Source organism: Neovison vison, chromosome 10 (assembly GCF_020171115.1).
Source record: "Neovison vison isolate M4711 chromosome 10, ASM_NN_V1, whole genome shotgun sequence".
Classification (NCBI taxonomy): Eukaryota; Metazoa; Chordata; class Mammalia; order Carnivora; family Mustelidae; genus Neogale; species Neogale vison.
Window position 1 is genome coordinate 15,743,519 of NC_058100.1, and position 72,089 is coordinate 15,815,607.

Here is a 72,089-nt window from a genome sequence, read left to right on the forward strand (position 1 = left end):
CCCTACACAAATCCAGGAATTTTGAAACATAACACAACGGTGCTCACTTGGCAACGTTTTAATTTTTTAATATTTTTTTAATTTTTTTTTATAAACATATGATGCATTTTTAGCCCCAGGGGTACAGGAGAGACCATTATTAACATTGCTCTGGGAAAGCATTGATCTCAAGACACAGGCCCTGTGGGGACACATCTCATGAAGGGATGACTTTGTACACCCCGCCTCTATATCCTGCACCCACCGCTTTGCAAAGCAGAAGCTCTTACCTACAGGGAACAACAGCCAGAACACTAGGGCATGAGCTCTCCAGGTGCTAAGAACACTGGGTGTCTAACATGACTATTACTTCATCATCTCACCCTTCCCAAGAAACCAGGGGCCACAGTGTTGCAGATAAGCTAAGTCCTGCAGTGGGATACGGTGTGTTCCTTCACTGACAATGTGTGACACACAATTTTCTGTCGTATTTCAAGCCCATTTTCTTGAGACTCTAATTACCAACAGCGACTTTCTTTTCAGGGGTTAGCTAACACCAGAATCCCCCGGTCTGGGACACCCATCAGCATTAGGAGCAACCGGAGCATATCCGTCCTCCGGATCCCAAGTCAGAGCCGAGGCAGCCGCACCTATTCCCAAGGCTCCCTCCACCGCAGCGCCAGCCAGGTCACGGACATTCAAGACAAGAAGGTCTTGATTGATGACTCGCTGTGGGAGACCATCATGGGCCACGACAGTGGACTGGTGAGTTGATTTCCTTATCCAGAGCCTTTTTTTAAAAAAAGATTTTATTTATTTGTCAGAGAGAGCAAGTGAGCACACAAGCAGGGGGAGCAGCAGGCAGAGCAGACAGAGGGAGAAGCAGGCTCCCCGCTGAGCAGGGAGCTTGATGTGGGGCTGGATCCCACGACCCTGGGATCATGACCTGAGCGGAAGGCAGATGCCCAAGTGACCGACCTATCCAGGCATCCCAAGAGCCTTTTTTTTTTTTTAAAGACTTATTTATTTATTTGAGAGGGGGCAGAGGAGAGAGACTATCCAGCAGACGTCCTGCTGAGCACAGAACCCAATGTGAGCTTAGTCTCATCACACTGAGGCCAGGACCTGAGCCGAAAACAAGAGTCTGAGCCTCAGCGGCTGAGCCACCCGGGACCCTCCTTATCCGGAGCCTTTGATCCGCTGCCCAAAAGGTATCGGTAAAGAGATGGCCTGGAGCTTTCTGTCCCTCACGGACTGTAGCCTCCCAGCGCTCTGCAAGGGAAGAGACAGGCGGACGGTGACTGGGAACACTGGAATTGGTCTAAAAGGAAAAAAAAAAGCAAAAAAAGCGAAAGAAGTGCATCACCTTCTTCCTTCTGGTGTGCGGTTAGAAGAGAAAGAGCAGTTCTGGGGCGCCTGGGAGGCTCAGTGGGTTAAGCCTCTGCCTTCGGCTCAGATCATGATCTCAGGGTCCTGGGATGGAGCCCCGCATTGGGCTCTCTGCTCAGCAGGGAGCCTGCTCCCCACCCTCTCTCTGCCTGCCTCTCTGCCTGCTTGTGATCTCTGTCAAATAAATAAATAAAATCTTTAAAAAAAAAAAAAGGAAAGAAAGAAAGAGCAGTTCTTTTGATAGGCTCAATGGCTCTTTTCCAAGAAACTCAGAAAGTCATGATAAATAAGACATTGCTGTGTATGAACTTCATTGCTGTGTATGAACTTCAGCCTTCATGATTTCAGTCCAGTGGATACAAATAATTGACCCTTTGAAAGTTAACCCCATTATTCTCTAATATTTGTTTAAGTCCCTAGTGGCTGAAATAGATAAAATCCTAGAGTTTTTACCAACCATCAAACTTCTGCCTGGTGTCAAGAACCCGGACTTCTTCTTTTTTTTTTTTTTTAAGATTTTATTTATTTATTTGACAGAGATTACAAGCAGGCAGAGATGCAGGCAGAGAGAGAGGAGAAAGCAGGCTCCCCCGCGGAGCAGAGAGCCCGATGCGGGGCTCGATTCCAGGAGACTGGGATCATGACCTGAGGCAAAGGCAGAGGCTTTAACCCACTGAGCCACCCAGGCGCCCCAGTACCTGGAGCACCCGTCCCTTTGGGGGCGGTGAGCCGGTAGAGCAGCCCACTAAGACCGCAGCTCCTCCGCGTGCTTCTCGGAGGCAGAACCCGTCACCTCCGTGTCTTTCAAGCATCTGCTTCTGCTTCCGGACCCTTGCACTCCTCTCGGTTCTCATTTTTCCTCACTGAAAGGTCGAGGACTTCCACGAAGACTTTCTTAACTAACTGCAAGGAATACAGCAGATTTCCTGGCTCCGGGTTCCGGTCACAGGGAAAAATAGAATAAAATGCGCTGTCCTTCTTGGCTGGTGCAGGACGATGTTTTACGATACGCATTTTGAAGTTATGGGTCTGCTTGACGTTGTGATGCCTCTCGAATTCCGGGATTCCGTTCCAGATCTGAAGTTCCTAAATGGAGGAATAATTACATTAGGTTGAAACATAAGGGACTGTTAATTGATCGCACTTGATGTGGCAAAAAGGCGAGTTTATGGGAGACAACATGACGACATAATTGAGGGCTTAGACGCCTGTGTCCCCACCCAAGGATACACAGTAATTTGTCAGTGGAATCGGTGTCTTGAAACCATCCTTTGGTTACGGAGTCCTCAGTCCTCACTGTGACACTTTAGTGCCGGTTTTGCTTGCTTTTGGCTGTAGCAGCAATAGGCGATGTGCAAGGCAACTTGGCGAAAGCTTTGGAAGTTGCTGATACTTGAAAAATCATCTGTTCATTATAACGTTATAAACACTCTTACTAGTCCGCTTCGATAAATACAAAATACAGTAAGAGAGTGGGAAGCAATGGAGCAAAATAGCATACATTCTGTCTCTTCTGCTTGCATTTTGAACTAAATCTTAGGTTTATATTGCATATATATATGTATATATATATAATATATATGTCTACAAAAAACACACAAATAAAAATATAAAATAAACATGAAAAATATAATCTCCCCACTTTACAGATGAGGAAACTGAGGTTTAGAAAGGTTGAAGTATGACGCACCATAACACTCAAATGACATTTTGGATTAGTCCACAGTTCACATGTACATGTGATGTGATCCTTTCTTTAAGGTAAATTTAAGAGAAGGGCAGTCTGAAACTATGCCTTCGAGTTTTGAGCGTAGGATGTTAGCCTTTAACAGAATACTTACAGAGTACTTTCTATATTAAATTGATAGAACTATCAACCGATGGCCAATACTATTAACAGTGACTGTCCTAATCAATGGCTATTGGCTTATTTTCCAGTATGTGGATGAAGAGGACCTGATGAATGCCATCAAAGGCTTCAGCTCTGTGACTAAGGAGCACACCACGTTCACCGACACCCACCTGTGAAGGATGGAAACTTGCATCACAGGAACCTGAAATGCCTGCCTCACGCCCCATCCCCATGGGGTGTCACGGACTAACACACCATATATGCTAAATATATTTATATATATAAATATATATATTCTGTAATCCTTTTAAAAAAAAAAAAACAAGAATTGTTTTTGAAATCGTTCCTCCTTAACAGAGGTCTGTTTTTCTGGTGGTCTGAAATAAGGGGTACTGTCAGTATGAAAATACTTATTTTGCTCTTACTTTGCGGAAGCATAAATTAGCAAGTAATTTTCACTTGGCTCCAACAGTGGCTCCATTGGTTAAATGAATAATTAGTGACAATTTCAAACTGGCCCACAGTTGTAACAAGTAAGTGGAGTTACTACTTGAAAAACAAAGCAGGTTTTCTGAGAGGACGGCACTACTGCCCCTTTCAGTCCCCTCTCCCCATTCAATCCTGTAAGAACACGATCCTGGAAGAATAATCCCAACGATCATAGCTACAAAATAAAATGCAAGTTTCAGGCCAAGCTGAATCAGTTACAGAATGGCACTGAGGGATACACAGTGGACTGACAGTCCAATTTAGTGACAATGTTTAGGGATAAGTATTTACCAAACTTAATGGAAAAAAAAGTTTTCACCAACCTTTTGAAAGAGCACCACGTAACTGGTAAACCTCCGTCCTTGTATTTATGAATCTTCCGAAAAGGACTGAAGAGCTATTTCCCAAATAGTTTACATGGCTTTGAAACTACAAAACTTTCCATAAAACTGTCAATTCACTGATTATCCAGGAATACTGACATCTTTAACTTAGCACTGTTCACCTGGTTAAATGTTTGCATTATTTAATTAGCCTACGAGGAATTTTAAAAGGCACATTTTATGCTCCTTCCAGCTTTGAAATTGTTTAACACTTATACATAAACACAAGATGATACATAAGCATATAAATCCTGCGTATAGCTACGTGTGTATTCCTCTGTACTATATCCCTTCATTTCAGGGATCTCACTGTTTTAGCCCTAGAGTCACTAAGAGCGGGTGATTTTCCATGGTTCCAATTTCATGGGTCAAAATTTCTGTCATCTGCTCTATTTGGATTAGTCATTGGTGAAAGTCCTACAGTACGACATTTTTTTCCCCAAGTTACCAGCATAAAGTTAAAGGTATTCAAGTTTGTTCTTCATGGAAAACAATGTTTAAAAAAAAAAAAAAAAGTCTTCCTTATTCTTAAAAGGTCTACTTTAAGGATCCCAGGAAACTATTTTGAATCTCTAGGTCTCATACACAATTGTCTAACAGCATTTTATGAGTTAATTGAGGGGTAAGTGGATTTTCCTTACCAAAGCTGAACTGGCAAAAATCTGTAAAATAAGGGATAACCTTATTCTGACCCAAAACAAGCCAGACTCTGGATTCTGGGGTACTGAGGCTCTCGCCACATCTGTGGAGGAACAGCTCGTCAGACTGACCAACTCCCAACAAACCTTGCCAACTCTTAAGTGTCAAAAGCACAGACCAGTATTAAACACAAGTTCTGCCCCCTCATCAGAACTACATTAAGAAAACAAATCTGAAATGATTGTGCGCCCTTGGCAATGGATGTACAAATTATAAGATTCTTTTTTTCTTGCCAAGTTTTATACTTCCTAAAGTAACACAGGATTGGCTAATTTAGTTTACTGGTTTTAATACCATTTGTTGATTCTGGGTCAAGTAGTTTAAAGCTCACTCCACAAATGAGTCTTAACCAAGGCTGAGTTTCTGAATCACACGAGCTACTTAAGGCATATAGGGGAAAAGTGCTTTTTTTCCAGTCGTAAGCTTGCATCTTTATCTTTGGTCTACTCTTCTGTAAATATGATTTGCTGGTTACAAGTGGATTTAGGAGATTGAGGTCTTCCTCATTTTTGAAAAATTAACTAAATACCTTTATCACAATTTAAAACATTTTAAAAATGTTTTCCTCACATTGCTACTTCTTTTTTTTTTAAACTCATGAGAAACAGAAAGAGGCAGAGAGAGAAGCAGGCTCCCCACAGAGCAGGGAACCGGATGTAGGTCTCGATCCCAGGACCCTGAAATCGTGATCTGAGCTGAAGGCAGATGCTTGACCAACTGAGCCACCCGGACACCACCATCACAGCATAGAACCTAAAGAACACAGAACTGCAGGGGATTTTATATTAAATCAGTCATTCTCCATTTAACCTAAATAGACATTTAGTTATTACATGAATAAGTTTCACTGCATCGTTTACATTTTGATCCCATAGCTGGACAAAAGCCTGTAGGCTCCCACCAAGAACACTGGCCCCTGCAACACTCTGAACCTGACTTTTACCTTTCCGAGAAGCCCAAGATTTTGTTCTTTGCGCTGGTATTGTGTCCCCAGCCTCACTAACGTGTAGACTCATCCCTAGGGACTGATTCAGTTGTCTGCCATGGGGCTGAGGCATCAGAGCTTTTCTTGGTTTTTATTTATTTATTTGATGGACAGAGATCACAAGTAGGCAGAGAGGCAGGCAGAGCGAGAGAGGAAGGGAAGCAGGCTCCCCGCTGAGCAGAGAGCCCGATGCGGGGCTCGATCCCAGGACCCTGAGATCATGACCTGAGAGAAGGCAGAGGCTTAACCCACTGAGCCACGCAGGCGCCCCCTGAGCTTTTCAAAGCCTACAGGAGATCCGGGGGTTCTGGTGTCGAGAGCCAGTAGCGAAAGGCAGAAAGCAACCCAGAGGCGCTCAGGGGCTAAGCTGCTAGCTGTGCTCAGGGACTGTGCCCCTGGGATACACCGCAAGGGAGGACGAGCAGGTCTCTACGAATCCCTTTAAACTGGTTCTAAATCTCCCGACACAGGTCTGACCACTCCCAGAAACCACCTTCCCGGCTTCAGAACTACTGTTACTCCTAATATTAGCAGTTTGATAAGAGTGTGTAGCCATGTTTTTATAATCTCTATTGGAAATTTTATTTATAGGGAGGCCTGGGTGGCTCAGTTGGTTAAGCGGCTGCCTTCGGCTCAGGTCATGATCCCAGCGTCCTGGGATCGAGTCCCGCATCGGGCTCCTTGCTCGGCGGGGAGCCTGCTTCTCCCTCTCCCTCTAGTCTGCCACTCTGTCTGCCTGTGCTCGCGCTCTGTATCTCTCTCTAACAAATAAATAATAAAATCTTTTAAAAAAAATTATTTATAGATGAGATGTTGTTTCCACTAAATGGAAAACCTTAAATACTAATCTGTCCGTGTACCTGATGCTGATCTTAAAGTCATGGCTGTCGTCAATAGAATCCAGCTCGAACCACCTGTAAATAAAACAGGCCGGATGCAGTGATTCAGGGACAAGGAACTTGATGTCACATCTGAGTAGTTTATTTCCAACACACAAGTATCATGTAAATTCATCTCAAGATGGTTTGCTTCATTTTTCAATGTAAACACGGTTTATGAAAACACACTAACAGCTCTGAGTTAGAATTTACACATAAATGATGACGGTAAGGTTAAGCCCACGTAATAGAATGTTTTTTTTTTTTTCTTCCAATTTATTTTCAGAAAAACAGTATTCATTATTTTTTCACCACACCCAGTGCTCCATGTAAGCTGTGCCCTCTATAATACCCACCACCTGGTACCCCAACCTCCCACCCACCCCCACGTAATAGGATGTTCTGATCCCTCAGCCATCCGTGTCCGTTAGAATCAACCGTGGGGCTTTTTTCAAAGCGTGGATCCCACCCACCAGATTCGAACTTGGCAGGTCTGGAGGCCCCACCAAGCATCCGTGCCTAACCTGAGGTGAAGGCCATGTATCAGCCTTGATGAGAAAGCCAGGAACAAGACCACAGGCTCCCGAAACAGGCAGAAGGGTTCAAAAGTTGGCTCAGTAGGTGACGAGACTTGTGGCTAAGCCATTTCTCCTCATGATCGCCTCTGTAAACTGAGGGGAGCAGTACCTCTGCAGCCGGTGTGTGAGTACTTCTGAGACCACCCTGAAATAGAGAATTAGCGGAAACACTGTCCTCATCGTGACAATTCTACTTCTGTTCCTGTTGTTCCTCAGACACGGAGTATACAGATTCAGCTCAAGTTTTTTCAGTGACAGAAAATGCTGAGGCCCAGAAGGGATCATCTGCTCCAGGCGACAGAGCGCCAGGCAGGCTCCAACCCCCGTCACAGCATCAAGGTTCAAACTCCTCTAAGTGAGAGAAACGACCAAGGTCTGCCTCCTCGTAGTAGACCGCAACCTGTGCTTTAGCGAGCTGCCTCTTTATGGGCTTTTGCTATGTCATCGCCTCCAGCTCCTCCCTACCCCATGGCCTTACTCTTGGGAGAAGGCTGGTTCAATACAAACTTTTCCACTCATTTTCTTACTCGCCCACCCACCTCTTACCTGCCTGTGGGAAGGGGAAAGGCAGCTACGGAGATAATGGCAAATCCTTAGCAATATGGCAATGATGTTGGGCCCGACCCTCCCCCTCAACGAGAATGTACGTCAACCTCGGGCCTCTTCCGTTCCCCCTCTGCTCTCCCCCCTTCTTACCGCCGGAAGCAGACCCCAGCCAACCTTGTAGGTGTACTTCAAACAGCAGAGCTACTCCTTAAATAACCGAGAACACATCGTCTTAATCAATTTTATTAGACTTCATTGATAAATAAATACAAGTGTTGTGAAACCACTAGCAATATAGTAAACTTTAAAGAATTTATTTCAATTTCACTCATATTTCTTGATGGGGAATATATACATTATTCACCAATAAATGCTTAATGCTTTAAATTTACAATTGCCCTATGTGCAGAAACTTGAAAAGTATTCCAAACGAAAAAAAAAGGTACAAAAAATTTGTCTCATAATTCAAAATATATTTTAAAACAATTATTTGCATAGCAGCCAAAACCTTGAACCACAAGTTGAGAACTGCCGTCTTAGAAGCTTAACAAAATGGTGACATTCTGACTTAATTATTTTCATTATTGACAGTGGGTGGAAACACGTGGCCCCTAAATCAGACAAGGCAGACGGAAGACAAGGATGGTTTCCCTTCTGGGCACGCAAAGCTCTAGCCTTGATTATTCTTTTTTATTTCATCTGTTTCAAACACAGACAACCGCTCCAACTTTAAAGAAAGTTTAAATGGACTTTGGGTATTTAATATTGGTGACACTTGCTAAGATTTAAGAACTCCAAATAATGAGAATCAGAAAATGACCCGCGATTTAAGAAAAACATCCGAAGGGACTGCCTACTGCATAGTGTCATCTGGTGGTCAACATTAATAGTGTTTCTGAATTAGGTAATTTTTCACAAACATAGCACCTCATTAAATATGTGGTAAACACGTGGCAATCACAAGAAGTGTTGGGAGACTATCCAGAGAGATATAATGTGATTCGCTTCACAGGACGATGCGAGACAAATCTCAAGCATGATGAGATCGGGAGCGCCATCTGCTGGTCCCTGTGCCCTCAGGGATGCCCAAGTGCAGTGCGCCCAGGTCAGTACGACTTGGTACTTGGCTTCCAAAATCCCGAGTAGCTAAACGTTGAAAGGGACTCCTGCTTTACAAATGATCCGTTGAATGTACTTGTAAAACTTAAAAAAACTTTCCAAAAGGTCCGAAGAGACAGAATTATTTTTACCTCCTCCCTCCGGGGAATTCTGTTCAAAAGACACCGAATGAACTCCGGCTTTAATTTCTTGTGAAGTTTTGGTGTAAAAGCGAATGTACTGAAATCCAGTAAAGTTGTGAACCTTCATCTAAATTAACAAAACAACTACTTATTTTGGTGAGTCTTCACAAGCTGTATTCTTGACCTGAAGAATCGCTTTTTTTATGCCGAGGAGATGGCGTGGTCTTCGTAGGAGACGGAGACGCAGTCCCGGGGGAGTCTGTTCCTCCGTCAGAAGTACTCGGGGATGAGGCCAGATAGGGAACCTTCTTTCTCCCAAGGAATCCTCCTCCTTCAAATCCCCCTTTCTTCCGCAATTCCACTTTATTTTCATTTTCTTCTTCTGAGGACCTTTTCTTGGATTCTAGACCTTCAGCTATTTTGTGCACTTCCAATCCACCATCTGATTCTCTCAAACTCTTCATTTCTGTTCCAGGAGACTTTCTCTCTGACACATTACACTCCCCTGTTGCCCGCTTTACTTCGGCTTGTATTGGACCCACGTTCCCATTTTCAGGGACACCTCTGTCTACATTTCTGTTCAAATTAACAGTCTGGAAGTCCCTGTAACTGTGGAAGCTCTCAGTTCTCCTTGCTCTTGCTAACAGGGGACTCTCTCTGTAAGGCCTCATGGAACCGTAAGTAGCTGCTTCGTGGATGGTTTCATGGTGCTGGAGCTGAAGGCTGAAAGAGAGTTTTTAAAAATTACAGTTTAGATTTCTGAGATGTTTCAGGGGCCTAACTCATTAAACTACCTGAAAAGACATTATTTAAATATATAAAGAATGATATAGGGGTGCCTGGGTGGCTCAGTGGCTTACAGCCTCTGCCTTCAGCTCAGGTCATGATCCCAGGGTCCTGGGATCGAGCCCCACATCGGGCTCTCTGCTCAGCGGGGAGCCTGTCTCCCCCTCTGTCTCTGCCTGCCTCTCTGCCCACTTATAATCGCTATCAAATAAATAAATAAAATCTCTAAAAAAAACAATTAAAAAAAAAGAATTTCTATATATAACAATTTACTTATTAAGACTCTTTATAGTATGTATTAGTGTTTTCATAGGTGTACGTGTATCAAATTACCAATGAAAATAATATATACATATTCAGTCCAGCTGGATTTCTGAATAACTGAAAAAAGTGATGGGGGGGGACCCTTTAAAAGTAATGCGGAACTAATATCTATCAGTATTTGGTCCTTAGTTCAAATTTCGGAATTGTTAAAAATGTGCTAGCTGGAAGATACACTAAGCCACCGTATTAAAAGTACACAATGACTAAATCCAAGATTAGACAGATGATGTCATCACTTTGATTAATAAGTCCCTGAGGCAACAGGAACAAAGTTCCACATACTATCCAAGGTGACGTGGTTTTTCTAATTTCCTTTGAATGAACTCTTGATTGCATAAAAGGCATCCAGACTGGCAGCAAGTCACAAAAGTTAAAGGGAAAATGTGTTTTTCTATGAAAAGAATCAGATATGCTTGCAGATGAGAAATTAATATTAAAAAAAAAAAAAAACTGAGTATCAGCATGAAGTTCGAATTAAAAACGTGCCTTGAACAACGTGGCTTCCAACAACTATGTGATTACGGGATCTCCCAATCTTCCCCAAAGCAACCAAGCGAACTCGAGACACAGTCCCAGACCCCCGCCCGCACCTGGAGCTGGACTCCCGGAGGCGGCTGTGCTGGAGCACGGAAGTTGCTGGACTGATGTTAGGAGTAGCGCAGCGAGATGTGCTCAGGTCGCACTGATCCAGTAACTTGAGCAGCTCCTCCTCAGTGGGACCACCTACATCTTGGGAAAACACAGCCTCATTACCATCACTGCCGTCAGAGGCTCACCCCGCGACGACGCGCTCTCGGCACGGAACCTACCCCTCTCTTCGCTTTTGTTCACCATGTCCATGGCCGTGGTCAGGTCCCACATCTGAATGCTGCCGTTCGTGTGGCCCGTGAACAGGTAGCGCCGCGGCCGGGAGCCCATCCTGCTCGAGCCCTCACATTCTCTCACCGTGAACGACGATATTGTTGTGCAGTCAACAGCCTGGATCTCACAGATTCTGCCGAAGACGGGGAACAGCTAACATTTTGTAAGCCAGATTTTTGAAATCAATTGTTTATGTGTGAGTGTCCTCTACATGTAAAACATTAAAGAGTTCGAGGCAAGTTGACAGAAATGAAATTTGAATGCTGTTTGAGTATAGAGAAAAGGCTCTTCTAAAACAATGTATTTGAATAACTGAAATAATACAATAATTTAAGTCACCCTTAAGAGAAAAACAGAAAGAAAAAAAAACAATAAAAAATTTTTTTAAAAAAAGAGAAAAACAGAAAGAACCTTGATAGGAATTGAGTAATTCTCTAAAAAGACGTTATAAAACTAAAAAGGCAGAAAGAAACAAAGCAACTAGGCATGAAACTAGAAAAGATCTTGAGAGGTCATTTAAAACTTATGTGCAAATAACAAGTCTGAAACCAGAAAAAAAATGTAGAGCTGTATGGAGAGATCTAAGTAGCACCCTTCATTAGGATAATATTCTTAACTTTTCTGAAGCATTTTTATAACGATTTCATTAATTTTCATTAAGGGTAAAAGAACCTGAGAACAAACAATTATCCACGTTTGACAAATAAGGAAACCAAGGAATAGTATCAGCAAATGATGTGTCAAAGTCATATAAGAGCTGAGTGAACTGCACTTAATTATTTATCCCAGACTACTTCAAAGCAGAGGGGGCTTATAAATAAAAAAAAATTAAAAAAGAAACAATTAGTACCAGGCAAATGCAAGGTCAAAAAATAAAGGAGGAAGGGGAAATACAATCCTTATCGATGTAAGAAACAAAAAACAGAATATGAAGCATAGCTGAGCTTCCTAGCAGGCAGGGCAAAAAGTGGTAAGGGGAGAGGGGTTAATTACTAGATGGCCACATATAGTGATAGAGGCTGTCCTAGTCTCATTCCCAATCTAAGGGAAAAGTTTTCAATATTTCACCAGAGTATAAAGTGTACTATAATTGTTTTTATAGGTATTATTTTCAGATTAAAAATAATCTGTCATTTTAAGTACAAGATTCCTTTTCTTGAAGTCAAAAATGGGTGAACTATCAAATGTTTTTTCTGTGTTTATCAAGATAATTACAAATTTTTCTTGATATAGTGAATTATATTTAATACCTGTAAATTGATATAAAATATTTCATAAATCTAGATTACTGTTTACATTTAAAATAAAGTGAAATGAATAAATATAAACCTATCTGCTTGAAAACAAAGATGATTTTGCTTTTTGTTTTTTTCTATGGGCTAGATTCCTTAGAATAACTCCTTCCTTTAAAACGCTGACAAAGTTTGTTCACTGCCCACTTTCAATAAAACCTTTTCATTTTACTTCCCATTCTTAAGAACCTGAACTATCTTTAAACAAAAGCCTTGCTTCACATTAGCTTCATAAAGGGTTGATTTCCTATTCAATTCTGTAAAATAATTTCTGGTTATTTTTATAAAATATCTTTTCCGCTGGAATCATAAATGTAAAAATTATAAAATTTATTTTGTTATACAGATTATAATTGCTTCTAACACTCTGCTACTGTTTACAGTAACAGAAAAGGGGTGCCTGGGTGGCACGGTTGGTTGAGCTTACGACCCTTAGTTTAGGCTGGAGTCTGATCTTGGGGTCACGATTGAGCCCCACGTCAGGCTCCCCACTCAGTGCAGAGCCTGCCTGGGTTTCTCTCTCCTTCTCCCTCTGCCCCTCCCTCTTCCTGCTTGATCGCTCTCTCTCTATTTATTTATTAAGTAAATAAATCTTTAAAGTAACAGAAGAGGGGAGACACACTAGAATTGAACAAGACTCTGAAATACTACATCGTTAGAGGATGTTATGCGGCAGTTTTAATAAATGTTTGGCAACATCTTCACTGAATATGCAGAGAGCACAATAAATCACAATGACTTATAACATTTCTCAAGATAGTAATTCAACTTCTAACTACATCACAGGCTTCTAATACATTTTCTTTAAAAAAACAAGGTGACAAAAAGATAGTTTAGTACATAAAAATCATTCTCTGGCATCAATTCATTTAACTGCTGAGGACTACATGCAATGAACTTTGATGGAAGAAAATATATCTCCAAGAGATTATTCTTTAAAATATCAGAGCCCATATGCTGAAGGGTAAGAGTATCAGTAGCATTTGTTAACATTTATATGAAAATCTGTAAACTTCTTAATGACTACTAACAGGAATTCTACCTTTTTCACTTGTTTGGCCTGCAAAAAAAATTTTAGGTTTTTATTTTTATTTATTTTATCTAAGATGTTATTTATTTATTTGACAGAGAGAGACACAGCGAGAGAGGGAACACAAACAGAGCGGGAGAGGGAGAAGCAGGCTTTCCACGAAGCAGGATGCCTGATATGGGGCTTGATCCCAAGATCCTGAGATCATGACCTCAGCTGAAGGCAGATGTTTAACGACTGAGCCAACCAGGCACCCAAATCTTAGGTTTTTAAAGAAGAGAAACGTACAGCAGCTCAATCTGTGTGAAGCTACATGTAATAATTTAAAAGAAGTAAAATTTCACTCAAATGGAAAAGGAAGGGGAAACTGACTTCCATTGTGCATCTGTTAGTGCCAGGGACCACATAAGATACTTCATGTTTTTAACTCATTTTATCTTACAACATCTTGCCATGGTAGGTGAACTTTATAAAGAAACTGGGGCGGGGGGGAGGGCTCAGAGAAAAAAAGCAACAAGTTGAATTTTCATGGCTAGTAAGAGCAAGTGCCAAAATTAGGATTTAGTCCAACTCTTTGCCATCAAATTCATGACTCCTTGCTCTGTAACTTGTCCTTCCCTATCCACAGCATGCTTGAACATCTAAATAAACGCTAGAGGATACGGACTAAATACTGTCTTTATTTTAAGCTAAAATGATCACAAGATCATGACTAGATTTCTTTTTTCAACAATTTGTTTCTGGTAGCACTCTTTCATCAATGTGCCAAATTATTCAAGAGGTTTTTTAAGACAAAAGTGACTTCTGAATATAAACACCTCTACAATAAAGTTTTACCTTTTCCCAGTCGATGAGAGTCTTACGAACAGTTTGTTGGTGATGGGAACAACCTTCTGGATAAACACCTGTTGATCATCCCGCTCTCCAAAAGGCCCTGGGTTAGGAAACAGAAAAAGACAAAACAAGTTAATTGAAATTCGGTTGGTTTCACTGAACAAAAGGAACGTGAATATCAATACCAAAGAGGAAAAAAAAAGAATTTTCCATGCCTATCCCTATATGGCATTGTGTATTCCACGTCTAAGTCAGACAACAATAAAGGGCTTTGACAAGTACTCCAACTTGCATTAAACCTTTCTTAGAGAAATACATAATATCTCAAGTTATATTTTATGCACTACGGCCATTAAAGCTGAAGGCATTAATTTGCGTAAGACTATACATCAAGAGTAATAGAAAGAGACGTGTTAAAATAAAGGCTCTACATGTTTTATCTTTGAGAATGTGCTCAGTTTCTTATAACTTCAGAAAAAGAATATAGAAGTAAAATTATGTATTATGGATCTTACTCTTTTTTGCAAAGCCACATGCAAACTCTTAATAAAGTGCAACTGCATTAAACAGAATTTAATTAATTTTAAAAATTAATCAATCAGAAACCTGCTGCATTCTGCAAGGTTTTCCATATGAAAAAAGGATTCAATTATTTTTACTTGATTGTACTTGGCAAGGCAGGTGACTAGCTCATAGTCACCTCATTTTAGAAAGATTCTGAACAATATAAAAAGAAGTATTTCATGTAAAACTTAAACATAAAATTCTAATAATTCTCGTTTTCATACTCGCTAAAATAATACCAACTCGTTATTCACAAAAAGTTTGTGATGTATGAAACAATTTTACCTTATGTGAATCACACCTAATTAGTAAATGGAACATCTTTATTAGGTAGCAAGTACCTACACACTATGCTCACTGTGTGCCACAGAAAATGCTTCCCAAGTAACTCATTTTAGTCATCTTGACAACCACAGAAGGGATACACTATTATTATCTTCATTTTACAGATGAGAAAAGCAAGGCATCAAGAGATCAGGGAACCAAAGACCTCACGGGTCCTGCCTAAAGGAACTGGAGTCACACCCAAGACATCTGGCTCCTCGCGAGGCTGTGCAGGGGCTCAGCGACTGGACCGTCTTCTGCAGTCTGATTCTGCTGAGAGGAAATGACGGTCCTCACTCAATAACCCATAACCAAAGTCAAAATAGCAGTGACGAATACAATAACCAGGAACGAGGGTTCTGGGACTGTATCTTCTCTTCCTTCAACCTTTACCTTCATGGGAGATTCCCACATAAGTTTTCGTACCTCAATGATCTACACCCCCCATCCCGAGCTTCAAGTTTCTCCAACTCCTCTCCCCAAACTGGCTCCTTCAGAGCACAAAATGCTCTCAGGCGTCTATCTTCAATGGCGAAGAAGGAGCAGGGAATCAGAAAGACTCAGAATCTTCTGAACTTCTGCCTCGGAACTTCTTGCTTTCTAAGTCGCTCCGTTCTTGGTTTCACAGCGGCCTCCGATCTGGATTACTCAGCTGCCCGCTGCCGTCCAGATCCCACCCACAGGAGCCTCTGAAGCTGGACTTCCTGCTCTGTTCCACTAACGAGAATGTCTAGCTCTTAAAATATTTTCTTAAAGAACTATGGGGGGGGGAATCTCCCTTCCCTCTTTCAAGTATTTCACAAAGTTATTGTCACTTACAGGGCTCTTCCAGAACATCTATTTATTCACATTACACATGTTCTCCCTGATCCGACATTCCATGATCGGACCCTGCCCTTCCACCCAGTCTTACGCCCTACAATTCTTACCCACGTCCCAGCAACTACTAATGACCTTGACATTTTCTAAACGTGCCAGGTTCTCTGGGCCTCCATCCCTCTAGCATTCTGTTTTCTCTGCCAGTATTGTCCCGATCCGCTAACATTCTATACCTTCGTGTCTCAGCTCAAAGTTTTAGTCCAAACATTAAGACCTCATCAGTTTCCTTCAATGTTAAGTGGCCATAATCTACCTCATAGAATTCTCAGGGAGATTAACCGGGACTACGGTAGGCCGCAACACCCAGCACGGAGACGAGCACTATCTGCCCTGGGTGCCTCGCTCCAGGTAACTGTTTGCTTTTTATCCCCACTGGTCACTGCACTGCAACTTGAGGTTCACTGCATTTCTTTTTTTTCTTTTTTTTTTTTAATATTTCTAATACTTGGAGCAAAGACACTCAATGTAATTGTTGATGCTGTAACTTAACCCTGCACAATGTTGTATGTCAATTATAGCTCAATAAATCAGGAAAAAAATATACTGATGAGATAAAACTAAACTTTCAGTGCCTCGATCACATAGAAAACTGGGTCACAGAGCAATTAGTTCAAATCACCAAAACCAAGTGTTTCTTTGAAAAAAACACTAAGACTGTGGTAGTACAATTCCCATAAGCAGCTTGTATTTTTTTCAAAGATAACTATTTTGAGGGGCCCCTGGGTGGCTCAGTGGGTTAAGCCTGTGCCTTCAGCTCAGGTCATGATCCCAGGGTCCTGGGATCGAGCCCCGCATCGGGCTCTCTGCTCAGCAAGGAGCCTGCTCCCCCACCTTTATCAAATAAATGAAATCTTAAAAAAAAAAAAAAAAAGATAACTACTTTGAAATCTTTACCGTGAAAGCATATTCTGGATGGACATATATTTAAATGTTCCACATAAAACAAATCTGGTAAAAGACCTCTCACATACTCCCTATTTTCCATCAGTGCTACAATTTCTGCTTATTCAAAAAATGACCAGACAGGCACAGGAGTCAGTGAGCGGGTCCTATAGAACTATTAAAAGTACGTGAGACGCAATGTATATCCAGTAGAGATTCTTCCAAAAGTGCCCCTGGGGAAAATGATTGTCTCTGTGAATACTGTGTGTGTGTGTGTGTGTGTGTGTGTGTGTGTGAGAGTGAGAGAGAGAGAGACAGAATCCACATCCGCACGTGTCATATGGTGTCGTGACGGACAAGTCACACCAACTTCATATACTTTTTGCTGAAATCAGAGCGTATCCACTGAGACGTGCTATTATCATTTCCTACAAGCCACTGCGATGCCACCAAGACAACTGCTAGCACGTAACACAGCCAGCCCTTTGCCAGCTTCAAAATTTTATGTTCAGATTATTAGCAATAAAAGGTGTCAAATGCGCACCGCTATCCTGCCTTTATTTATTTTTTTTCCCTATCCTGGTTTTTAATTACAACCTAAAGTGGTTAGCATTTGGAGGTATTATTTTAATAAGGAAATGATAAACAGATGAAAACTCTGCTCTCAACTTTTTAAACAAAAAAAGGCTATAATTTGTGAATTTATAGAACTAAGAAACACATTAAATTTCTTTTAAATGAGTTTCAAAACTGAAGTGAAAAATTTCTATTTGAAACTCAGTTTTAGGTTTCTACTACAGTTAACATACTACTTCTGCATTGCCCACAAAGTACTTGAAAATGCCCCCAAATTATCTAACCCACCTATGTCATTTCCAGAGGAATAGCTTCCGTGACTTTCCGTCTCCTCCAGAGACAGTATCTTGAACGACGCTAACGGGGTAGACCCTGGCTGAGTAGAGATCATGCCTCTGAACCGTGTTACCGTCCATGTCCGGACGTGATTATTGTCGGCACACACTAGGAAAGAAAACAAAAAATAAGTTATTAAATACAGATTATAAAAGCATCAACAAAATCACTTTTATAAACAAATTTTAACTTTTTAAACTATAATCTTGGATAAATCACAGCATATTTTGAATGGCCGATGACCTATTTATCCTAAACTTATCCTAAAGTTATCCTAGCCAACAAAATTGAAAGAACTGAATACAGTTTACCTTGCTACAAATCTAAGGAATGTGAGTAAATCCATGGGTCCTTATAAAATTTAGCCTGTTGAGTATAAACGTAAAAAAGGTTAAAAAAAAAAAAAAGGTGTATGCAAGACAAAAGATGCTAAATATTATTCTGTTCTGTGGCTAAACTACATAGTAAATGAGTTGTGCAGTTTATTTTTTTTCAACCACTGAAACTGCTTCTGTTAAATATTAAACAACCTAGATCAGGAGTTCCTGAAAATTTACTGCCACAAATTACGTTTGTCAAAAAGCTTGTATCGCCCACTCATAGCTATATTAAGGAAAATTAAAATAAAGAAGTATTTTTATATAAAATGGGAGGCTGCATTTAAGAAACATACTCCAACTAGCTTTTTTTTTTCATGTAAACAATATTAAGTGGATATATATTGAGATATCTAACAAGTATCTGACCTCTATTGTTTTTTTGATCTAAATACTCCTTTAGAAAATATAAACCAGCAACTGATATTAATGTAAAAGAAAAAAAAGTACATTTGTGGCATTCCTTATTTAAAAAACGTGCTTTTAGAAAAAAAAATTAAAAATAAATAAATAAATGTGCTTTTGTGGCATTCCTTTTTAATGGAAAAATGCAATTTATTTGGATTCCAGAGAATGTGCTATTATTAGCAATGAGCTATGACTTCACCAGTAAATACTAGGAAAGTATCCAAACTTTCATATATACACACCTTTCCTACTGGGTAAATGGCCACAGTTGCAAATTTGAAACAAAACTTAAGAAATTTAATTTTAACAAATAGCAATAAAAATTCAAAGTATCAGTGTTACTTATGTAACAAAATTCTCATGTCTCAGGAAACTGGTTTCTAGTGAAAAAGGAGACATTTAGTTCTAGGCTGTTTAATCAACTTCATGGAAAATAATTTCCTGATTTCACTCTTATGTTTACCAGGATTCAGAAAAATACCTTTAAAAAAAAAAAGAAAATACCTTGAACACTTAAAGTGATTCCACAGGCAATTATGGCTATTTAAGTTTCTATTTAAGACATGAAAACTAACACTATCAGAAAAAAGAAATGTCGTTACATACATGTTGGTATCCACCAGGTGGCAGAATAATGTAACTGAGTTAACATAAAATACTCTAGATTTTTAGCTCACCTGGACATTTTTCTTGACAAATTTATTTAAACTTCAAACCTACAAGAAATATTTGATGTTAAAATGCAGATCATACTATGTAGTTCTCTGGAACCTCATCCTGCAGGAACCTCATCACCATCAAAACAACAGCACTTAGGAGTCTAAGTATGGTCATTTGAACATCACAATAACCTTGGCAAAACAATCTTATTTTCTCACAGGATCCAATTACCTCATTTTACGTAACATTTATTCAACATCTTTTATGTGTCAAGAAATATGGTAAGTGTTGAAAACAGAGTCAAAGAGCTTCTTCTGCTACGGTAAGACTGACATTCTAGCAGAGGGAGACAGACGATAAATAAGCAAACAAAACAATGATTCAGTGATAAGTCTATGAAGAAAACCAATCGAGATGATGACAGCAAAAGCGACCTGGAGAGACGTCTGGCTAATGGGACTGGGTGGCCTCACTGAGGAGGTACTGGAAATGGACCTGAGTGACAAGAAGGCAGCCACACAAGTATCGAGGGGTGAAACATTTCTAATAAAAAGAAGTGCAGGGGCGCCTGGGTGGCTCAGTGGGTTAAAACCTCTGCCTTTGGCTTAGGTCATGATCCCCGGGTCCTGGGATCGAGCCCCCATGTCAGACTCTGCTCAGCGGGGAGCCTGCTTCCTCCTCTCTCTCTGCCTGCCTCTCTGCCACTTGTGATCTCTGTCTAATAAGTAAATAAAATCTTAAAAAAACGAAGTGCAGAAGTTCTGAAGCATTTTTAACAAATCCAAAAGCCAAAGGGTTAGGGTGATGTAAGCAATGAAGAAAGTTACACGAAGGGCAGAGAGAAAAAGAGGCTTGAAAAGAAGACAGGACCCGTAATAGGAAAAACCCTATTAGTTTATTTATCCTGCACTCAACAGGAAGCCATGGGGAGTCAGCAAGGTTTACATTTTTAAAAGATATTTCTGGCTCTACCTACCATAAGGAACATGAACCACAGAGAGGCAAGAGAGAAACAGACAAAAAAAAACATCTGAGCTCAGTGACCTGGGGGAGAAATGAGAAAAGCTACCCGGCTGGCAGCAAAGGACACCGAGTGATCAGATCTGTGACATACGCTGAAGCAAAGCTAAAAGGACTTAGTGACAGATCACACATTTGTGGGGGGTGTGAGAAAGGGAAGGACCAGGAGCGGTTCCTAGGTCTTCAGCTTGAGGAAATGAGCACTGGTCGTACTGTGTACTGAGATGGCTTCTGAGAGAAACAGCGCAAGTACTGTTTATCCAGGTCAATTCTGACATGTCTGTCCAACCAGAGACCTGTATACCCGACATATACAAGTCTGGAACTCTGTGAATGGTCACAGGTGAAGAAAAAGTCTGGGGGTCCCTGGCACACAGATGGTCACACTCAAGTCACCAAGAACAGTACAGACAAGGAAGAATGGAGAATCGAGGAAGAGCTCTGAAGCACCCAACACCGAGTAACTGGCCAAAAGAGGAGGAACCAACAAGAGTGTGACGAGGACTCTTCAGGGAGGCCGGTGAGCTGCTTAAGAAAACCTAAAGAGGAGAGAGATGGATTGTTTGGGGTGGGGGGGACATAATTATACTCAAAACCACTTGACTTTTTACTCAAGCAATTAAATATCAATAAAAGCACACCCATCCACCCACCCATCCATCCATGGACAAGGTATTTCAGCCCCATGAGTATTTACTTAGACTGCAGATTAGTCAAAGATGCATCACCTTTTCGTATGACGTAGTCTTCCAATAAACAATAAACTTGATAGATGAAAATGATGCTTATAAAAAGTTTAAGTTAGGCACGAAGTGATCTACAAAAGATTTAATATAAAAGCAAACTCTCCTGATACACCTGACTCAAAAGAAAATTAAAGCCTTTTAGAAATTTCATATACAGTGAACCTCATCAATGGAATTTTACTGTGATCATAGTGTGAGTGTCACACTCATTAAGCTTAAAACTCTGTGTCATCTAAGTGTCTAATGAGAATCGACATTTAAAAAAAAACCTAATGACTAAGGAACAACGAACGCAAAAAAATGTAATTTTCCTCAAATACTCTGCCAGGAGAACAAAATATTAGAATAGAGAGTAAGTAAAAGATATGCTCAACTCTTTACTAGATTTATGTATACTACGATCGGGCAAAATTAAAAATAAATTTTCTTTAAAAAACAACCGTAACATTTCTTCAGTTATTAAACTTTCCTACCATTTCTTTTAATGTGCTTTTCTCACAGACACCAGTGTTTTTTCTCTTCTTTCCATTCACGGAGTCTAGAAAATTGCACCCCGGCAAACGAGGTTTGAAGGGGACAGAGCTCCTCCCCAGGACTTTACCTGACACCAGGTGCTTCTCGGACAGCATGATTTTCGTGACAGGACTTCGGTGAACGGTGAAAGTCTGAAAAAGCTGCGGGCCCGAGCCCACCGTCTCCGGGTGCTGCACGATCACGCGCACGGCGCCGGAGCTCGTACCGTAGGCGATCTCGATCCAGTTCCCAGAGACACCTGCGCGAGGGCGGAAGTTGAAAGGGGGCACATCAGACGACGACACAAAGCCGCCCTGGGGGAAAAGCGACAGAGCTGGATTCGGCGCTCTCGCGAGCCCCAAATCCAGCCCGGCACAGACACCGCGTGAAAATCGTTACTTCCTGCGCGAGTCCTTTCCCAGCCCCCACCCCCACCATGGACTCCCCACCCCCACCCCCCCGCCGCGGGACTGGTGCAGCCCCCCCCACCCCGCGCTGCCCGGGGGGTCCATCGCCGTCACTCTAACACCCGCTCCTCTGCTTCTCCACTCGTCCCTGACAGGGACTCAGTCACAACCACCTTTTTATTTGTACCGCCTTGCGGAGTGCCTGAGACATGGCAGGTCTTCTACAAATGTTTAAAGAATTAGTAAATCGGACACGCTAAGTATTTCCTAGCAGTGTTTCTACAGCAATATTCCATTTCCACTTCTAGCCTGGAATAACCATGCGTTTTACTTTTACTCTTGTTATATTATTGATTCTTTCTTGAATACTCATGTATATACTATTTAACAGATTCAAAACACTTAGCTCTGAAGCAAATACGCCCATGACCTTGCTCACATCACACTCACCTCCCGTGTGTCTAACTCCGCACAGCTCACTGTCAAGCTCACCTGTGTGTGTGTGTGTTTTAAAGACAAGTGTCCGGACTCCATTACATATTTAAGGATAGAACGGAGTTCAGTGACCACTATACTTAAGATGTTCACAGATAATCTTTTAGCTTTAATAGTTATTCTGCCGGATTCACCTGAAAACACCTGAATCAGAAGAGAAGGAACACACCGCAGCAAACGCTTCTAACCTAAGAAGTCACCCCGTTCTCCCCCTGCCACCGCCAAGGTTTTTCCTCCCTTTTTAATTTGGCTGAAAAGAAAAGCACATCTCGTTCTACAGCAGAGGACAGCAAACTTTCCGTAAAAGGCTAGATGGCAAATATTTCAAACTTTCCACGCCATACTATCTGTCACAACCACTCAACTCTGTCAACTGCTGCACAAAAGCAGCCAACACACAAGACCGTGTTTACGGACCCATTTTAGCACAAGACAGCTGAAATCCTACTGTAATATTAATCAAAATCATCTGCATACATTAGAATATTTCCACTGAAGATCGCTTCTTCAATAAATTCAATAAAGTGAAGATTTTATAGGAGTACCACAAATATATTAATATTGCTAGACACATTAATATTTCCTATAATTCATGACAGATAAATTTTAAATTTCCCACTTACGTCTTCTTTCGAACTAGAATGTAAAAATGTAAAAAACACAAAAATTCTTAATAAAATTTCATTGCAATGGCCTTGGAAAGATTGAAAGCTACAGATACTAATCCTCCAAATAAAATGTGTTTTTCCATAACAAATTAAAATCTTTCCAAGGAAATAAGGCAATTTCCAACAGAGATTAACAGTCTGAAAGCTTTCTCACTTTCAGTTAAAAAAAAATAAAAAGCTCCCAATTTCAAAACAAAATCACCTACAGGAGGTAGAAGGTAAATGTACAGATTTTTTTTTTTTTTTAGTAACTTCAGCTAATACTGCAATGTTTTACTTAACTATAACTCGGAAGAGGAAAAGTCCTCATTTCCCACCTCAACTTTTGCTTGTTTATGGGTCATGTTTGGCTTCAATACATGACCAAATATAAACTTCAGACTGAGAGATGATACCCTCCAAACTGCAGGTCTCAAAAAGAAACTATCATTAGTTTTAGCATAATAAACCAATAAATAAACATACATTCTCAAAAAAAGGTCAAGAATTTGTAAGAGTTTTGCCAGGTACTAACTTGTCTTGGGTGTGAGGTACACGCTCAGCGCCGTAATGGCATCATTTGAAGGATCGTGGTAAAGCTCGGTTACAAGAAGATCATTATCCTTCATTCTCAAAGGGAACTTCTGCATATCTAAAACATAAACATTTTGAGTATTAAAATAGTGCATCTATTTAAAATTTTAAAAAAGCAGTATTTTATTTTTAAAAAATCATATTAAATAGGACCAGGCTACATGGCCACAAACTTACCTATGTAGTATATTGATCCATTGTTACATCCCAGTAGCAGGAATGAGCCAGCAGTGTCGTAACTCGTTATAGGAACAACATCTTGAACCTGACGTAGGGAGATTAATATTAGATGTTAGGTATTAATTATCATTTACATTTCCTGCTCAATTTGCCGAAAATTTTGACTCTTAACTAAAACAAAACAAAACACTCACTAAGGCCGTCTGACTAACTGAGTAAAGCAAGGAACTCAATCATGAGTTCGAGCATCATGAGTCTGGGCGCCACATGGGGTTTGGAGATTACTTAATTAAAACAAAACAAAACAAAACAAAAAAAACAACCAGGGGGTCCTGGGTGGCTCAGTAGGCTAAGCCTCTGCCTTCAGCTCAGGTCATGATCTCAGGGTCCTGGGATCAAGCCCCGCATTGGGCTCTCTGCTCGGCGGGGAGCCTGCTTACCCCCCACCCTCTGCCTGACTCTCTGTCTACTTGTGATCTGTCAAATAAATAAATAAAATCTTTAAAAAGATAAAATAAAATATTAAAAAAAAAACCCTAATATCTAAACAGTGCTTAGAAAGTTACTTTTACACACAAACGCACTCCACAGGGAACTCTGAAGAACTACCAGTACAGATCCCTGGATAATTCATCACCATGTCTTTGACAAGATGCTGTTCTCTACCTTCCTTCCACCGAAGACCCTACCTCTGTTTCCTAGGAAATGGCAAGACAAAAATTCCCCCTAAACGTTTATTTTCTTAAAGTACTAGAATAAAACAACAGCTACCTAAGCAAATCGGTCCAGTTAAAAATTAATAACTGCCTGTATCTGTGCTACAAGAAAAGGGAAGGGCTCATTTCTTCCTCAAAACAAACAACTGATGTGTTTTAGAGCAGGGGCAATTAAGCAAGATGAAAGTGACTCTTCCCTACTCAGGGCTAGGCAGGAGATGCCTGGGCAACTGCAGAGCCGACATTTAAGTGAACTAAATAGCCCAGAGAAGGAGAAAGCGGACTGGACGAGGGATGTGAGACTTCACACTTGCTCCGTAAGAGCTCATCAGCTTGAGGGCGAGAAAGAAACCTGAGAGCAAGAGCTGGAAGGAAAGAGCATCACAGTGCAATGGGCTGTAGCGGAGTGTGCGATCCCATCAGAGGAGGGAGCCTTCTCTGCTCGGTCCCACGCGGGGAGCAGGGCAGAGATCACAAGAGTTCAGGAAGTGAAACTTGAAAATCGAAGAAGTCGAGTGTGAGGTAGGTAGGGAAGGGCATGCCTGACAACACCGAGTGTGTCAGCGCACCATCTGGGTCCCTTCTAAATAAAAGGAACACGTTTAACCGAAAGCTAAAATTTGGAAGTAATGATTCCGAGAAAGCTGGAGACACATGACCCTCGCTTCTATGTGACCCTTCTGGGGTCACACACAGAAATAGCACAGATTCAGTTACCACCCCCTGTGCTGACCCCAGGGCAGGGTCTCATCAGAGCCAACAAGTTCGTGGAGAGCTACATAGAGCTTTTCACTCATATGATCAAAGACGTCTGGAGAATAGGGGGAAGACAACTTTAACACCAGTGACCAGTTTCCTCAGGCCAAGTTCATTCCTTGGGTTCTAGCACTCCAGGAAGAGCTTCACTCACTACCCCAGAATCTTCAGAGTGGGAAGATGGAGACAGATAAGGGCACGAGATTCCTGTCCCTTTAGGTCCCCTTTCAATGCAAGCGGCAGCACCTGCAGGATCCCAGGGCACAGCTCAGACAAACATTTCTACCGTTTGTTCTCCAGAATCACGGGCTCCAGGGTTCGAGCCTCCCCACTTCTCTTTCTGCAACCCTTGACCCAACTCCTGCTCTGCCTTCAGGCCTCCCCCTCAGTACAAGAGTACGGAGAAAGCAGGGGACGAGTGAGGTTACAGGAGTTGGGAATGAGTTCTTCTCTCCCAGCGTAAGCGAGTCGGTCACTCTGTGGCCTCCTCCTCTTCACCCGAACAACTTGGCATGGAGAACCTGAGGAACTTACTAATGCAGGTATGTGGCTGAGTCAGGACGGTCACAAAGCTATGATGAGGTAGACTTTCCCTCTCAGGCAGCACACAGTGATGATCTCTCTTATGTGCAAAATTAAATGATAAATAATTTGAAAACAATCAGTCTAAAAAAAAAATCAATCTATGTTCCCAAGCAATACAAGGCCCCTAGTCTTTCAACCACAGTCTCTACCTCGGTCATCATCATTTTTAACAGCATGTTTTAACCCTCATCCATGACTTACTAAATAATCACTTATTTAGATTTACCAGCCTATCGATTTCTCTGCTGATGTTTATTTCATCCCAGTCCTTTCCCTTCAAGGTATAAATAAATATCCCTCTTATCAAAGGGCATTTAGTTTCTTTTATTTATTTTTGATGGAGGCAGCGGGAGGGAGGGAGGAGAGAGAACAGGAGCAGGGGGAGGGACAGAGGGAAGAAAGACAGGGGGTGGGGCAGACTCCCCAGTGAGCAGGGGAGCCTACCAGGAGGGGGCGGGGCCTGGGTCTCAGATTCTGAAATCATAATCTGAGCCAAAATCAAGACTCAGAACCGACTGAGCCACCTACACGCTCCAAAGAGCATTTCTTTAGTGGCTTTTTCATTCAAGATTAGAAGTTTAAGCAAAAACAAGAACAAAAAACATCTCTAAAAAATCAATTTTCTTTTTTCTTTCTCAAATCAGGTAAAATGATTTTATAAAATTTTCACTAAGATCTTAATGAGGGCTTAGTCAGTGAAGCATCTGCTTTCGCCTCGGGTCATGATCTCAGGGTCCTGCGATCAAGCACGCGTCAGGCTCCCTGCTCAGCGGGAAGTCTGCTTTTCTTTCTCTCTCTGTCCTCTCCAACTCCTGCTCTCTCCCTCCCTCCTTCCTGTGCTAATAAGTAAATAAATTCTTTAAAAATAAAATAAAATCCTACTGAAGCTGTCCTAGGGAGCCTGGGTGGCTCAGTCAGTTAAGCTCCTGATTGTGGCTGAGGTCCTGATCTCAGGGTTCTACGATGGGAGCCCAGCACGGGGCTCCACGCTGGCTGTGGGGCCTGCTTAAGAGTCTCTCCCTCTCCGCCCCTCCCACCTTATGGAAGCTGTGCTAATAAAAACCGCTACACCAACAATTTCACAACAGCCTGCAGAACTGACACACACACACACACACACACACACACCCTCTCTTAGTCATCTGATTTACAGACTTCAAATCCATCTTGATGTCTGTACAACAGTGGTCCAGTGCACTCTGTGTGTTACTCATGGGCGGAGCCTTTGCTGAAGGCCAGACAACCTACTCAACCAGAGTCACACAGTCAGAGTCACGGCCGTCCCAGGAGTCAGCCTCAGGACAGGAGTGTCGGGTAAGATCTGCGTTTCAGTCGCTGAGACTTCATTACACACGGTCTCTGCTCTGCACTACGACGAAATTCATCCACTGGCCTGTGAGGCTTGTTTGCTGCATGAATGCTCAACCTTCCCAAGGTCTCCGTGAAATGCAGAACAAACCTGCTCTGTCAGATACCTTCTGAACTCATGCGGGTACCAAACAAGAAGCAGCGGGTTACACCGGGAACTAAAAGCTTAAGAATGAGGGATGCTGGTACAGTTCCCAGAATCCCAAAGATACGAAAGCTTTTACATGTAGTTTTGAAAACACTGGTTAAAAAAAAAAAAAAACAAAACATAAGGAAGCATGTTCTTTACCTGAGTGGTTTCACAGATGCTATAGCCTCCCTCACCTGCTAGAAGCTTTGACTTAACAGAATTAGTCAAATAAGCTACCTGAAAGCAAATCTTCCATTAATTGTAAAAATTAACATTCCTCCTTACAGAAGTATCAGCAGCTGAAGAATCCACCCACCTTTCTTCGACCTGCGCTCTGGATCCACTGAAACCAGCCCCCTTCCCTACACTTCTCAGCCCATCACTGTGTGTGACAACCATTATGCCTCCTGCTGTGCCTATACGGAAGGCGCACTCCAGCTAATATTTTTTTTCCTACGAACAGGACTTCTTTCTCTCATCTAACATAAAACCTAATTTTCTCTCACCATCAGCCCCAGATCTCGGGAATGCTGCTCTCTAAGCTCAACTCATCACTGACACTCAACCACCATGTATTTCTACCTGGACTGTAACATCCCGATCAACCCATCACCCATCACCTCTGCTGAGCATCCGGGCATCTGGGCCACAGGCGCGTTTCTTCTCACTCTCCACTAGTCTCCTGGCACCTTACCGGACATACTGACCGCCCTTACAGCTCGCTGTGTCCTAGATCTGACACTGTCACCTTCAAGTCAGATCACTGACTTGAAGTTCTCAGGATCACTGAGAACTTCTTCTTGTCAGTTCTGCAGTCAGAACTGCTTCTTGTCAGTTCTCAGGATCACTGAGAACTGTCCCAACTCCAAAATTTTAAATTAAGTCTTTGACCACAACTTCCTATCTTCCCAACAATTCTCCTTCCCGTCAGGTGGTCAGTCCGCATCAACATCCGTCAGTCCCGACGTCCCTGCGTCCCGCCCTGCCTCACGGCCCCGAGCAGTCACGGACAACCTCACACGGCTCTACCCCCCGAGCCCCTACAAACGTTCGGTTTCTCATCTCTGCAACCCCTGATCCCTACGGCCGCTTCTTTCTCTTCCTTGGGATTTCCCTTCTTCAGCACTCCTTTCTTCCTCTGTCAGAGCAAGACGTAGCTCTGGTCTCTGCCGGGCAAACCCCTCTACACGGTTTTGAATCTCACTCGCTCCTGACTTCCACGGGACTAGAAATCCTCTCCACTTTCACCCTGCGAGGGCGTCCTCCGACAGCGCCCCTCTGACTACAAGCACGCTCGAGCCTCCCGCATCCGAGAGAAAACATGCAACAAAGCAATGAACATCTTCACCACCATCTAGCCTCACTCCTTAAGCTATCACTGTTTCCCTGCTTTCCTTCACCAAACTTCTAGAAAGGTTAACTCTGAATGTGCTGTCTCCAACCTCTGATCTTAACTCCTCAGCTCCCACAATGTGGCTTTCTCCGACCCAAAGCTAATTATATTTGCCAATCATATCCTAGACTAATGTCATTTCAATCGTGTCACATATGTCCCTTTGTGGTTTCCTATCTTGTCCCCTGAAATGCTAATGTTTCCCAGAGTTCTAACTCTGTCTTCCTACGTACATCCACTTAACAGAAAACCTTATCCATTCTTATTTTTCAGCTATCACGGAAGTGTTGTAGTTTCCAAGTAATTTCTTTCTAGCCCTTTCTGGCTCCTAAGTGCCAAAGGGGTACTCCCCAAATGTGTAGTGAACACCTGAACTCAGATACCCTCAGGAATATCAAAGTAAACATATGTCACCGATCTAATTATTCCTCACACTGTCCCCCACTATATCTGCTTCTCTTCCTACGTTCCATTTATCACTATCCACCTGTCAAAACTAGAACTCCAAAACTCGACATACAGCTCATCTCTCTCTCCTTCTTTTATTTACATACCCAAACCAGGTAGCAATCCTATAATTTCAGGAAGGTTTATGAAATGTTTTTCAAAGAGTCTCATCTTTGCCATCTCTACCACGACTGTCTTTAGTCAAATCTCTCCACTTCACTGCAGCATTACCCCCTCCTCTCCGGCCCAGCTTTCATACTGGTTACCCCTGTGGCTTCCTAAAACATGGATCTTATGATGTTACTCTTTGCTTAAAGTACTTTAACTTTTCCTCTCCTTCAGAATTAGGTAAAACTAATAACCCTTTTATGCTCTTCTTGTTCCTCTCAAGTACTTGAGGTCATTTAGCTTGCTATCTTCTCTGAAAAGGCTTTGCACGTTCACAAGGTCTGTTCTTCACTCGGGAAAAGAAGTCGCCTGGACTACTATTCCCAAAGCACGGAACTTAAAACACTTCAGAAAAATGAAGAAATGTCAAACCGCAGTTTAAAATACTAATTTTCCGAAGTAATTTAAAATTCTTGAAAACATAATCAAATCTGTATCTAGAAGTAAATTACCACTACAAATAAATATTCTGTGTAATCAAAAACAGAAACAAAAAATGGGCAGAGGATCTAAGCAGACATTTCTCCAAAGACCTACAGATGGCCAACAGGTGCATGAAAACATGCTCAACATCATTCATCATCAGGGAAATGCAGATCAAAACCACAATGAGTTATCGCCTCACATCTGTCAGAATAGCTATTATCGAAAAGACCAGAAATAACAAGTGTTGGCAAGGATGCGGAGAAAAGAGGCCCTTCGTGCACTGTTGGAGAAGGTAAATTGATATAGCCACTATGGAAAACAGAAAGGAGGTTTCTCCAAAGATTAAAAATGATCCAGCAATTCCACTTCTGGGTATGTATCTGAAATAAATGAAAACACTAACTCAGAAAGATATCTACACCCCCATGTTCACCGTAGCATTATTTAAAACAGCAAAGATAAAGAAACAGCCTAAGTGTCCATCAATGGATGAAGAGATAAAGAACATGTAGTATATATATACAATGGAATATTACTCAACCACACACACACACACAACAAAGAAATCATGTCATTTACAATAATATGAATGGACCTTGAGGGCATTATGCCTAATGAAATAAGTCAGACAAAGACAAATTCCTATGATCTACTTATGTGGAATCTATAAACAAACAAGTAAACAAAACAAAATAAAAACCAATCAATAGACAAAACAGTCCAGTAGTTGCCAGAGGCACGGGGTGGAGGGTGGGCCAAATGGGTGTAGGGAGTCAAATGATACAAGTTGCTAAAAAAAAAAAAAAAAAAAGGTCAGTGCCTGGCTGGCTCAGTACATAGAGCATGGGACTCTTTTTTTTTTTTTAATTAAAGATTTTTATTTATTTGACAGACAGAGATCACAAGTAGGCAGAGAGGCAGGCAGAGAGAGGAGGAAACAGGCTCCCTGCTGAGCAGAGAGCCCGATGCGGGCCTCGATCCCAGGACCCTGAGATCATGACCCAAGCTGAAGGCAGAGGCTTTCACCCACTGAGCCACCCAGGCGCCCGAGCATGGGACTCTTATCTCAAGGTTGTGAGCTCAAGCCCCACAATGGGTGTGGAGCCTACTTGGAGGAAAAAAAAAAAAAAAGATACGAACTTCCAATTATAAAATAAGTCATGGGGATGTAATGTACAGCACAACAACCATAGTTAATACTGTACTGTCTATCTGAAAGTTGCTAAGAGAACAAATCTTAGAAATTCCCATCATAAGAAGGAAAAAACCATATAACTGAATACGGTAAAAGATGTTAACTAGACTTATTGTGATCATTTTGCCATATACACAAATTACCAAATCATTATGCTGTACATCTGAAACTAATATATGTTAATTACACCTCAATAAAAAGTAAGTAAATAAGACACTATGAATTCCATGAAAATAAAGCAAATACATAATCAGCATGACTTTCAGAAACACCTTCATGTCTGCAAATGCGTCAGTTAAAACTAACCTGCCAGTGCTGAGTGACGGCATTCCACACTCCCACTTTCCCCGTGTGACTCGTAGCCACCAGCTGGTTCCCGATAAAGAAGAGTGCATCTACAGGAACGCCAAGGCTGAACACTCCTTAAATGACAACAAAAAATAAAGAGGTTAAATAGTCACTATCTTTAGAATTATTCAAAACCCAGATTAGATTCACTGTGAAGGTGACAATTTAAACTTGTTTTCATTTCCGTAAGTGACATGCTAGACACTTTGGGGACCAAAACCAAGGAACTCAGTAAGCTCTTAGCAGTTTGCACTAAGACTGACACAGATAAAATCTGCCCTGAGGAATCTCACACTGATAAAACACCGTCTTATCTGAAGCTGTGGTTCCCACACTTGGGAATAACCGGGTGGATTTATAGTGAGTAAAATAAAAAAAAAAAAAATCCTAAGATTCATCCAAGGCCTGCTAAATCAGAAAACCCACTACATTTTTATAAAATCTGGAAGAGATTTAGCTACAGCTTGCTAATGAAGTAGGAACCACTGATCTAAAGACACAGACTTAGCACCCTCAACCATCTAGAATGTTTCTAGAAATCCAGACACACACACACACACAACACACACACACACAGAAAGGAAAAAAAAAATCTTACTAAAAAAAAAAAAAAAATTCAGCATTCAGGACTTTACTCAGAATTTTAAACTCCTTGGTTCCCAGCATTGCAGATTTCAATTTAATCCATTTTAGTAGGCCATGGAATTAAGCAACATGAGAAGACAGGGTATTACTAGGTACTTACAGTTTAAAAGAGGAAAAAAATGCAAACAACCAATTACAACATAAATCCAACAACAGCTGAAGGATGCACAAGGTTAAGCAACATCACGAGGAGTAAATGGGGTAAGAAAAATGGGTTTTAAGATATTTCATAGAAAAGAAGCCACCTGAGTTGAATTTTTTTAAAAGGAGAATGGTTCATCAAATGGGGGTTGGGAATGGACAAGCCCAGGGAATCAAAGAAAGGGAAGAGGGGATGTAGGTGAAGGGGGGCTGTAAGGAGCAAATATCCCCATTAATAGCAAAGACTCAGGAATATTTAAAGGAGAGAATTCTAGGGTCACCCTGGTATGGCATTATGTCCCTTTACAGTTGTTTCTGGACAATACATAATAGGAACACAAGTGACATAAGGCTTTGAAGACAAGACGCATGGGAAGACCAACAAACCAATTAATTTCAACTGCGCATGTATTGAAAGCATAAGCCAGAAAAGATAACTGATTTCTTTTGACTCTTACACCAGTGCGGGGTATTTCTCTTTCTGCTCAGAACTTTACCACATATAAGACAAAACCAGCAGCAATAAAAAACACCTTGAAAATTCTTAACCAGGGTTGCCTGGCTGGCTCAGTCAGCAGAGCATGACTCTTCCTATGAGGGTTTTGAGTTCAAGCTCTGTATCAGGTGTAGAGATTTCTTAAAAATAAACCTCCCCCCCAAAAAAAAGTTCTTAAAAAAAAGAAAGAAAGAAAAAGAAATTTTTTTTTCTTTTTTTGAAGATTTTATTTGTTTATTTGACAGAGAGAGAGCGATCACAAGTAGGCAGAGACACAGGCAGAGATAGAAGCAGCAGGCCACCTGCCAAGCAGAGAGCCTGATGCGGGGCTCGATCGCTGGACCCTGAGACCAAGACCTGAGCTGAAGGCACAGGCTTTAACCCACTGAGCCACCCAGGTGCCCCAAGAAAAGAAAATTCTTAAACAATCTTAAAAAACCCAGGCTTGAAGCAGGAGGAAAACTGATAAATACCAGGGAAAGGGGTGGGGGGGAGTAAGTATGCTATGAACGTTTTCTATATTATATATTTTTAAAAATTTATGTAAAATATGCATTTATACACATGAATTATACCATCTCAGACCAACTGGTAAACAAACAAACAAAACAAAACAAAACAAAAAACCCCAGCAAAATAACACACAACACATACACAAAAAACTAATAAACTCTTTAACCAGATTAGCTGAGAAATAAGCTTGCCACTTCAAAGCAGAAAATCGTCATTTCACACCCAATTTGAAGAAGTCTTTTATTTTGATGCCAAACAATCGTTCAAAACATGTGAAACCAACCATACTCAGGACTATGGCCCACGTGAAAGGTAAAAATAAAAAACAAGAAAAACAACTACTAACATCTAACATTACTCTAGAGAAGGATGAGGTTCTGGGAAATCAAGGAAGACATTCTGAATGATCTCAAGAAATTTAAAGTGTCACTCCTACTTAGGCTCAACAATCTTGGCCACTATCCACAGGGAAGACACAGTACAAGTAATGACAAGTTCCTGTCTTCGGGGACCGTTTCAGCAGAATATTGCTTAGGGCAGCAACCCCGCAGCGCTGCCTTACACAGGTTATAATGAAAGCCGCCCAGCCTCTGGAAGCGCTCGATCACGGACATAGCAGCCCTCGCAATTTTCTTTGGATGGTGTTGTCAAGTTCTGAAGAACATTTGTAATAATAAACGGTTTCTTACTGGACGTGAACAAATTACTATGCACCATCTCATAACATAGCGGCCTACCACACTGGCCTTTGAAAACAAAGCAAGGCACAAAACCTCCTTCCCTTACGGGTCTGTTACAAGTGGCTACTTGAAATAAAGGGGGAAAAAAAAAGAAATCACCACTTAATTTCTCTCTGTATAATTACCAGCGTATCGTAGTTTGAATACGTAACATTAAAACTTTTTTTTTTCCTAAAGTTGTCAGGGAGAATTTCCACTGCCAGTCATGATGCAGTAAAAACGGCATCCGATGATTCCTTATAGGGCGACAACAGCAAAGTGGCCCGAGTCCATGAGGCAGCTGTTTTAGACATCGGACAACAGGCAGCAGAAGGCTGAAAGCTGGGGAACAGCCGAGAGAAGCCCTGCATTCACCCACATGGAGGGGAGACTCCAGGGCAGACTGATGCTCTCCCTGAATGGAAGAGGCGGAGACCAGCGTGCGCAGCTGCTGAGGTGACTAGAACCTGTGAGCGAGGTAGAAGGGAGGGGGCAAGGGTACCAGGACGGGAGTGGGGATAGCACAGAGGTTGCACAGGAGACACCAAAAATGTCTCCAGACATTTCCACATGCTCCCTGGGGGTTTCCTATGCCTTCCCAGAGGCCAGACTGCACCTGGGCAGGGGAAGCATCCCCCAAAATAGGAGAAAGAGGCTGTCACAGGACTGAGCGCTGAGTGGAGATAACAGGTTATTACACAGGTAGACGCCAGTAGTTCCAGCTCAGTAGGAATGGAGAACCCTTGCTGAACACCTCAGACATTCCTCAGTAAAGACTCCGAAAACCCAACACTTTAGGAGTAAAGACTACAGCCCTTAAAAAAAGTCAAGCCCCGAAATAAATGAGCAGAGGGAGGCTACCTCCCCTTAACAAAGCATAACAAGCCAAGCAGGATCAGGAAGATCCTCCAGCAATGTCACTGCCTGCTGGGACAAAACTCACATATTTTAAAGGAAGACGATATTCCATGTCCCCTATATAATGTATCATGCAAATGACCAGCATAAAATCAAAACTTCCTAGACATGTAAAGCAGAAAAATGTGACCCAAAATAGAACTATAACATGATCCAGATATTGGAATTAAAGTAAAAAAAAAAAACCAAAACCTGAAACAGCTCTAAAGAACATGTTAGATTTAATAAAAAGTAGACGGTAATGAGTAAAAAGATAAAGATAAGAAATCTCAGGAGAGAAACAAACTAAAATGGAATCGAGAGTTAATTTTAGAGCTTAAAAGTCCTGTATCTCGAACAAAAAACTCACTAGCTAGGCTTAACTTCAGAGTGAATACTGAAGAAAACAGGCAAAATACATTAAAGACAGATAAAAAATTTCATCTAAAGAATGAGGAGTAAAGAAATAGAAAACAACAACAAAATAGTGTTTCAGTGATCTCAAGGCCAGTATCAAGTGGTCTGAAAGAGAACTGAGTCCTAAAAAGAAGAAAGAAGGAGAAGAGAAAGGGACAGGCCTTGGAGTGAAGGGGGAAGTGAGGGAGGGAGGGACGAAGACAGGGAGATACATACACTGAGAACTCCCTTAGCCGTGCCAATCAAAACTGTCTCCAGACATTTCCACATGCTCCCAGAGGATATTACCCCCTGGCTGCAAACCTCTAATCTGGAATATATAAAGAACTATTACAGATCAGTAACAGGATGACAAACTCATAAAAAGAGAACAATGACTTAAAAAGACATTTCCCAAAGGAAATAATACAAATGGTCAATAAGCACATGAAAAGATGCTCGGTATCATTCATCAACAGGGAAATGTAATTAAAACCACCATTAAAATCACTGCATACTCATCCCATACACAGCTAGCAGAAATGTAGAATAGTGTACCTGCTTTGGACACAAGTGTGTAAGTTTCTCCTAACACTAAACATACACTTTTCATATGATTCAGAAATTCCACTGCTAGGTATTTACCTTGAGAAAACCTATTCACAAAACAAAAAGAAAACATGTCCGGGAAAGACTTTTTTTTGGATTCCTAACACCTCTGCATTGGAAATAAACCAAATGTCCACCAACACATAAATGGACAAACAAATTCTGGCACAATAATTCAAGGGACTATTACTCAGCAATAAAAAAAAAAAAAAAAAAAAAAAAGGATCCACTGATACATACAACAATGGGTATCAATTTCAGAAACACTGTGTTCAATCAAAGAAGCCACACACAAAAGAATACATGCTCTGTATTTCCATTCATGAAATTCCAGACAAGGCAAATCGAATCCATGATGACAAAGAACCTCAACTATGTATACAATGGGGTTTATGCTGAACACCTGCTTTCCTTCTGGAAATCTGGACCCTTAGTATGTGCTAGGCAGAGGGTGCCTATGTGTGAGCCCCAGGAGAAAACGTGGGCACCAAGTGTCTAATGAGCTTCTCTGGTAGCTGCTACACAGGTAGTGTTACAAATCACTGCTGGAGAAATATTTCTAGTTTCCACTAACTTCACCCTCCATGTCTTTATGCTGGTTTTGCTTGTATGTTTTTGTTGTAAGAAATCATAACTCAAAGTAGCTCTTGCTGAATGAATCCTGTGAGTCCTCCGAGCAAATCACTGAACCTGGAAGTGGTCTTAGGGACCCCTCACACAAACATAATTCTGAAGTTCAAGAGGAGGGGTTCAGATGAGATACACGAACATGCAAGTCATCAGCACACAGAGGGCAAAGCCATTCGTCTATGATATCACTAACAATAAATACGAAAGAAAGATGAAATCCAAGGACTGAACTCTGGGGCACGCCAACATTGTGAAATCAGTCGAATGAGGAAGAACTATTAAAAGAACCAAGAAGAAACAGAGAAGTAGGATAAAAATCAGGACTACAAGCTATCCTGGAAGCCAAAGGAGAAAAGACTTCAAGAAGCATCAGTAACTGTATCAAACGTACCAGGTGACTGCTCTGAAGTTTTAATGAGAGAACATTGTTCTCTTAGCCGAGAACAGACCACAGGCAGGACTAACGAGAGCAGTTTTCCGAAGCGGTATGGGCGAAAGAACGATTAGATCAACTGCAAAAAAGAACAGAAGCAGAGGACAGGGAAACAAGACCAGGTCACTCTTATCTTCTGCTTCAGGAAAACAGAAAAATGGAGCAAGAACTGGAAGAGACGGGAGGGTAGTTTTGTTGTTATTCTTCACAGAAAATTACAGCATGCTTGTGTGCTAAGGGAAATGATCCAAGAGTGAGCAGCTTTCACAGTGAAGGAGAATGAAGAAACAGCTAATGGAACAATGTCTCTGCACAGGTGAAAGCAAACAGGATCTAGTCTACAGCTAAATACAAAGAGCTGGCCTTAGATCAAAGCAGAGACCATTTAATCACAGGGACGAACAGGACAATAGAGTATATGAACACAGATACACAAAGATGGCCAGACAGGATTTGATTTTCTCTATTTTCTCAATGAGAAGGACACAGTGTTAGAAGTCTAAAGAAAAGGAAAACAGCTGAAATAGTCATTCAGGAGAGTGACAGAACTGACAAGGATAATGCCATAGGATTTCTGGGTTGCATGTAGAGGCCCACTTCAGGGTAGAAGTCATGAATTGAGACTAAGAATTATTTTGTGTATGTGTGTGTGTGTATGCATTTCTTTTCCCTCATCCTATTTAGTTATTCAGGTGGAAAGGTAGATTTGGCCACATTTGGGATTTTTCCAGGTGAAAACAGCAAAAAAAGTAGTGCAGAAAAATTGAGGCTCTGTTCTAGGGTGACTGCAATGACAGAATCTAAACTTGATAAAAAGGGAAATGGTAAGTGAAGATCCCAGTGTAGTCAGAGAATTTTTTGAGCTCGGGAACTAGAGCTGATAACTGCAATGGAATAAAGGACAGTGACCCAGAAGCAGCTGAACACTACACCAAGTACAAGTCCAGATGGCCTGAGATCTGCACTCTGGGGAGGTGGGAGGGGAGCTTGGGAGAGAAGGAAAGGAAATGGTCTAGAACAGTAATTCTCAAAGTGTGGTATGTGAATCTCTGTGGGTCCCTGAGACTCATTCTAGAAGTCTGAGAGGTCACGACTATTTTATGTAATATTAAAGAATTATTTACTTTTTTTGCTCTCATTATCTCAAGTGTACAGAGGAATCTTCCAAACACTGTATGACATGATGGGGTCATCATGATGACAGCTAACAGAATGTATGTGTTTATTCCTGTGTTTTCTAGAATTGTCTCTGTTGGTCGCTTTAGGATATAACAAACCTTGTAAGTTTCCCCAAGACTAACTTAGTTTGTTCTAAATACTTCAGTTTTAGTTGGTATAATCTCTATAATTGCATTTTTGTCCAATAAATTATCTTAAAATCCAGATTTTCCTTGAGCCTACAAAAAAACACAACAAAAGTTGCTATAATCTCTATAATTTCATTTTTGTCCAATAAATTATCTTAAAATCCAAATTTTCCTTGAGCCTACAAAGAAACACAACAAGAAAATAAGTACATTTTGCTGTGTTTTGCAATATTACTATTAAAAATGCTCTGGAAACTTTCATAAGTTTTTTGTTGTTGTTGTAGTTTTAAGATTTTACTTATTTATTTGACAGAGAAAGCACAAGCAGGGGGAGCTGGAGGCAGAGAGAGAGGGTGAAGAAGAAAGCCGGAAGCCTGATAACAGGGCTCCATCCCAGGACCCTGAGATCATGACCTGAGCCGAAGGCAGAAGCTTAACCCGCTGAGCCACCCAGATGCACCAACTTTCATAAATTTTTTAAAATTTATCTGCAACTGTTTAAAAAATTTTAAAATAAATTTATTTTAATACATTTTTCATCTACTTATTGAAGATTTTTGGCTTCAAAACCAAAACACTAGAACAGGTGCCTGCTCAACCCACAGCGGCAGCACCCAAGCCTAAGGGCCAAAGATATCCGTGACCTGGAAGGGGGACTGGGCCAACACTGAGCCAAACAGGAAATAAATATTAGAAATATTAAAATATAAAATATAAAAATTACCTTTCCCTCAACTTTATAGATGTTGATCACTTGCCTTATTTGCGCTATGCAACAGGACATTTTTGCATACTGTTGTAATGCTAGTTGTGGGTTCATGGAGACCAAATATTCAGAGTTTAAAAAAAAAAAAAAAAAAAAACTTTAAATGAAGATGTGAAAAAAGTCTTTAAAAGCCAGAAACTGTTCTAAAATTTCACCCTGAGAATGAAAAAGGCCCTGAAGCACCTGCCAGGGTAAGTCGCGGCACCCCGGCGTCTGGAGGCGCGCACCACCGCTGCGAAGCCACGACAGCCTTGAGACGTGACAGCGCCGATGCCCGCTAGATGGGAGGTCAGTAAAAGAGGCCACCGCGCTGCCTCTCTGCCATCACACAGGAAGGCCCTGAATTAAAGATGTGGCAGACGCGACACTTTGTCAGCAGGACTACAAACAGATGGATACCCGGTCGCAGCCGACCCTGGTACTCTACTTCGATTAATCTGGCATCAGCACCAGCCGCTCGTTAAAGATCTTTTGCGTGAATGTTTGGCCACAAACACACGTGGTGTTGAAATATTCCAAGTGTTCGAAACTTTCATGAATCTCATGCTTTCCCCTAAAATATCCATGTTGACAGCTGCACTGACGGCGCAAAGCAGTGTCGGTGAGGACGGCGGGCATCGCAGCACGAATGAAAAGAGGGGAACCGAACTGTTCAGTCATCTTCCGAGTCTGTCACACACCCTCAAGGAAAGAAAGAGGCCAGTTTAACTTCAGAATGTCCTTGATGAAGCAGTGTGTATAAAAATTTGTACTAACTAAATCTTAATGTAGTAAACACTAAATCTTAATTTGGTATGTGTTCTTACTATTCTGTGTGACTAAGTATTACGTGTCAAGAAAAGCATCTTCTGGACACTGGCGCCGAGAGCTAACCCAGCTGTTCTTTTCACAGAACACCATTTTTATTTGAAAGGATGACAAATTCTTCTAATTCAGATTTGAGTACTTGGTAGACTTCCTTAAAAGTGAACCAAGTAAGCTTTTATTTCAATGATAAAAATTCAATGTTTCAAATGAAAATTAGAATTTTGGAAAACTTATCTGCCACAGTCAACGTGATGGTTTCCCAATACGTAAGAATTCAGGGATGCGGTCAGTGGCTATAGTAGTAAGTGTGATTTGAGGGTTTTTTCGGGGGGGGGGAGATATTATACAATGAAAGATATCAACATTTGGAAGATCTACATAACTCAGTAGATCAACATTTTCCAAATGACCAATGCATGATGTCACAAAATCATGCACGGATAAAAGATCCGTTCAGACTGATGAATTTTAACAGTATGCAAAATTCATAGACATGATTTCATATGTTTATGACAGTAGCAAAAAAGAAAGTCCATGGTTATCTGAAAAGACTAAAAATGTCTTTTCCAACTACGTATCTGCATAAATCCAAATTTTCTTCATAAGGTTCAACCAAAAAACATAATGCAGCACACAAATCCACAAACAGGAACCAGAAGTCAATAAAGTTTTGAAGAGATTTACAATGCCACTCTTCTCACAAATGTTTTTGGAAAACAAAGCTATTTTTCATTAAAATGTTATTCGTGTTACCATGCAATGGGTTTATTATTGCTATTTTTAAACTAATTAATATATGTTTATAAAAATTTCAGTCTTAATTCCCATTATGCTAAGTAACAGTAGATACAATCTACACAAGCAAACTCTCTTAGTGGTCCTGAATGACATTTTAAGAGTACAAAGTAGTTCTGAGAGTAAAAGGTTTGAGCACATCTGGTCTTGAAGCAACAAAGGAGGAAAAGCAAGGAAGTTATTTACCCATCTTCAGGCCCTAAAGTGTGAGGAACTGGAGAGAAAGCAGTCATCACTAACCGGGATCCAGGAAAAGCACATTCTCATGAAGCAGCCAGGTTTCAGCTAGAGCATATTGGTAAAAAGATTCTACCCTCGCTCCTGAAACACTAACTTTTTCCCCCTCTTCCAGAATTTTCCTCTCCTATGGGGTGGTCCTATTCCCACTGAACCCTGGCAAGATGATGTGGCAGCTCTAAGGAACAGTCCAGGTTAGTTCTTATAAGATGGGCAATCCTTCTTAAACTTCAGAATACTCTATGTACCAGCAAAATGTAGCATAAACAAGGTTTTCCCTACCAATTTCACTTCCGCTCCCTCCATCCTGGACACTCCATAAGATGATGCTACTCTCTGAAGCAACAGCAACCATTTTGTCTTTGTCTCCATGTGGACCTCCAACCACTTTTGCATTTAAAGCTACTCGCTCAATAGTCCAGTCCAAATATGGACTCGTAAACACTTGTTGCCATCCTGAAGATTCTTTGATTCTGTTAAGCAAGAATGGAAATGTAAGTTAGACTCAGGAGCAATTAAGCAAATACAAAGAAATGTACCAAAAAATTCAATCACAGCTATATTTATTAAATATAAAATTTTGCCAATGTATTTCCACTACAAAGCCAGACCGTTACTCCTAAGCTACCTTGTATTTATCCACACAGGACATATAAAGCACTTAAAAAGAAACTAGAGTTCTGTATTTCTCCAAAGAAAAGTTCAGAAAAATCATCCAAATTGGAAAAAAGTTTTAAGAGCTAAAATAAAGTAAAAAATAGCTTTTACTTTACTACACAGAAAAGTGCTACCATCATCATCTATGGATAGAAATAGTCAGTAAAAATCAGAATTTTAGGATAATTATTACTCCTTTCAGTTAATTAATCAGTTATTCAGTCATTAACCAAAACTACCTGCAATCAACCTATTATTTTTTTGGTACTTCAGATAATAGGGTAACAGTCTCTCCAGGCAAATCAAGTTAAAGGAGTAATCTGGTATACCACTACACATTCCAATATCCTGGGCAACCAGGATAAATGTAAAATGTAGGGCTTTGGAAACCCTTAGATTTTAAAGGTTTCTTTCTAAATGAAAAAATTTCATGAGCCTATTGATTCCCCATAAATAAAGGCCTACCAAGGTTCAGATTTGCAGTTCAGTGAATATAATATTCACTTTTTAATATTTAATTTCTGAAAAACATACTGATAAATTTTTAATAATTTTTTCTGCCTTATCTGAATTTAAGTCTTTCAGACACATATTCTGCATGATTACACAGCCAACCCTCATACATTCAGAACTTAAGAGTTATGCAATCACAACAATGGATGATGTAAACTTTAACAATGGAGTATCTATTTTTAAAGTTACCGAACAAATATGCAAACAAAACTGTAAAGCTTTTCTTTGCCTTACCTAAAGAGAATAAACACCCGTGAGGAGAATAAGTACATAAGTATATACTACCTGACATATTCATCACAAAAAACAAACTTCAGTATTCATAAATGATGGCTACCTAAAGATCTAAATGGAATCACTTCAGTTTCATTTTTGTGTAAAAATGTATGCTAAAGTAATACAACCACAATTCACAACAAAATGCAATTTGGCCTTACTAATTTCAGTAACTAATGATTTCCTTAACTTCAAAGGAATACACAGAAACTGTATAATTTTTTTTTAAGAAAGTGTACAATTTTTCCTAAGCATTGTATGATCTGCAATTACCCACTTTGGCCACCAGATGGGATGTGTTATGACCACCGAATGGAAATAATCATTTAATAAGCTAAACATTTACAAGCACTGAGGTATGAAACATAGGCGCTCTTAGGAACTCCCAAACTGGGCACGAAGCAGGGATTGCCAGCACTTCAAGAATAATGACAATACACTGTACGTGGATGTGAACACATACCAGGCTCTCAATAGTGTCCAATAAAGAGATGCTACATTGATTTAATGAGGTGAATGATGTGGTTTTGTGATCATTAATTCAGAAATATAACAAAACTGTATGTGATCTAATCTTTCGCAGAGATTCTACTTCAAAGTTATCTTTACAGAAATTAAGATATTATAAAATAAAGAGAGGCCAAAAAGAATAAAAGGTATCAGGACAACATATTTGAAAGTGATTATAACAATTAGAAAATCTAACTCTATTGATATGATACCTTTGTTTTTAAGTTAAAATTAAATACCAAGATTAAAAAAATGTATGCTTTATGATTTTCCATACAAATAATACAAAACTGAAAATACGTAAAACCAGACAGAATGCGCTCTGAACAGCACTCCAGCTCTTTTCCTCACTCCTGCCCACTGAACCAACACTATGAAATCAGGACGGCTGTGCACCTGCCACATCGTAATCTTAAAGAAATACAGTGGAGGAGCCATGTCCAACAACGTTCTGAAACTTAATGCAAACATAGTGTACATCAAATTGTATGGGAATAGATAAAATATATCAGAAAAACAGAAGACAATCTAAAATTAGACCCAAGTATACATATAAATATAAAGCAAAATAAAGAAGGGCGTTCAAATTCAATATATAAGGTAATTTATGTGATAAATAACCAGAACATAATTAGTTACTACCCACTTGGAAGAAAAGAAATGAGATTCCTAAACCTCACACCATAAACCGAAAGTAAATTCTACATGGATTAAATGTCTAAAAGAAATGCAAGCTCCAGGAGGGCAGCAATTTATAACTCCTCTCTGGGGCGCCTGGGACACAGTTAGGCAAGTGACCAACTCTTGGTTTTGGCTCAGGTCATGATCTCAGGGTCCTGAGGTCACAGCCCATGTGGAGCCCCATGTCTGTTCTAGTCTGGTCGGGCTCTGGGCTCAGCATGGAATCTCCTCCCTCTCACGATCTCTCTTTCTCTCAAATAAATCTTTGGGGAAAAAAAAAGGAAACAACTCTTCATTAATAAATACATATAAAAATAAAGCCTGAGAATGTAGAAAATTAGTGAATCTAGGTGAGAACATACTGGGGTTCCATGTACTGATTCATTTTTTAGGGTTTTAAATTTATTAATACAAAAAGCTGTGGAAAAACAACTGTGGAAAAGATTATGCTATTTAACTAATTGGAGTATTTCTTTTGAAATCTTTTTATTGCCACTGTGTTAAATGATTTAACTGTACATGAGGAAATGTAATATATCCTCAATTGTTTTCCTTTGTCACTATGCATATTAGTCTGTCATCAGTGACATCCAGTGAAAGCAAAGGTAGGTCATGGTCAAAAGCAAACGCAAAGAATGGAAGATGTAACATCCTTCTTTTTGTATTTGTCATTTAGTGAGTAAAACTTTGTGTAATTTAACTGCATGCCTCTGTGCCTCTGTCTGGCAAGTAGCAATCTTTAGCACTGCTGAGCGGTAACAAAAGTTACACCTGGATTTATTATAACTGTTTCATAATTCCTCTGGAACCCCTCATCAATAAAAATATGTATATAGTATTTGAGCAAATTAAAAAGTAAAGTCTAAAACAGTTTTCTCAATTTAGATCCATAAGTTAAGTTCAAAACACTTCCTAAGGAAAAAAATCCTTCTTTCACATCAGTCTTGCTTCATATGAAAGTCAACCCCAACGACCCGAAGTCATTTCCATAGGATTTGCTAACTGGAATAAAAACATAGAATGCTCTCAAAACGAAAAGCTGGCACTGAATCCCTACTGCAATGAAAACATAAAGCAGGGATTACCATTACAAAAGGCTTTTTTACACACAAGGCAAACCTACCATAAACTTCGATTTAAAAAAATAAATCTGGATTCTTTTTTTTCTTTTTTAAGATTTGATTTACTTATTTATTTGACAGACAAAGATTACGATTAGGCAGAAAGGCAGGCAGAGAGAGAGAGGGAAGCAGGCCCCACGCTGAGCAGGGAGCCCGATGCGGGGCTCGATCCCAGGACCTTGGGATCATGACCTGAGTCGAAGGCAGAGGCTTTAACCCACTGAGCCACCCCAGGGGCCCCTAAATCTGGATTCTTAAAATGTACCTAAAAACTTGAGAAGACCTATTAAATATTTTTACCCTATTATGGCTCTTTTTTTCTTATCTAAACTCAACAGTAACAAAATGTTTATATATTGTTTTATTTTCAGCACTTAAGTGGGATCATAGTCTAAGCTAGAATATCACAACCATTTATGTGCTTCTACACCATTCTGTCATCATAACATTGTCTGCAGTGATTCTGAACTAAGAATCCTACCCCTTCCCCAATTTAAAAACAAAAATCACTGGTCTATACTCTTCCTCATTCTCTTTTAATTTCTGAGAATGCAAGAATTAATAAAACCAAACTGTATCTGTGTGAACCGATATATATTATAGATATAGATATATATTTTAACATTATAGATATTAAACTGTATCACTTATCCCCACAACTGTCTTGCTTCACTACCTCATTCCCAACTATTTGGTAGTCATGACCAATGCAGAGTCTCACTACCCCCAAGTATGGAATACAAAAGACTGAAATCATTATTCACAGAAAATCACAGGGCTCACATTAATAATTCTGCCTCGTCATTTAGCACAACAGTTATGTGATTCAGAGGTTGTATATAAGCAACTTCTGGGGCACCTGGGTGGCTCAGTGGGTTAAAGCCTCTGCCTTTGGCTCAGGACATGATATCCTGGGATTGAGCCCTGCATCGGGCTCTCTGCTCAGCAGGGAGCCTGCTTCCCTCTCTCTCTCTGCCTGCCTCTCTGCCTACTTTTGATCTCTGTCTGTCAAATAAATAAATAAAATCTTAAAAAAAAAAAGTAAATTCAAGATAGCTTAGTTATATCGGTTGATAGCAAGTGGGAAATAGACAAAAGCTATCTGTAAATCTTACCATTAGCTAGAAAAATTAAAACAAACTAAATCCAATGAAGAGATACAGAAGTAGGCAAGATATGCAGGGAAAAAAAAATGACAAGCAACTCTTAAGTCTGTAACTATAAAATCACAGTTATTAAAAACCACCCTCTCTCCACAAGCAAACAATTATTAATTATACAGTACCTGTAACATACAGCAAAATGGGCATATGCAGCTACGATCCAGTTGTGATGGCCAGCAACTATCAGCACCTTTCGTGGATCCACAGGAAATCCTGTTGGTTTTCGAAAAAGAAACACTTTATGTTCTAAAGCAGGGGATGCTAAACTATGGCCCATGGGCTGATTCTAGGCTTCTGCCTGTTTGGATCAAGTTTTGCTGAAAGAGACATGCACATTTGTTTACATGTCCTTGGCTGTTTCCACGCTGCAATGGCCGAGTTGAACAGTTCGGACAGAGCCGAAATGTTTACAGTCTGTTTCTTTACATAAAAAGTTTGCCAATCCCTAGAGGTTGAGAGCAAACAGATCACCACACACTTCTGAAATAAAAATTATGTTCAACAAAACTTTTGAAGATATGAATGTTAAAAAGAAAGATGAGGCAAAAATTACATTTTTAAAAAGTAATTACTCAGTGTCACTCAGAACTAAAAACATACGCATTTCTGTCTATTTCTGCGGCCTTTGCTTACCTAGCCGCACAGTCTCTTCTCCCGTTCCAGAGAGAGCAGGCTGGGCGCCGTTCCCCCGAGCTTCACCTTCCGCGGAATTCAGGCCATTCCTAGAACCAGCAGAGGACCTAGTTGTGTTGTTTATTTTACGACTGGGAATACCTATAAAAAGAAACAGTAAGATAAATTTATTTCTAAGTTCCACCTACTAAAAATTTAAAATTTTATATGTTAACAAAGAAATATACAAATGTGAATTTCATCATAGCCAAAACGTATCTTCCATTATAGCAATTTATTGCAAATAATTACCATTAAAAACAACAAAATGAAAATGAATTCAGTTCTTTCAACAGATTTTCTGATATCTGACATCATATGTGATAAATAAAATGAAGATTTATCATATTGCATTCCATTTCTACCTAGCTCTAGGTTACTGAACTCAATCATTAATTCATTCAGTCTATCGCCAGTGTTTGCATTTATCATATGGTAGCTTTGTGTGAGGTACAACTTAATCACGGCAACTTCTTTACAGCTTATTGTCAAATGTCTTTTACTTGACAGGGCAGTCTTCTTTGGAAGGAAATCTTGCTCAGAAGCCCACCTTAACACAGGTAAAGGCAGACTCTATTAACTGACCAAGGTTGGGGCGGGGATAACACACAATTCACTGCCTCTTTCCTATACACTAACCTATTTCTGCAGAGCTCCTGGGGTTCTACCAAAAGGACGACTGACTGACAACCAGTGCTCTGATATCGGGGTTGGCAAACAATGGGCCACGGCTGTTTACGTCAATAAAGCTGTACTGGTCACACCCATTTATTTCCATAGAGTGTATGGCAGAACTGAGCTTGTAGTTCACAAGCCTGTCTGGCCTTTTCCAGAAAAGAAAAAGTGTGGCACATCCCCGTTCTAACATATAGTATGACGTCTGTTAAATTTGAAGCTCGCAACATTTCCAGTATATTTTTACATGAGAAACTCAATAATCAAAACAGAGATTTTCTAATAGACATGTTTGTACCTGCTTACAGATAAAAACCATTTTTTAAAAGACTAAATGAATGAGAAGTACCTGGCGGAGGCAAGTAACCATGGAAAAGGACGCTGCCGCAAGACGAGCGCTCCAACTCTTCGCACAAGAGAAGCCTTCTTACTGAAAACATTTCAAAGCAAACTTGTCAAGAGTACATGCAAACAGAAAAACAGCCTCCATTTTTATTTTCTCTAGTTCAAAAGGATAAGGAATGAAAAGGGAAATCTTTTAAGTTAAATCAACTGACATCTATTTACTATGAAAAACCACAAAAAGTAAGCACACTGAACTAGGCCGTCAAAAAACAGGACCTAGTGTAAAATGTATTTCCTTAGGCAAGTTTGCTACATGAAAGGTCAAATCATAAATATAAAATATCAGGACAACACATACCTAATGGAGTGATTCCATAAAATTCTGCTTCATGCCTGAGAACATTAATACTCACTCCCCTACAAAGAAAAACCAGATAAATGATATATATCCCCCAGTAGCAGCAACTTGGATTATCATCGGAAGCAGAAGTAGTACTAGGTTCTTAATGTGAAAAAAGTATAAGGCTTCAAAACTTACTTTATTCCTAGTATCTTCAGTCATTTTAAAATGTCTAAATAAAAAACTGCATACCAAGAAAAACATTTCCTTACATAAAAACCATTCCTATGCAGATGAACTGGGTGACTTAGAGATTAGGGCTTCCAAGGTCTAGTGTAAGTTAATTATCAGTAAGTACCTAATAAGGCAAAGGAGTAGAAATCATTCTTGTATGGCATTAATCGCTTTTCTATTTTCATAGTAATTATTTCTACACATATTTTAAGTGCCCCAATTATACTGCAAAGCTCCCTACAAGCGTGACCTCCTTCTATTTTTGTATACCTCACATAGTGCTTATATATAATAAATGTAATAAATATTTATTGAACAAAGAAATTCAGGTAAGTGGTTCTCCTCTCATTAGAACAAAAATAAAAGCAAACTATAAAGTAAGAGGAGGGGGTAAAAAAGACTAGCCTTAGGAAGAGTTAGGCTAACCAGAAGATGTTATAGTACAGTCAAATAATTTGAAAACAAAGAGTGAAAACAACAAAAGATTAAGAGTTTACGATAGGGGGTGCCTGGGTGGCTCAGTGGGTTAAGCCGCTGCCTTCAGCTCAGGTCATGATCTCGGGGTCCTGGGATCGAGTCCCGCATCGGGCTCTCTGCTCAGCAGGGAGCCTGCTTCCTTCTCTCTCTGCCTGCCTCTCTGCCTACTTGTGATCTCTGTCTGTCAAATAAATAAATAAAATCTTTAAAAAAAAAAAAAAAGCGTTTACGATACTTAAAAAAAAAAAGAGTTTACAATACTAATGATTCATTTTAGGTTTCAGTTATAATTTGTCCTTACTTAACAAATATTAACTGGAAAGAAATGAGTCAGCATCACTACAGATTCCATGGAAATTAAAAGGACAATAAAAGAATACCGTGAACAATTCTATTCCCACATAGCTGATAACCTAGATGAAATGGACCTGGACCAATTCCTTTAAAGACATAATTTGCCAAAACTCACCCAAGAAAAAAGAGACAATCTGAGTAGACCTATATCTACTAAAAGAACTGAATCAATAATAATAATCTTCCAAAACAAAAAGTAACATACCCAGAAGGACTCACTTGTGAATTTTACCAAACATTTAAGGAAGGAATCATACCAATTCTCTAAAATCTCCTTCAGAGGAAAGAAACAAGGGAATACTTCTTAACTCATTTTATGAGGCCAGCATTGCGCTAATACCAAAACCAAAGACGTTATAAGAAAACTACAGACTAGTATCTCTCATGAACACTGATGTAAAAATTCTCAACAATGCCATACGGCAAGAAAGTGGAATAAAGGCACACAGAGTGAAAAAGAAGACATACAACAGTTATTCACAGATGGAGTGATTATCTATGTAGAAAAATCCAAAAATAGATAAAAATCTCCTGGAACTAATAAATGATTATAGTAAGGTTGCAAAATACAAGGTTAGTATAAAGAAGTCAATTGCTATGTACCAATAATGAACAATGGAATTTAAAACTAAGAACACAATACTACTTATGCTGGTAGCAAAAAAAAAAAAAATTAAATACTTAGTTATAAATCTAACAAAAACTATGTAAGATCTTTTTTTTTTTTTTTTAAGATTTTATTTATTTATCTGACAGAGAGAGATCACAAGCAGGCAGAGAGGCAGACAGAGAGAGAGAGGAGGAAGCAGGCTCCCCGCTGAGCAGAGAGCCCGATGCGGGACTCGATCCCAGGACCCTGAGATCATGACCCGAGCCGAAGGCAGCGGCTTAACCCACTGTAAGATCTATATGAAGCAAACTACATAACTCTAGAGAACAAAATCAAAGAACTAAACAAACGGAAAGGTATTCCATGTTCATGGATTGAAGATTCAGTATTTTGAAGATGTCAGTTCCTCTGAACTTCATCTAAAATTCAATTAAATCCTAATCAAAATTCTATCAAGTTATTTTATGGATAATGACAAATTGATTCTAAAGTTTATATGAAGAGTCAAGTCCCCCCAGTAGGAGAATAAAACTGGAGGACAGCCAGTACCCAACTCAAGATTTACCGTAAAGCTAATAGTAATCAAAGTCGTGTGGTATTGATGAAAGAAAAGGTAATCTGAAAAGTCAACATACTGTATTTTTCCCAATATATTACTTTCTAGAAAAGGAGCTAATAAAAAGATCAATGATTGCACAGAGTGGGGATCAACAGGCAGAGCACAAAAGATTTTTAGGGTAGTGAAAATACTTTGCATGATATTAAAATGATGGACATGAGTCATTATACACTTGTCTAAACCCACAGGGTGCACAACACCCCAAGTTAACTATAATATAAACTTCGAGTTTCCTGTGGTTATGGTGTTGATAGTGAGAGAGACTACGTATGTGTGGGACCAGAGCAGGAAATATGTGGGAGATCTCTTTTCTTACTCTCAATTTTGCTGTAAACCTGAAACTGCTCTGAAAAAGTCTTTCAAGAAAAAAAAAATCCCTGTGTTTAATAAACATATGCAACTGCAGTGTTAAATTGCTTTTACTGGTCACTGGTTGTGACTGGTTTAACACAGAAACAGTTAAACCTTTCTTACTCTAGTTCAATACCCTCTGTACTGGCTAATTACAAGGTGGCTCAGGACACAGCAGTTCTTGAGAACTCCAATCTCCTGAGGACCACAAAGAAACAAACATGTAATTGTAAGTGTGATAAGGGCATCACAACAATTTTATGGAGGGTAGAGAATTAGAACACAGTATTTTTAAAATTCCTTCCTATCTTCTTTCAAAAGGTAACACTCAGAAAATTTTAATTTGCTAGGCCTCTTTAAGTGAAATAGGGCAGCAATTTACAAGTAGAACACTCAATAAATGCAGATATTAAATTCTAACTAGTGGGGCGCGTGGGTGGCTCAGTGGGTTAAGCCTCTGCCTTTGGCTCAGGTCATGATCTCAGGGTCCTGGGATTGAGCCCCACATCGGCCTCTCTGCTCAGCGAGGAGCCTGCTTCCTCCTCTCTCTCTGCCTGCCTCTCTGCCTACTTGTGATCTCTCTCTGTCAAATAAATAAATAAAATCTTTAAAAATAAAAAAAATAAATTCTAACTAGTTCTGCCTTTCCTGAGTTATCTAATGGTGGATTAATCAATAAGGACAGTGACTAGAAGTAAATTTAGACTTCTTTGATCAAATGCTAGGGGTCAAAATAATTTTACTCAAGAAGTAAGCAGTTAGTAATTTATATGCCACTTCTATCTAGACCAAGAAAACGAACAAAAAGCTCCAATGAACTTTTTTATTCATTCAGTAAGTATCTGTTGAAAAGCTACTATATGCACTATTTTAACACTGGAAAAATCCCAGGAAACAAACTAGACCAAAAAATTGTTCACCTTTAAGGAGCCCATATGCCAGTGAATAGAAGTCAAAAATCATACAGTATTATAAAGAAGTAGGTAAAAGAAACCACCAGAATTTTTTTTTTAATTTCTTTAAAGGATTTTAAGTCACCTCTAGACCCAGTTTGGGGCTCGAACTCACAACCCTGAGACCAAGAGTCACAAGCTCGACCAACAGAGCCAGCCAGTTACCCTTAAACAATTGGAATTTTAAAAACTGTATCTAAAAAAGTATAAAGAGATGCTCAGTGAAAGTTCACTGGGAATATACAGAATAAAAGAATAATAAGATCCAAATTAGATTGTAAATTCTTGGTAAGAATCCAGACTATGGCAAAGTTACAAAGTTAAAGAAACAGTTTAAGTGGTCATTCGTTTATCTACAAAAAACCATGTTAGATTCTGGGAACCTACAGGATAATGCTTGCCCTGTTGGAATTTCAAGTGGAACAGAAGAGAGACTACTGGAAAAGGAATACGTGTCAGGAATGCTGCGGTGGCAGCCGGACAGGAGACCAGGAAGACCTGTATTAGGTGGACACAGCACAGATCACTGAAGAGGTCTGGATTAAGCCAAGACCAGAAAGGAGTGTAACTATCAAAGCAAGAGAAATTCAGCAGAGGCAAGAGCACAGAGAGCCTTGAGAAACAATAAAGTCCAAAGTCCCTAGCCATTAACCCAAGCACATATTAAATGAGAGGCTTTTTGTTTTTTGTTTTTGTTTTAAAATTTTTCATTTATTTGACAGAGAGAGACAGAGCGAGAGAGGGAGCACAAGCAGGGGGGAGTGGGAGAGGGAGAAGCAGGCTTCCCCGAGCAGGGGGTTCGATCCCAGGACCCTGGGATCATGACCTGAGCCGAAGGCAGACACTTAATGACTGAGCGACCCAGACACCCCTTAAATGAGAGTTTTAAGCAGGCAGCAACCAGATGAGATCTGTATTTGTAGAAGGTAATGTTAGCTACAGTATGGAAAACCAATCAAAGCAATTGAAGACCGAAGGCAGGAAACTGGTTAGCAAGCTGCTGGGAACAGTTTAGAGGAAGAATGTGGATAGGATGGTCTCTGTTGAGTTTAATTTGGAGAAAACTTTTAAGCAAAAATAATTGGGGGGTGGGGACCTTCCTCTCCACAAACTATACCAGAAGTACATACCTATTAGCAAGAATTTACTTTAAAAGGATTCATTTCTTACCGTAAGTCTAGTTCTTTTGTCCGAAGAAAGTTTAAAATGGGTGCAAATGCTGCTGGATCTCGATCAATAAATATCTACAAAGGAAGAATTATTTTTTAGAATTGTCTTATTTTCAAATTAAAAATAAACTAACATAAATATGTGTAATACAAACTTAGGGAACAAACACTAAATTATTTAAATACTGTATTTACTTGATTCCACTCTTAAATTTGAGTATTTCTAAAGTTGGAATGCAATTTTAATTCTGTGCATGTAATGTAGTACTGTCTCCCCACCCCAAAAACCTACTATTATATTGATAATATTTTAATTTGTAAGAAAAATGGCACGTGTTTATTGGTATCTTTGGTAAAAGGGAAACCCGAGGGATAATTTTTATCTGAAATTTACTAGAATTCAGTAAATATTTCAAGAACATTACACACAAGTAATACCTTCTTATATTAATTATTGGTGACAGTGACATAATTTGTGATTCATATGTGAATCACTCGAACAACAATGTACTTTTATAAGACAGGGATAATCAAGGAAAGTAAATACTGCACACTGCTGCCAAAACTGGAAAAGAGGGGCACCTGGGTGGCTCAGTCAGTTTACTCATCTGCCCTTGGCTCAAATCATAATCTCAGGATTCTGGGACTGAGCCCAGTGTGCGACTCCCTGCTCAGTGGGAGTCTGCTTCTCCTTCTCTCCTCACTCCTGCTCCAGTGCACTCTCTTCTTTCTCTCTCTCAAATAAAATTTAAAAAAAGAAAAACTGGAAAAGAATACTATTCTTCTAACACCTTTACATCCTATTAACCCAATTTGCTCAAAAGCTAGGGATGGGGGATGACAACAAAAAACATTTCTTAAAACCACAGAATATAGGGCGCCTGAGTGGCTCAGTAGATTAAAGCCTCTGCCTTTGGCTCAGGTCATGATCCCAGGGTCCTGGGATCAAGCCCCGCATCAGGCTCTCTGCTTGGCAGGGAGCCTGCTTCCCCCACTCTCTCTCTGCCTGCCTCCCTGCCTACTTGTGATCTCTGTATCAAATAAATAAAATCTTTAAAAAAAAAAACACAGAATACATACCAAGAAAATAAAATGCTTTAGAAAATATAAAATATATATTTGATAACTTTCTATGGGAATGTATACCACTGCTATTTCAAATTAATTATAAAAGTATGGATCATAAAACTGAACACCTCTTAAAGCTTAGGTTAGTCAGCTAGACAGGGGAATGGTAGCTTACAGTAAAGCTCTTTATACTATGATTATGTTTATACAATGAATGAGGCTGTTCTAACTTCATAAATTCTTGCTTTTGTTTTCATTAGAACCAATGAGAAGCTGGAGAAACACCGCAGATCAGATCGCAGAGAATCTTATTACTGTTATCTTTTCTATAATCTGCAGAGAATCTTATTACTGTTATCTTTTCTATAATCTCGTACGTACAACATGCCTTTGCTGTCTTATTTCATATGCAAATCCCATCACAGTAAATAAATACCTCTGGCCAGTTTGTTGCCTCCATTCGGAAAGTTTATTTTTATTTTTTTTTAATGAGTATTAGCCATTTATTTTATATACAATGCTGCATACATTGTAACTGCTTTTTAAATGTATAAACCAGTATTTTTGTACTAAAACCTAATAATTCTTTCCTTCCCTCATTTCTCCAAGTTCTTCAGGTTATTCTCCAATAAAGAGAAATCATAGGACTTCACTAATTAACAGTCTTAGCATTCTAACTCAGTATCAAAATATTTTAGTATTTATATTCATCTATTTATTGTTAAAGTTTTAATTACTGATTAAAAGTACTTCCACGGGCGCCTGGGTGGCTCAGTGGGTTAAGCCTCTGCCTTCGGCTCAGGTCATGATCTCAGGGTCCTGGGATCGAGCCCCACATCCGGCTCTCTGCTCAGTGGGAACCTGCTTCCTCCCTCCTCTGCCTGCCTCTCTGCCTACTTGTGATCTCTCTCTGTGTATCAAATAAATAAATGAAATATTTAAAAAAAAATAAAGTAAAAAAATAAAAGTACTTCCTCTCCGGACAATGTGAGCTCATATCCTCCCGTCCCTCTAATCACAAATACTTACGTTGTTATATTCACTATTCCATTTAGAGTTCCCATCTATGAACTATAGGAAAACTATATACAACAAGAAATTAAACTTTTTAAGAACATATATGTCACTTTCATTTGGCGGTTATTACAAGATCAGCTTTTCTGTCTGTTTTCTTAGAGTTATTATAGAATAAGGGTCAAGCATTGCAAGCATTAGTTGATTCAATTTAGAAACATGTATCAGCGTATCACACTCACAGCACCAGTTTCATCTCGAAGTGTTGAAATTCTTCCACTCAGCAAACTAGAAGACATGAATAAGCCAGAGTTAGTTCTTAAAATCTGACTATGCATAAAATGTTCTCATTATTTATCAAGTATCAAAGACCAATACAAATGAATCATCCTATCTCCAAAGTAAAATAAAAAATTTTTAATTTTATTTTAAGAGTTCAGATTTTTTTAGCCAAGAAATAAAAACATTAACCAGGAAAGGGAGGTTTGTTATTATTTCAATGATCAAGTTTTATAAAAATGATATGAAAGAATTACATGAAATACCTGGAAAAAAAAGAATCTGGAATCCACATAAGAGTTTGTCTTGAGGTACTAAACCTGCAATTAAAAATTATCTGTTGTTATGAATAAGGACATGACTTGAAATTTCAATATTCGATAACCTGCTTTAATATGCTGGCTAATAATTTACAAGTTGTTACACAGCTATAGCTATATCAATATTGTACATTCATTATTTTAAAATTTCTCCACTTTCAATTCAGAGTTAAGATTATTCAAAGAGCTCTCAACAAAATCAAATGATTAGCTCACTGACATATACTGCTTCTTAAAACCCTATTTTCCAGCATGCCCATCTCCTGAAGAATCAAAAGTTAAGTCCATCACAACAAATCCGAGCTTCTCAATGTAACACTTAAAATTATCTTTCGGTCCTGTTTCATCTTTCCAACACGAGTGTCTTCTCATCTGTAAGGCAATACTTCAATACCCCGGACAATTCGTGCTTCTTACCATTTCAGTATCTTTACCTCCATCCATTTTCTTGACATCACTCAGATGATAACCTTCTCCTTAAAGGCTTCTCCAAATATTCTATTCTATATTATCTTTTTGAGCTTTTGTTGCATTCATTCCTTCAAAAACTGCTCAGTAAGTAGCTCACTGTTCTGAGGTGCTATTTGATCAAGTCCAAGTTGTCTCAGTAGCAGCAGTTCTGGGGGGGGCTTTCTCCCAGCCTACTGGAGCCAACTACCTGTTGCTGTTGCCCTCACGTGTCCTCACACAGAAGAGAGCCTAAGAGACAGCTTTGTTCCTCCACATTCATTATCTAACACTATTATCACCGCTTTAAAGCAGTCCCTGTGCCCATTAACCAGATTAAGAGAGGATCCAAGCAGTTTATTCAAGAAACCATGGCAAATTTTCCTAAATGTGTATCTTCGCAGAATCTTAAGAAAAACTGAGGAACAGATTACAACAGTCAAAGGAAACTGACTAGGCCAAATAAATAAAAGCCAAGTCCAGTAAATGGCAAACTGAAGGATACAAGGATCCCCTGCCCAAATTAAAAAATAATAATAATAATAAATCACTGTATTCTGAGGGGTATCACATTAATTCTAAATAAGGTCATTATAATTTATGATCTTTCACATTAACTGATTATTCAGCAAATTGTTTGCCAGATAACTCAAATTCTGTGTTACTTAGAAAATTACACAGGTCTGCTTAAAGTTGTATTAGCAATTCCAATTAAGATCAACAGTTTGGGGTAGGTTTAATAATTCGAAATCTCTGGGCAAAGGGACTGGATCCTCACCCCACCAATTTCTTTCTTTTTTCAAACAAGAGGAAGACAAATGGGAAAAACAAACACACACACAAAAACAAAAAACAAAAAAACCCCAGAGACCTTTAAAACTAAGATCCAAGTATGACTTCATAAAAATGACATTTAAAATTACATCTGACAAGCATAATTGTCTGCTTGTCAAAAAGACAATTTGAAAGCCTTTTCTAATATTTTTTTTTATTATCTCATACCCACAATGTGCCCAGAAGATGCCATATAAAAGATGTGGTATACATATACAATGGAATATTACTCAGCCATCAGAAAAATGAAATCTTACCATTTGCAACGACACAGATGGAACCAGAGGGTATTATATGCTAAGCTAAGTAAGTCACTTCTCTCATGAGGCCTCAAATCATACCCATTCATAATAGAATTAATCACAAATTGAGTCATATTAGGTTTCTTTCACTTCCTTAGGGTTTTTTGGATAAATAATGTTAATTCTAAATGAAACCTCATCTTCTCTATCTCCTGAATCACCCATTACATGTAAAATAAATCATAAAAATCATTGCTCGTTTTTGTAATTCCGCTGAGTATTTCCAGTTTCACATGGGGGCGGGGGCACGGGCACGTGGAAGACACAACAGTAACACCACCACACATCTTACCTGTAACATATGCTTCTCTGCTCACAGTACACTCTCCTTTTGAGTTTTACTCTATCACCTCAGAGCCTTTCCTTCTATGCCACAGGTGGTTCTCCCAGTGGCAATTCCTCAACTTTAATGACAATGAAATCAGGATTTTTTTCCTTTATAATGATTTAAGTGATTGTGTTAGTATGTTCTGTACAACGTATACAGATGCCTTCTGAATCCCTTCTAGCCCTAAAACACTCCCAAGAGTCTATGATTCAAAGTAACTCAAGAAAATATTCTCAGAATGCCTGGAGCTGGATGTTCTATTTTTCTATAGGTCATGTCATTATTTATTTCAAAAACTACGTCAAGTTAGTAAATTTAAAGTTTGTGGAATTTTTACTTAATTTTTCATTCCTATCTAACAACTTTCATCTTTTCTAAATTGTTCAATCTAATAATACATTTACCTTATTTTGTATTCTTTGCTAATAGAAAGAAAACCTTAAATCCTATTATGATCTAGTTCTATACAGTGAAACAAAATAAAATGTTCCAGCTCCAAGATGGCTGCCTTTTATGATTTAAAAATGTAAACTGAACTCTACATTCATTAACAAGAATGCACTCTTTGGACCACCCACTTTAATTTTTAACAACCCCTTTAATTTTATCATACTAGCGAATGTCCTTTAGAATGCCCGAAAAAAAGATGTCCACAATCTCTAGCAATTAGGAACCAGGGCAGGAATTTTAAATGACTCTAGTGCTACTCCTCAGTACTAACATACACTCTAGCCCAACTCTTGTGGAATAGTCGGTCCAGTTTTTGCATCCGGAAGTTACCAAACCTGGAAAATTTTCATGTGATTTTAGGGAAAAAATCCACTTCTTACAGGAGGAGACATAAATGTTCTCCAAAAGACCGGTATCTATACAATGCAATAATGTAGTATCCTATCTTACACTGTTAAACAGCTTTGTTTCCGGATGTGAGGGAAAGAACAGGGAAAAGAATGAAGAATTACTGTTTCTTGGGCTGAACTCGGCAGCACACTTAGAAAATGATTAAATGTTTAGGATTAAAACATGATACATTTTATTCCTACGGCCCACACTGCTGCTGATTTGCATTGTAAGAAATATTAGTTAAGTTTTACATGTTGAAACCCTTTCACATTCTCGAGCCATTTCATCGCTCATCTCCCACCAAGCTTTAAACTCAACCACCCCTTCCTTCCAACAGAGCTGGCCAAGTCCCATTCCTGAGAAGAGTGACTCATAAGCCATAGCAAATCCACCAAAAATGGTCCCCCGCCAAACAAGCTTAATAAAAGGCACAGACACGGAGTGGAAAGCAGAGAGAGGATAAAGAGGTTTCAGTCTGTCTACTCTGTGCCACACTGTGCCCATACCCGAGGCTTTCCAGAACTGGTAAAACTGCAGTTGCTGGCCCCACTGGCCTGCAAGTTGAACAGATCGTCCAAAGCCAGGCACCCAGAAACTGAAAATAAACAACAGCGTACTGCCAATCTACTGCACCCCATCCACCGAAATCCTGAGATTGCAAACCCTCCTTCATTAGGAGGGGGAAAGAGCACTGGCCTCCTCATCCGAGCCAACCGCGACCCCCCCGTCGCCCCGAGAGAAGGCAGGTTCCTCTGCAAGAGCCAAACCACGAGGCCAGGCGTCTACAAAATAAATTCCTCAAATACACTGTAAGGTGAGGTTAGGAAGGCCTTTTCATGTTCCTCTTAGGCCGGCAGCTCAGAAAGGGGGAGGGACGAGGCTGGCATTCTAGGAAGGCGGGCTCGGGCACATGGGCCCGGCTCGCGCTCATGCCACAGGCCCTGCAGCCGCTCCTCCCGGAGCCCAGACTTCAGCCCGAGCCCCGCCGACATTCCTCCCGCCGGGAGGGCCCCCCGCGTCCCCCCCCGCCGACTCGGCTCCCACCTTCGCCCCGGCCCCCGTCGCCCCCCGGCGGGTCGCCCGCGGCATCCCCGGCCCGGAGCCCCTTCTCCGCCGACTCACCTGGTCCCCCCCACGTTCAGCTGCACGATCTCGCCGCTGCCGGCCGCCGCCGCGGCGAAGCCGCCGCAGTGCCCTCCCGCCATCTCCGGCGGCTCCGGGCGCGCACGCCGCCCGCCCTCCCCGGCCGGGGCCGTCGAGCCCGCGGCGGGAGCCCGAGGCGGCGGCGGCGGCGGAGGCGGCGGCGGCGGCGGCGGAGGAGGCTGTGGCTGGGCCAGCGGGGCGGCAGGAGGGCGGGAGGTGCGCGGAGCCTCCCCCACCTTCCCCGCGGCGGGACCGAACTCCCTCGCCGCCGCTTCGGCCCCTCCGCTCCCGCAGCGCGGGAGGGCGGCCCGGCCTCCGCCCCTCGCGGCCTCCAGGCCGCAGGGCCGGCCCGGACCTCTCCTAGCGCACGGCCGCCGCCGCCACCGCCACCGCCACGGCGGCCGCCGCAGCCCGCCTGGGAGAAGGGGTCGCCGCTGGGGACAAAATACCGCAGCGCTCGCCCCTTCGCCCGCCGCTGCCGCGAAGGAGGTGGAGGAGGAGGAAGGAAGGGCCGGGGAGGAGCTTCCAGCCCCGCGGGGCCGGCGCGAGGGGAGGCGAGGGAATGCGCTCCTGGCCCGCCGCCCGCTCGGGCGGGAGTCCGACTCTCTCCTCCTCCCCGCGCGCGCCCGGCCTGTGCCCTGTTACTTGTAGGGTTTTCTGACACCGGGAGTCGGATTCCCCGGTTTGGGGGGCAAGTCCGGGCAGCGTGCTCTTAAGCAACTTTATTTATTGTCTCCTTTCTCCGCACGGATTTGGGAGGTGAAGGAAGTTTCCCGACGGCTGGTGGCTGATGCCTGAACGCGAAGGTGTCCGTGCTGCGAGAATCTGGGGATTTTACAACTTGTTGACAGCGTTCACCGCAGCGAGTTCGTGCCTGTGTCCCCCTCTTCGGTCTCCAGCTGGTCCCCCAAACAGTTTTGTGTTTTGTTTTGTTGAGCAGGGAAGGAAACAAAAAAACACCAACAAACAACCCTTAGACAGCAGGGCAGTGTGTTTCTGGACTAGGGTAAGTCACACCCAAGTGCACACTTTAAAAAAAGGGTTTGCTTTAACTAGTATATATATTGGAAGCCCAAAATGTATATATTTTTAAATACACGTATATTTTTAAAATCTTAACACAAGGGGGTACCCGGCTGGCTCAGTCCGAAGAACACGGCAGATCTTGATCTGGGAGCTTTGAGTACAAGCCCCACCTTGGGAATAGAGATTACTTAAAAATAGAATCTTTAAGAAAATAAATTTGAAAAAATATTTTATTTATTTATTTGACAGAGAGAGATCACAAGTAGGCAGAGAAGTCAGCAGAGAGAGAGAGAGAGGAGGAAGCAGACTCCCCACCGAGCAAGGAGACCCATGCGGGGCTCGATCCCTGGACCCTAGGATCATGACCTGAGCCTAAGGCAGAGGCTTTACCCGCTGAGCCACCCAGGCGCCCCCCAGAATAAAATCTTAACACTATAACACTTCAGATTAGCTAACAAAAGCAAACAAAGACAGTGCAGTATGTTTTCAGAGTTTATTAATCTGTAGTGCTAAATTCTGTTAAAAGGAAATAGTCCCAATATGGAGGCACTTTTGCTAAGCCCCATGAAGACTAAATGCCTAACCTGTGGGGGCCTTGTTGGGTTAGTGGGAAGAATATGGGAGTTGGTTCTTGCCAACCTTAATGCCTAACCTAATTGCAGTTTCAGCCTGTCCTAGGAGTGGAAATTTAAACCAATTAGTCTGGAATTTCCAGATCAGCTTTAGTGAGGTAACCTGCCAGATAAGGCCTCTTTCCTCCCCTGAGGGAAGGTAACCTTGCCTGAAATAATTTAGTCTTTCAACCTCCCAGTCCTACCTTCCTTTTGCCTCTAAAGACGTTTCATTTTGTACCACTCTAAGGAGCTACCCAATTCATGAATCACTGAATAAAGCCAATTAGATCTGCAATTTTACTCAGTTGGATTTTGTTTAACAGTTCTTAACATGGATTGTGGGGTATTTTTAAATAGTTTTAACATTAAGAATTCAAACGGAAGACTTACTTGATGTTACGATTTTATTTTCATTGTCATTTTTTAAGAACACTGCTGAAAAATATACCAATGATATGACTTTATCCAAATTTGATTTAAAAGAGGATAGCACAGCTTATAATATTACCTCAGTTAATGTTGACGTTAATAATAATAGCTATTTTGTCTTGTTAAAAAAACAAAATTCAACTGAGTAGATTTGAAGATCTAGTTGGCTTTATTAAACAATTCATGAATCGGGCAGCATCCCATCTAGCAAGTAGAGGGGAGACTGAGGATTTTTACAAATTGGAGGGTTTTTATAGGAAGGAAAGTGGGGCAAGCAAATTAGTAGCAAAAGAAAAGATTGTTCAAGCAAGATGATCATCCTTTACAAGGAGGGATGGGGGTCTTATGGAAATTACCTCATCTTGGGGCACTTAGGTGGCTCAGTGGGGTAAAGCGTCTTCCTTCAGCTCAGGTTATGATCCCAGGATCCTGGGATCGAGCCCCACATCGGGCTCTCTGCTCAGCAGTGAGATTGCTTCCTCCTCTCTCTCTCTTTCTCTGCCTCTCTGCCTACTTGTGATCTCTGTCTGTCAAATACATAAATAAAATCTTAAAAAAAAAAAAAATTACCTCATCTTTTTGAGGGATGGAGAAGGCCCATGTAACAAATTATTTTATTGGTACCGGTTAGAAAATTCCCGAATGACTGGTTAAAACTTACATTTCTGGGGGAGGTTGACACGGCAGTCAGGTTAGGTGCCACCTGGCACTTAGATTTGGCCTAAGTGGTATCATTTTGGGCCTATGGTCTTGTTTTTAACAGGATTTATTAAGGATTTATCACATGCTAGATGGTTTAGATATTTCTTGTCATTTTTTTTCTTCACATTGATTATTACCACTATTTTACAAAATTTAAAAAAAAAAAAAAAAAAGCCTGAGACTTAAAATGATCAGGAAACTTGCTTAAAATTACATAGCCGGCAAGTGGCATAGCAGGAATTTGTAGGTAGGCAGTTTAATTTCAGGACCTCTCTGCAGCGTATACCTTAAACCTTCACTTTATACTGAGAAGATGAGTAACTGTTCCAATTAAAAGAGCAGGAAATTAAGACTTGCTCATATTTTAAACAGTGTTAGCTGTCCTGGCTCTAACCCGTAATGTCTGCTCCTACCAGAATCTGAAACTCTGCATTCAAAGTTGCAAGATAGAAATTAGGTGCCAAAAAAAGGCCGCTTAATTCTTCCTAGGCCCATACCTTGGAAGAATGTAAAAAAGATCACTCACTAACAGATTTTTGCCTTTAAGGAATTCAAGAGGCAATGTGGAGTTAAACTAAGGCTCGTGCTAGTATGATTTATAATAAGAAATAGATATTTGGCCTTCATCCTCTGTTCTGGGACAGAACTCCTAAAACCATTATAAATTCCTAAATGATGAGAACAATAAGCATTTCTTAAGTTATGATAATGAGTGACTTCTGGAAAGCACTTAGATTACCTAAGGTTAGGGGCTGGTTCCTCAAAGACCCAACCCTGTGATGAGTGGGGTCGAACTTTTAGTCCCACCACCCCCAACTCCCACCTCCAGGAAGAATCAATTACCAATGGTCAATGACTTAATCAATGAAGACTTTGTAAAACCCCGAAGAGACAGGGCTGAGACAGCTTCCAGGTTGGTGAACATGTGAAGATTCAGGGTTATTGGCACTCCCTGAGAGAGCATGGAATCTCCGTAGCCTTTTCCCATATCTTGCTCTTTAAATCTCTTCCACCTGAATATTCCTGAGGTATATCCTTTTGTAATCCATCCAGGATCTAGGGAGTAAATGGGTTTCCTGAGTTGTGTGAGCTGCTCTAACAAATGAATCAAAGCCAAGGAAAGGTTTGCAGGAACCCTTGATTTGTGACCACCAGTCAGAAGCATAGAGAGCAACCTTACTTTGCTTTGCAACTGGTGTCTCAAGTCCAAAGAGTAAGTTGGGGAACCCTCTGACCTATAGCCGGTCAGTCAAAAGCACAATTAAGAACCTATGCTTGTGATTAGCATCTGAAGTAGAGGACACTCTTGTAGGACTGAACTCTTATTAATCTATGGAGTCCGAATAGATAGTGTCAGAATTGAATTGAATTGTAGAACTGCACCCCCCTCCCCTACTGGTGTCCAGAGAATTGCTTGATGGTGGCAGGTAAACCCCGCCTTTCCCCACAGTGGGATTGTGTGCAGAATCCCTTAGTAGGTATTCAAGAATTCAGTGTATTCAAGTGAGAGGTTGAGTAGACAGTTGTAGGAGGATAGTTGGAAGACTATCCAGGCAGGCAGGGGCAAGGGACCTGTCCTGAGAGAAAACTACCCTTAAAAGGAAAAACATCCCATCCTGTTATTCTACACCAAGTGGAAGGAGCCTGCCACCCTTTCCCACATGAACATGAATCCGATTGGTAGATGAGCACATGGCCAAAACCTGACTGGGTGCCAGGCAGGTGGAAAGTTAATCAGATTAAAGCCGCCAGCCAACAAGCCCATAAAACACCTAGATTTAAATACCAAAGTGACAACCCTCTCAGGTCCCCTCCCTCTTCCAGGAGCTTTGTTCTGTCTCCCAATAAACTTTGCTTTGCTGCCAACCACTCTATGTCTGGTCTACCTCTTCATTCTTCAAAGCCGCATGACCAAGAACCATGGGCACTGAAGGAAAGCAAATCCCAAAACATAATTGTATATAAAAGCTGGAAGTTTGGAAGAGAGATTCAAACTGAAAATACTTTTAATCTTTGCCAAAATAAAACTTGGGGATTAGCAATAGTGATATGGCTGGTAGAGAAATGGAACTGACTAAGATCGTAAGGGAGAGAGTGTAGAATGAGACAAGAATAGGGATCAGGAGAGAGAGCCCTTGACTATCTAATTTGGGAGACTGGGAGAGAAAGAAGATCCAGCCAAGAAAAACAGGAATTATGGCAAGATGGAGGAAAACCAAGGGATTAGGAGGTCCAGTGAGATAATGGGTCAAATAAAATAACTGAGAATGGACCACTGGATTTAGTAACATGAAGGAAGTTGGTGACCACCTAAGTAAGGATAGTTCTAGTGCAGCAGTGGGAGAAAGAGCGTGATTAGTGGGGTTTTGCTGTAAAGAAAAGTAAAGAAATGGACAGTAGCAAGCAGGGGAAGTAAGGTCAAAAAGAAGGCTTTCTAAAGATGGCAAAAGAAATAATTATATACTGATGGAAACCATTTAGTAGAGAGCAAAAACTGGTAATTCAAGAGAGGTGGAAGATAATTATTACAGTTATGTCTTTATGTACATGAAAAAAGACCATATCTAGCCAACACGTAAAGATAAACTGAGCCGCAGGGATAGATAACTTGCCCAGTGTTTGCTGTTGGTCATTGTTACTACGGTTGTCTTTTGACCCACCCCGGGTGTAGATACACCCATTATTTGGGTATGTCTCGAGTGGTATACTCTGTGTATCAAAGGTTATAACCATAGGCATGAGATGACTGACCTCCCACAGAATTGTAAATATCTAAAGGCAAACCATAAAAAAAGGAAAGTACTCAGAGGTTCACTGGATCCCATCCCTCAAACCTCACCAAAAAAACCACATTCCTAATCTGATAGCAAACTCATCAAAGAAGTTATAGTTTAAGGGGGAGATGTAAGGACAATAATCTGGAAAGACTGGTGTCTGGTCCTAACGCCGTCTCCCCTCCAGGCCCATGGTATGAGGATTATGGGAAAGAAAATAACCTACAGTTGAGAAAGAGCCAGTGTGTAGGGGAGAACCTGTTTTTAGCCTGTTCCAGGAATATTTAGAAAAGAGATTGAAGGTAAAGGGAATTTTCCTTTTGAGGGACCATAAATTCCAAAGCTCAGTGGAAAGGTTGTGTGCTGGGGGTGAAGACTGGAGAATGAAAAACCTAAGTGCTGAATTTTTGTGCGTAACAGTATAAAATGGGAAAATTGGCATGAACAGATTGGTCCTGAGGTTCCCTTAGGCAGATTGTGGTGGTGATTCAGAGAAAGTTTTGTTTAATTTGGGGGTGGAGATGACAGCAAAGGCCTTTGCCTGAAGCAAAGAAAGTTCAATGAACACTCCCAGAAAACTAGTAAAGCCTGAGATGATCTCATACACCACCTATCAGCATTCAGTCTCCTGCTATCTTCTTCCCGTGTTCATTCCTACCTCTCTACTCCATTCCAGGTACAATGGTCACCTTGTTAATATTCCAAAATGTCAAATATGCTCCAGCTTCAGGGTTTTACACCTTGCTTTTCCCTCTGCTTATGAGGTTTTTCCTGAGGTAAAAAAAGGGCTCACTTCTTCAGAACTCTGCTCAAATATTACCTTAACAGAGAGATGTTTGTTCTTCTAAGACAACAAGAGAAACAGAATCATAACAAATATACTTAATTAATGCAAAAGAAGGTATAAAAAGAGTGAAGCAAGATAGAAATAGAAAACAATTAGCAAGATGGTAGATTTAAACCAAACCGTATCAATAATCACATTAAATGTAAATGGTCTAAACACACCAATTAAGGCAAGGTTCATCAGACTGGATAAAAAAGCAAAACCAGGCACCTGGGTGGCTCAGTGGGTTAAACCTCTGCCTTCGGCTCAGGTCACAGTCCCAGGGTCCTGGGACCAAGCCCTGCATTGGGCTCTCTGCTCAGCAGGGAGCCTGCTTCCCCCATCTCTCTGCCTGCCTCTCTGCCTACTTGTGATCTCTCCCTCTCTCTCTGTCAAATAAATAAATAAAATCTTTAGGAAAAAAAAAAGCAAAACCTAACTATAGACCACCTTAAGGAGAAGCTTTTAAAGTATAAGGTCTCAAATAAGTTAAAAGTAAAAGAATGAGAGAAAGATGAAAGATGAATCATATGCAATGAACTGAGTGTTTGTGTCCCCTACCAAATTCATATGCTAAAATGCTAAAACACCAGGCACCTGGTAGCTAAGTGGGTAGGGCCTCTCTACCTTTGTCTCTGGGTGTGATCTTAGGGTCCTGGAATCAGCCCTGCGTCAGGCACTTTGCTTGGTGTGGAGCCTGCTTCCCCCTACCCTCTGCCTGCCTCTCTACTTGTGATCTCTCTCTCTCTGTCAAATAAATAAATAAAATCTTTTAAAAAAAAAAGAAAAAAAGAGTAATATACGCACAATGAGGTTGGGTTTTCCCCAGGAATGCAAGGTGTCTTTGTGTGTCAGGTCTCCCATTCATCTATTTTATAAGGATCCCAGTCATTGGATTTATGGCCCACTCTAAATCCAGGATGATTTCATTTCAGGATTCTCTAACTTAATTACATCTGTATAAATCCTATTTCAAATAAATTCTCATTCACAGTTTCAGGGATTAGGATTTGGGCATATATTTTGGGGACCACCATTCCACTCACTATTTACATGTTCTTATAAAAACTGTTACACAAATATTTATATCAACTTTATTTGTAACAGCCAAAGGTAGAAACAATCCAACTATTGATCATCAGGTGAAAGGCTAAACAAATTCCATTCCTTATAGTGAAAGGCTTCTCAACGATAAAAAGGAATGAAGAACAACACATAAAAACCTAGATGAGTATAAAAATAATTAAATGAATGTTAATATAACTGTAAGTACTGTGTGAATACATTTATGTAAAATTCTAGAATATATAAACCAGTCTTTAGTCATAGAAAGTGGGCAGATCAGTGTCTGGGCATGAGAAATGGAAAGGTATTTGGTGGGGGGAATTACCAAGGGGTACAAGGAAACTTTCTGAGTGATAGTTATGTTCATTATTTTGATTGGGGTGATGATTTTCTGGATGTACATGTCCAGCCCAAACTTAGTAAGTTGTATACTTTAGTAAGTGCAGTTTATTGCATTTTTAAATGCAATAAATACGTTGTCAAATACATTGTCAAAAATAATGTTTCCTTGTGGATCCTGCAACACCTTGTCATCTGTGGTAACTCCTGGAAATAATGCTAAGCCCTTTCACACTCCTTTTTTTTTTTTTTTTTCCCTTTTCTTTTTTCCTATGTGCTATGCGACACTTAAATGAGGGACTGCATCACATGGGCTCCCTTCCCTCTGACTTGCAATTCGTGTTAGCCAATGGGAGGTGCTAGCAAGAGATTCAGGACACAGGGAAACCGTGGCCACGGGATTTATTTTTCCCTGTTTCTCCACAGTTCTGAAAGTGTTTGCATCTTAGATGGTCACACTTTATGTAAGTTATCCCTCCTTCAGAGGTCTAGCTCTGATGAGGACCCTAGTAAATCATGTCTTCCCTTAAAACGGGTAAAGTGGTTCCTGTTGTTCCTACTCCTTGTGTATTTTACCACCATTTCCTGGATCCCTGAAATCTGCTCACACCTCTCTAAAGGGTACCTTTATTTAACACTCTTTAATTAATATCTTTCCATCCCCCTCGTCCCCTCTCTTTCTCTCATACAATACACGCACACACACACACACACACACACACACACCCTTCCTAAGATAAAACAAGATGTTCTCAGGGATAATACTCCTAACAGTGATAATATAATCTACTAAAATTTCTTGGATCTGCAATGGAAGATTCCACAATTACTAGGCAGAACTGTTTCAATTCTCCTTTATCTTCTTATTTCTCAACCAGTCATTGGTAAACTGTGGCTCAAAGGTCAAATCTGACTCATTATCTGTCTTTGTAAATAAGATTTTATGGAAACATAGTTTTATGGAGACACAGCCAGGTCTATGGCTATTTTCACACCACAATGGCAGAGGTGAGTAGTCTTGACAGAGACCACGTGGCCTTTGAAACTATGATATTTGCTATCTAACCTTTCATAGAGAAAGTTTCTTAACGTAGGCCATGTCCAGTGCCTACTGATGCTTAGTAGATCAGGCCATTATTGTAACTTTCCAAAGAACAGAGCAATCTTCACCTTTAGACAAATAACTGCAGAAGATTTGAGAGTAGTTTAGTTTAGTTTTGTTTTGTTTCTTTTTTCCCTGCTATCAAATTTTTAGGCGGGACTATCTTCCCACATTGTCATCATAAGCAGGAAGTCAACAATATAATGATTTTCTTTTACCTTATCCAGAGGAAAATGGGTTGTTGGAACCCAGAGCTTGGATTGTCCTTCCCATTTACCCCTGATGTCATGCAACCTTGAATCAGAAATGTGGGTTAGTTACTGAAATTGAAATACGAGACTTCTCATAAAGTTTGAAACCTAAATACAACCAGATATAAATATGCGATTCTTATTTATAAAAAAATATGTACCAACAGTTCTGTAAAGTGTAGGAAGAACTAAAACAGTTGACTTTGGCTACACTACCATTTCTATTTTGGAGCAAGTTCTCTGATGATAATATTGATTAATATATTCAGTAGAGTACTTTTAAAAAGCTTCTCATAACCATTAGTCAATATATATTGAATTCTCATTAAAAGTTAATAAATCATTATATAAAGTTCTTTGAAAACTATAAATCCAAATCCCATCCCATCATCACCAGGCTTGAAAGAAATGGGAATTAATCAGAACAATTCTTCATGTGTTCAAATTGTAATATTATGCCCCATGATTTGGTTTGTTCTTACAAAAGCACAAAATATAGAAACATTTCCTCTGTAATTGATACTGTCCATCTACTTTCATAGGGATGACATCTTATTTCTTATCTGTTCAACCCCAACAGCTTACAACATAGGGATGATACATTCTTTTTATCTCTGGCAGTTGGTTCATTAGAGAACATTATTAAAGGCTTTGCCATCCAGCCATACATCCTGTCATATTTAGTCTTCATCATAGTTTACATACAAGCTCATTTCTTTACCTTGATGTCTACCAAATCTTGCTACTGACTTTTAAAGACCGAGGATTCAATAGTGATTAAAATATCTAACCATTTGTCCCAAGTGAGGGGATAATAAGCTCATTACCAGCATTATTATAGGGAATGATGCTCCATCAGAGTCATTACTCAGTTAACTCTTCAAAAATTTTTTTTTGCCTTCCCAAGCTGATTTCCAGACATAGCTAACTTCTGGGCAGGTGGCCATAACCTGTTTTCCATTATACTCAGACAGCTGTTTTAGCAACATATCATTTTGATTTATGGTCACACTGAGTGCAGATCTCTGGTGTTCACATCTCCTTTATATGTTGATGGTAATTCTCTTTTGTTGTCTAAAAAATACCCAAGTGGTAAGCATGGGCTACATGGTGTGAATAGAGTAATAGCTATAATTGATTACCTGTAAATTGAGTCATTAGGGTGTTGTGTTTCTTCTTTTCCCCAAATTATGCCAGTGGTGTTAGATAGAGCTTCCAGAATACCAGAAATATAATCTTCATTCCCTGGAGAAAATGAGTCCTAAGTGTTTTTCAAAACACTGAATATCAGTCAGCCCCAAATCTTCATCACAAGAAATATATCTAGATGAGCCAAAGTGATAGACAATTTACTATACAAACATTTGTCTGACCATTTCTTTGGAATATGATTCTTAATACAGAATAGAAACAGTTCTCCAGTTCCATGATTTTTCATTTTTAGGAAGGCAAAGTATGAGAACACCACAATCATTTTGGTTAAATTGTTATAGAATACTGCAGTTGTCACCCAATTCATATTCTTTAATTGACATATAAGTTGACATTTAATCCAGTAAAAGGCAGGAAAGGGGGAAATGGAACAACAGCAATAATAACAAAACGACAACTCAACAACAAAAAATAATTTTCTGGAAAACAGCAAGCAAAATCGTATGGTTGAGTCTAACCATGCCAATAATTGCATTAAATACCTCAATTATAGGACAGAGATTAATCTAATACCTCAATTATAGGACAGAGATTATCAGATTCTATTTTTATTTTTTTAAATATTTCATTTATTTATTTGACCAATAGAGACCACAGGTAGGCAGAGAGGCAGGCAGAGAGATTGGAAGAGTAGCAGGCTCCCTGCTGAGCAGAGAACCCGATGTGGGAATCGATCCCATGACCCTGGGATCACGACCGGAGCCGAAGGTAGAGGCTTTAACCCACTGAGCCACCCAGGCACCCTAGATTCTATTTTTAAAAATCAAGACCCAAGTGTATGCTGTCTATAAGAAGTCCACTCAAATAAAAACCTATAAGTAAAATAAAAATAAAGAGATGTAAAAGACATACCATGTGTTTCAGTTACTAATTTGTAGCCCCAAATTTGTGCTTCATTATCTCATTCACAAAAATAGATCGGGAATATATATATATATGTATATATATATATATATATATATATATCCCCCCACCTTTGCCAGCTGGCATAAAACTAAATTTTGTTAATAGTGAGCACTAGAGAGACATTGCAATATAAAGGAGCAGGTCCCAGAAAGCCCACCTTCTTTTCCCCCTCTTGGCCAGTGCATTTCCTCCAGTGCACAATGCCTACAGGGTACAGCTTTCTACAATAGTTGGCTGCTCCTGGATATTTCACTAGCTCTTGACTCAGACCACCATATGACCTGGGCCGCCAGTTTTTTCCTTAGGTTTTCTCTACTTCTGACTTTCAGCAATCCCTGCATGCCTGAATTTAAGAGGGAGCCTCTGTCCATTCTCTCTCTTGTCCCTTTCCCAATAGTGGATTGGTGTTGGTTATCACTCCTAATGGGCTTGTGGTAAACGTAAGGGATTCTTGTTTGCCTTGGTTTATCCTCAGTCTTACACTAATCTTATACTCCTGGACCATGGGAATGGGACTTTCTTCCTGTGAAAAGTCTTTAACAGGAAAGAGTTTCCTGATCATTCCCCCCCATCTCTACCCCTGTTCATTGGCTTTTGCTTTGTTACTGTGAAAGATCTTGAGCCTAAGGGGACTCCTATTTCCTTGCAAGGTAAAGGGCCCTTGCTTCAACCTTACCCCCCAGACTCGATTTATTTGGTCCTGTGAGCCTTTACTACTCATGCAAAACACTTCATTTCTAACACTTCTGGTCACCAAATACATGTGTGGGGGATTTCCACACAAACAATTCTCTATGACATCAGCTGGGTGTCCTACAATCTAACTTAACTCTGACACCAGCTACCTGAAGAGTGTCAGTCCCCACAGGTCAAGGACAGTCTTACAAGACTGTCTCCCTCCTTCAGATATTAATCACATGTAGTAGTTCCCTAGGTTACCCACAACTTCTGTCCAACTTGGCCATAAATTAGCTGTCCTTATAATCCCTTCCTTGAATTCAATTAATTGGCTAGATCAGCTCACAGAACTTAGGGAAACATTTACATTTACTAATTTATCAAAGGACATGATAAAAGATATGGATGAACAGCCAGTTAAAGGGATATATAACATAAGTCTGGAAAAGTACTGATCACAACAGGAGTTTCTATCTCCGTGGGGTTGGCATACATCACCTCCCTTGTATCTGCATATGTTTGCCAACCTCAAAGCTCTCTGGGATTTTTATGGAGGCTTTATCGTGAAGCTTTGAATAATCTTTAATTCTATTGCTAGCCCTTCTCTCTCCTCAAGAGAGTGTGGGATGGGTCTAAAAATTCAAAGTTTCTATTCATGGCTTGGTCTTTCTGGTGACCACCCTTATTTGGAAACCATCTAAAAGACCACCCAGAGTCCTCTCATTACAACAAAAGACACTCCTATGACCCAAGAACTTATAAGGGTTTCCAACCTCTGTGCCAGAAATTAGGGGCAGATACACACACACACACACACACACACACATACATATGCATATACGTATACATACATATATATGCATATGTATATAAGCATATGTATATACATATACATATATATGCATATTTATGTGTGTGTGTGTATATATATATATTTTTCCTATTGTCTCACACATGGTGATTGTCTGGAGTGGGTGGTTTTAGGACTGGAAGAGGGTGGTAAAAAGGAAAAATAGGTAAATAGGTTAAAAGCCATATTATAAGGGTCTTATATGCCAAACTGGAGATTTTGACATAGCATTATAGACTGAGGCAATCACTAAAAGTTTTTTTAATAGGAATGAGCATGCATGGCTCAGTTGGGTAATTATCTTTGAGAAAGATTGGTTAGGAAAGAGATTGGTGGTAGT

At 40.2% G+C, this 72,089-nt stretch overlaps 2 protein-coding genes across 3 annotated transcripts in view; one reads left to right on the forward strand and one right to left on the reverse strand.

Annotated features, from left to right (window-relative positions):
• Window positions 1-3,396, forward strand: part of USH2A (usherin) — a 689,941-nt gene extending 686,545 nt beyond the window's left edge. Inside the window, exons 70-71 of the mRNA XM_044266844.1 lie at window positions 523-744; window positions 3,307-3,396. Coding sequence (XP_044122779.1) covers window positions 523-744; window positions 3,307-3,396 — 312 coding nt within the window. The remainder of the gene's footprint in view (window positions 1-522; window positions 745-3,306) is intronic.
• Window positions 3,397-8,005: 4,609 nt separating this feature from the next.
• On the reverse strand, window positions 8,006-59,081 carry KCTD3 (potassium channel tetramerization domain containing 3). 2 transcript variants are annotated; one of them, XM_044266847.1, is made up of 18 exons: window positions 58,955-59,081; window positions 55,025-55,078; window positions 54,722-54,767; window positions 52,399-52,472; window positions 47,649-47,707; window positions 47,295-47,375; window positions 46,232-46,372; window positions 45,721-45,811; window positions 40,960-41,150; window positions 31,245-31,360; window positions 23,752-23,839; window positions 23,516-23,632; window positions 21,520-21,690; window positions 17,660-17,815; window positions 14,150-14,246; window positions 10,939-11,123; window positions 10,720-10,852; window positions 8,006-9,742 (listed from the first exon to the last, which is right to left on the reverse strand). In XM_044266847.1, exons 1-18 carry the CDS (start codon window positions 59,035-59,037, stop codon window positions 9,184-9,186), a joined length of 2,442 nt encoding a protein of 813 aa, XP_044122782.1. In that variant the 5' UTR covers window positions 59,038-59,081; the 3' UTR covers window positions 8,006-9,183. The 2 variants fall into 2 exon arrangements, with proteins under 2 accessions (XP_044122782.1, XP_044122780.1); XM_044266845.1 differs by having other exon boundaries at window positions 10,720-10,858.
• Window positions 59,082-72,089: the final 13,008 nt, after the last annotated feature.

Bases quoted from the DNA above. Each gene is read 5' to 3' on its own strand.
- KCTD3 (XM_044266845.1), bottom strand. From the start codon at position 59,037: ATGGCGGGAGGGCACTGCGGCGGCTTCGCCGCGGCGGCGGCCGGCAGC. The intron at 47,708-52,398 runs GTAAGAAATGAA...TTTTCTTTGTAG, and splicing joins ACAAAAGAACTAGACTTACG to GGGAGTGAGTATTAATGTTC. The intron at 17,816-21,519 runs GTAAAGTCCTGG...TTTCTTTCCTAG, and splicing joins CGAGAAGCACCTGGTGTCAG to TGTGTGCCGACAATAATCAC.